The 60,948-nt window shown below is 40.1% G+C and overlaps 1 protein-coding gene across 3 annotated transcripts; it reads right to left on the reverse strand.

The window, feature by feature from the left end:
• Nucleotides 1–20,219: 20,219 nt before the first annotated feature.
• On the reverse strand, nucleotides 20,220–60,131 carry bab2 (bric a brac 2). Of its 3 annotated transcripts, none has more exons than XM_032435511.2 (5): nucleotides 59,838–60,131; nucleotides 53,910–55,951; nucleotides 23,461–23,527; nucleotides 22,883–23,313; nucleotides 20,220–22,413 (listed from the first exon to the last, which is right to left on the reverse strand). In XM_032435511.2, exons 2-5 carry the CDS (start codon nucleotides 55,806–55,808, stop codon nucleotides 21,394–21,396), a joined length of 3,417 nt encoding a protein of 1,138 aa, XP_032291402.1. In that variant the 5' UTR covers nucleotides 55,809–55,951; nucleotides 59,838–60,131; the 3' UTR covers nucleotides 20,220–21,393. The 3 variants fall into 3 exon arrangements, with proteins under 3 accessions (XP_032291402.1, XP_032291404.1, XP_032291401.1); XM_032435513.2 differs by having other exon boundaries at nucleotides 22,883–23,310; nucleotides 59,811–60,131; XM_032435510.2 differs by having other exon boundaries at nucleotides 59,811–60,131.
• Nucleotides 60,132–60,948: the final 817 nt, after the last annotated feature.

Consider the following 60,948-nt stretch of genomic DNA (forward strand, 5'->3'; position numbering starts at 1 on the left):
GGGGGAGGGTGAGTGGGGTGTTGCAGGCATTTCTGCCTGCATGAATATTCAATAGCTCAAATAGAGCATACGCCGCATTGGACGTCGCCTGCATTGCTTATATATATATATATATATATATATGGATGCCTGACTCTCGTAATATTGTCGATAATAAATATTAAATTGAAAACGCATTCCCCCCTCCCCCGCACCCCGCCCTTACCCGCACAAATTGCTGACCAATTTTTCAGCCTCAGCCTCACTCGACTTTTTGTTGCAGTGTAACGGCTGCATTATAATTTTGTACAGTAAAAAAAAAAGGAGTTTTAGCTTTCGCTTCTTAATGAGCGTCGATTTCTGTTGGGAGTATCGAACGCTGCGGATCGCTGGCGACCGTTCAATTTGATTCGTTTTTGCATTTGCCTGGCCCTGGTTTCTCGCATTACTGTAATTACACACAACCAACAGCAGCAGCCACAGCAACAAAAAGAACAAGAAACACACAAAATAATTCTTAAGAAACTCATAAAAACCAAAACGAAGCCATTACAATCACACATGAAAGAGGGGCATGCAGCACGGGCAAGGGGCAAGGGGAAGAGGCAGACAAAAGATTCACATGCAAACTGAGCAAATTATAGAGACCGTGAGAGAGTGGGAGAGAGAGAGAGGGAGAGGAAGGGAAATATGTATTGAGATTTGAATACGAGTTGCAAAAGAATCATGCCTATATCGAAGGGATCAAATATAGAGCCTGATAAATGCACACAAGTGGCACAATGGCAAAGATTCTTGCAACAGTTGAGATAAGTTTTGTAGAACAAATAAATGAGAATGGGAAGAAAATGAGAAGGAAAAAGATTGGTACAATTGGTACAGGCTTCTGAATTAAAAACTTGAAGATTAATGAAATATAATATATTTGAAAATTCTTTTACAATTAAAGCCAAGCTCAAGATTTAGTCAATACACTGAGCGAAAAAAGAAGAAAAATTTCATACATATTATTATAGGAATATATATTTATTATAGGAACAGAACTTATACACTTCAGAAAATATGCCTTATAAATTAATATCCTCGTTCTTTCAATTTCAGGTTTTGTGTTAATTAAAAAGTGTTTAAGAAAGTGACAACAAGTACGAAAATATTATACCAGGAATGTATTTAATGCAAAGGGTGAGTGAAAATAAAATATAATAAACAATATCAATAAATAGAAAAGACCTTCCAGTTGACGAATGCCCCATTGTTGAAATAATCTCATTTTATATATTAATTCCCACCATATTTATGTATACATATCTTTAAACTGTGTTCTAATCCAGGCCGAATCGTATTGATATTTATAGTTGATTTGAAAAAAGGTTTTTTCTATTCTCAGGAACTTGGGAAATGGGCCTGAATAAAAATCCGGGCTTATGGAAAGGGTAAAAACTATGGTCACGTAACTCAAGGCAGGAAGTTGGCTCGAATCCGCGTACCGTGAATCACCCACTAATTGCTTTGATATCTTTGAGCAGCAGATAGAAAATTTATTGAAATATTGTAAAGGTGCATGCAAAGCAGCAGCAGCTCACGAGTTGCGGCAGAGTTGCTTGCACACACTCACACACACTCGCACACACGCACACGTACTGCACAAATATATATTTTCATAATTTAGCTGGCTCTGCTGCTGCTGCCTTTTCTTAAGCTGCAAATCGCGGCAATCGTTAAGATCACGAAAAACAATTCAAAATTAATGGTAATAAGCAGTTGCTGGCGCGCCAAAGCAAAACAAAGGCCGGACCTGGCTGCCTGGCTACCTACCTGTGGCCAGGTAAAGTAAGTGGAGCAGAGGAGGGGGGGGGGGGGGGGGTTGGTACTGCTGCATGCCCCAGCAAAATTACTGCGTACAACAGAAGCCGTCTGACCGGGAGACTGCGGCAGTCAGCAGAAGATGACTTGAACGGCAGCTCATTTGCAGGCTCCGCCGCTCAGCGCCAAACAGTAGTCCAGTTTCTGCTGCTTCTTTCCTTTTTTTTTTGTTGCCAGCTCTGTTTTTTTTTATATCTCTTTTTTTTCGGGGCGTTGCGCCGGCGCTGAGTGGCAAACCCAGGAGCTGAAGCTGGAACTGGAGCTGGAGAAGGAGCAGCAGCAGAAGACGCGGCCGTTGATCGATGGCTTCTTCTGCTGCGTCTGCTTCTGCTGCTGGCTATCTACCGGGTTTTTTTTCCATATTTTTTTTCGAGCTGCTGTTAGAAGTCGTGTCGTGTAGCTGCCCGGCAATCATACGATATTTTCAGCATCCAAATTATTATAATATATTATTATTAGCTGTTGCCTCTTGTTTTTTTTTTTTTGTAACTCTTGTTGCCCTGCTGCTGCATGTGGCTAGATAACGTGATGTTTCTTATGCCACATGACTTAATAATACTCTGTGTGTGTGTGTGTGTGTGTGTGAACCGGCAGGGCGGTGAGGAAGTTCGTGAACCCGCGCCAGCCTCTGAGGCGGGGTTCAAGCATGATGGATAGTCAACTAAATGAATTTGCATGCGACAAAGCTGCGCTCTGCTAAAAGCCTCAGCCAAAAAAATCATTAGCATGTACGTGTGCTAGTGTGTGTGTGTGTGTGTAAAGAGCACTCACATTTATACAAACACAAACACATACGCATCAGACGCCCCAAAAGGCTTTGAATATGGCAGCAGTTGGACCAATCGAAGCACGTCGCGCCTTGGTTGGGTGTATTGTGTGTGTGTGTGTGTATTTGTGTGGGTCTATTCTCAAACTCTGCCCAGCATTTTACTTGCATTTTCTTTTACTTGTTTTTTTAATGCTTTTTTATATACATTTTTTAGTTTTTACTTTTTATATACATACATCAGCGCTTGCTACTGCAGTGGGTGTATGTGGGTGTGGGTATGTGTGTGAGTGTGTGTGTATGTCTGTGTCTGTGTGTGTGTGTGTATTATTGCTGGCCACCCTTTACACACGCATGCCTGCAGCTTGGACCTGCCACATGATGTCCACGTCGTCGTCTCCTGGTCGAGGCAGGCTTTATGTCAATGTCTGAGCTGCCATGTTGTAAGTTATGCCAGTTTACACTGTGGCGACAACAACAACAACAACAACAACGACAACAACAAAAAATGTAGACAAGAAAATTGTTTTCCCGACTCAGTGACCCCCGCGCTGCCCCATCCCTGCCCCCTGGCTGTGCGCATCAAAGGGAAAGCAAATTTCCATTGAAAGCTGCAGCGTTGCGTGAAATGCTTTACGAGCTTCGAGCTGTGCCTTCAGCCTTTCAGCCTCTGCCTGGCTGCTTCTTGAGTGCATTTGTCACACCTCGACAGCAACAACAAGGACTAGCGCAATGGCAGCTAAGCAAAGCAAATGGATTTTTATGGATTGACATGACAGGTAATTGGTGCACTTCGCCGCCTGCCTCCCTCCACACGGCTTCATTTTCTCAAAATGCTGCTCCTCCCTCTCCCCCTCTCACTCTTTCTCGCTGATCCTTTGCCGTAAGAGGCTCGGCTTAATTGGGCTTTTGTGAGACCTGGCCATAGGCGCTGCTAATATGAAATTACCAATGTCAAGCGGAAAAGTGTGGAGGGTCGGCGGGGGGGACTCTGGGTTTGGCAACGCACGCACTTACTTGCCAGCTGCATAGCTTTTTGAAATACCCTTGTAGAGTATACTTATATTAAGTCTTGGATATCTTTAAACCAATCAAATATCTAACTGCAAGATCAGATCAGATCAAGCGCGTACTCTCCAATCGAAGCAATGTATTCCATAAGGCAGCCATAGATCAAATAAAAATTCTTATAAGATAGCCTTATAATTTCACAAACATATCTACAAATTTATATTTTATGGGTCACTTTTTTCTATTTATGAGAAATGTGTTTACCTCTTGTTTTGAGTGTGGGAATAATTTCTCGAATAAAGTTCTTCTCGTGGTTTTCAATATATTATTAAATGAACTTGGCAATTATTTAGGTCACAATATAAGCAAGGTTTTATGAATATTTTACTTCTACTCAAGAAATGAGAATTCATTTTCTATACAAAAATGTTCTCAATTTTTTGAAAAATGGCATTTCTGCAAACCCATAAGACCTCTGTTCAAAAGTGTATTTAATCTTCGGCTTGCTGTTTTCTTCTGTGTTTTTCCATGCTTTCAATTGGCCACAGGGCTCACAAGGTGCATCGTAAAATGCAAAATAAAACTAAAAATAAAATTTAAAAATAAAAACTGCTTACTTTCAAAAAGAGACGCTAAACAATTACGCTGACTATAATCAAGGATGCATTCCGAACCGGTCTCTAGGCCAATTGCAGTTATCGTTTCATTATTAAACTCAAGACTCTTAACGAACCAGGCAGATGATGTTGGTGATGGGAAAAATTCAGAAAGAGCCATCATCTACTCTGTGAATAGGGGAAACAATCGTATTAAAGAAAAACTAGCATATCCGTAACAAGCAACAACAATAAGCTATAAAATCTCGAAATGACTTTCGTTGTTCTTTGAGACGCAGAATAAAACACTCTGCATTCACCTATATCTTGATCATAGAATATAATTTTTTGATAGCTTATCTTTTTATACTTTAAGCATTAGCTTGAAGCGACGCGATTCGATCTGATACATGCTCTAAATGAAAATAAAGGCAACTTCGTCAATTTTACTTGCGATTTCATCTGAGATCAGTTCACCTGGAAAAGAAAGACCAAATCAACTCGTTCAATGGGAATTTGTAGTCTTTGCAAGCGTATGGAAAAAATAAAAAGTTTACAGAACTTTTACGTTACACAACACAGCATATAAGGAAAAATATAAAAGATAAGATAAGAGAGAAAACCTGCCCGACTTCTATTTATTTATTGGTAAGCTGATCGTCTTCTACTTTTTCGCGCTAGGCCATGTTAGTTAATATTAAACGAGCTCGTGCGCTATGCAACACTGATAACAGCTTTCAAATAATTTTAAGATTAAATATTGTGTGTGACGAACTTTTCACAGCAGAACATTTTCCTTTCTTCAATTGGTTTCTTTAGCGTATTTCTCAGGTTTCAATTTGATCAAATTTTATCGCATTTTAAGAAAAAATGTGCACGCCTTACAACACTGAGTGTGTCAAGTATTTTGCTAGAGCTTAATGATTTTTTTTTTTTGCATAGCTGTGCTTCTTGCACACATTGATTTCTTGGGCAGCTGCTAAGATATAGTTGGTCATCTTCTCATATACATATGTGGGCTTATCAAAATCTTGAAATATTGAAAAACGTTTCGCACACACACACACAGCTTTGCACATAAAACCAAGCGAAAGCAAATCACATGGACAGTGGGCGGAACAGCTAACTAGTTTATGTATGTATGAGTGTGTGTAACAAAATAGATGGGCCAATAGACGTGATGAACGCAGCAAGAAAAAAAAAAACAAAAAACAACAAATCCTGTTTCAAAAAAAAAAAAACGGAATCAATGTTCAATATGCAAAGAACGAAAGAAGAAGAAAGAAAGCTGGCAATTTATATATAGTATGGAATCGTATATAGCATGCTTAAGCGAATACACCTATTCGTGCGATTTGCATACATATGTGTGTGTGTGTGTGTGTGTGTGTGCTCAAAATTTACTTAGAGTTATTTATGCGAAAGCGACAACCACCACGAAAAACAAAGTGAAATAAAAGTGAAAGAGAGGGAAGTGGAAGTGGTTGGGAATACCCCTATTGTTGCTGCTGCTCCTTCTATGTTGGCCTGCCTGCTTGGCTGGCATATATATATATTGTAATTAGTGGAGCCTGCGTTTTCTTCAATTTATGCATTGGCCAAATCAATTTCAATAAAAAGCAACTACTGTGTCACAGATTGACGGTGGTTCCTAAATCTAAATTGCATTCGCCCGCAGCACGAAATATATGCGATTCCTTTCTTTCTAATCAAAACATTAAAGAAACACTTGTTCTTCCAGGGCCGCAGCTTAAATACCCTGGCTGCAATTGTGGAGATATATACCGATTGTCCTCCATTTGTCTGCGCAAGTAGAGAAGATTTCTCCCAAGCAAAGAGATATATTTCGAATATTTTCAATTTGTCTGCCAGTAGATAAATCTTCTTCACAAATAAAAAGGATATTATTATTATATTATAATTATTCATATAGAACTTTTATGTTTTTTATTCATAAAAATATTTGTGTATATGTTTTATGCCTCTAGATTAAAGACCCTTAATGAAAAAACCTTTTTCCTAGGGTATACAAATTGGATTCCTTGCTCTGCATATGCCCCCAAACCCCCCAACTACCCATATGTGCGTGGGCCGCGTAATGTTTCACTGGTCAGCTTGTCGTTGCCTCTGGAGAAAAATGAATGTAGAATCTTCCATCAACTTCTAGTTCTCCTTCTCCAGCTTCAGCTTGTGCTGTTTCTCCAGCTCCTGCTCCTTCTCGGTGAAAAGCTGCGCAGAAAAGTGCGCTATCTTTTTCGCACGCCTCGCGTCGTCGTTGACTGGCCACAAGTCTCCCGTTTGCTCTGTTGCCCGGCCATTGCAATTTAGTTTCGTGGTTTGCCCGTCAACTTGTTCTTGTTCTTGTTCAATATGCCCATCGTCATTGTACATAGGCTTCAGTGCCCCCCTCCTCTAGCCGTCCGCTAGGCCACCTCTTTTGCCACGCTGCGTTCATCTTGTCAAAAGGCCGGCGACTTGCTTCGAATTTGAAAGTTACGTTCGTTGTTGCGGCTGCTGTTGTGTGCGTGCCACGCCTAGAGAAGTCGCGTGCATATACTACACACACATACACACACACGCACACACACACACACACGCAAACATGCCCCCCTCGTTATGTGCTGCATAAAACTGCATCAGCTCGGACTTTGGCTGCGCCTTTTGCCTGCAATTTGTGTTGCACATGCATTGTTGTTGTTGTTGATGTTGTTTTTGTTGTTCCTGTTGCTGTTGTTTCTGGCCAAAAATATTTCATAGCCGAGGATCCATCAACAGCTGCCTCCTCTCTCTCTCTCTCTCTCCCTCCAGGCCCCTCGTCTGGCTCCTATGGTTACGTTTCTAATTAAATTTTATTTTATGCCACCATTTTGGCGCCTTCCACTTGCACTAGACGCTAGCTCCTACGCCCCACTCTCCCTCTCTGTCCCTCTCCCAGCCCCCTCTGGTTTCCTCTCTGTGTTGTGTGCATTGGCAAATTTATAGCGCTGCATTTGCTGCAGCCTCACGTTGCAGGCGGCAAAGGTTGTAGCAAGCAAACGAGGCCTTCAATTTGGCTGTCCTTTGGCTCATCCTGCTGCTCATCCTTTGGCCCAGGCTTTTAGTTAAGAACGCGCTCGGTGTGCAAAATTTCGCCTGATTGCACTTTGATGAAAACTCAATTATTGCGCAGTGTGCGTGTCCTGGCCAGGACTCGGACTTTGGCCCGGACTAAAGTAACACGCCCCCCCTCTGGCCCACTCTGCCTCAAACCCCTGCCTCGCCTAATTGAAATGCTGGACTGGGCACCAGTGCCAGATCTGACATTAGCCACGCATTTGAGCCCATCGATCAAAGGCAGTTGCCGCATCTCGTTATCGATGCCTCCTCAACACACGCGCATGGAAATCTTATGCCCCTTATACTTGCTTACCCCACACCCTACACCTGCCCCAGCCCACACTCTATGCGCTGCCCCGCAGCATTAATGCAACTAAAGTGATATGACGAATGGGTGATTAGGTTTTTGTCATCTCACTCGCCAGCTCGCCAGCTCGCCCACACGCTCAGTTTTCGTTTACGTAGCAACCAATTTTTCTATACCCTCGCCAGAAAGGGTATTTACATTTTTTGTGTAACGCAGAGAGAAATGCTTTTTAAGCCAGCTCTGACTCCTCTTCTACTCCCCATCTCTTTGAACTAGTACATATAGGTCGCCGGTTCAAATCTTTGTATTGTTCTAGCGGAAATTAATCGGGTTCGCTCTGGACATAATTATTTCTTTTAATCATTAGATATAAGACAAAGCAAAAAAAAAGAATTCAAGAGCTTTTCGCCAATTTTCCACAATTGCAAGTTGAATTTGAGAAATAGTTGAATCATGTCTTAATTATTTTATACATATGTTTTGCCGTTATTTATGTAGCTTTGTTTTTACAAACTCTGAATAGTGGAAAACATGTCTCAAACATATTTGCATAATTATTTTCATAAATAAGAGTTTGAGCCCGTAACCTTTTCCAGCTAATCTTAAAGCCACATTTACCACTATAGCACGGGTCCAATGACTGCGAATGGTGTGAAATATCTCTCAAATCAATTTAAGCATAAAAAGCAAAAATGTACCATACAAACCTGTTCCACTCATTTTCCACCTTTGCGAGTGGAATTGTTCAAATCGGTTTGTTCAATTACCAACCGTATATTTAACAAAGATAACTTTAAAAAAAAACCTAGCTATCTTGTTCGCTTAAGTATAGAACGTTTATACCCTATTTGTAATTTTTCTGCAAGGGTATCTAATCTTCAGCACCTTTGTGATAACTGCTTCTTCTTGTTACACACACACACACACAGACACACACAGACACGCACACTCACACACACATACGCCTTATGTGCGTTCGTCCTGCCTCTATGCACAACATTTTCCAATGCTCGCTTTTTACGTGCGCCTCGCCTTTGGCGGCATTTTCTTTGCCATACTTTTCAATCCCCCCACACACACACACGCACACACACACGCATGCACATGCAATCGTGTGTTTCGTATGTGTGTGAGGGGCGATACGGCATCCTCAGCCGTGTGTGCGGCCATGTTTCGTTTTTAGTTTGTTTTTGCCATGTTCCTGTGCCTCTGCAGCCCAGCACCCCTTTCCCCCTGCCCCAGTCCCTTGCTCGCACCCATCTCTCATCCTGTGCCGTTGTCGTCCTGTGGCCATACATAGTTTTCTCTATTGAACATTTTACATATTAGAAATTTTGCAAATGGGCAACGCTGTGCGCCTAACGCACACACACACACACGTACACCCAGCCCAAAAGTTATGTGTCCGTTGCGAATGTTCACCCACCTCCTCCTCTCTCTCTCTCTCTCTCTCTCTCTCTCCCTCTCTCTTCCTCTCTCTTTTTCTCGTACACAAGGGGTACGCACACGCGTCCGGAACTGAATTCGGCGTCGCCATCGTCATCATCATCATTGTTGTTGTTGTTGTTCGCCTCGTAGTTGTAGTCGCTGCCTCGTCTCATCGTCATTTCTCTGCCGTCGGCCATCGTCGTCGCCGTCGTCGTCGTCGTCGTCGTCGTCGTCGTCGCCGCCATCGCCATCGTCGTCGTCATCATCAGGCCTCGCGTCGCTATGGCTATTACTACGGACAGCTGCGGCTCCCTTGTCGTCCGTCCCCTTGTGCCCCCCGCAACCAGCCATAGCTGAGCTGAGCGGGTGCGGCTTTTGATGCTTTTGCATCAATGTGTCCTCTTCTCTGTCTGTCTGTCTGTCTGTCTGTGTGCGTGTGTGTCTATTCTGACTGCTGCACTTAGCCAGCAGGTATCGACTGAGGCACAGGCACAGGCGCAGGCACAGGCTCGGGCACAGGATCTGGCATATACGCAGCACCCAGGACCTTCCTTCCTTACCGAAAAACAACTTTGTCCACGCTGACGAGAAACAACATTCAGCATCCTGTGGCAGCCCCTTTATGCGTCGTCTATTGATAAACTGCACTACACAAAATTATTCGATTGTATATTTTTTTTGATTAGGCTCAGTTCGAATCATAAACGATTTAAACTTAAAAGGCAATTGATAAATCTTTTAATAAATTTCACATATTAAAATTAAGCTTAAGCGGCTAAGAATTATATATAAAAAGTTATTAACTTTCTAGTATTAGTATTAAGCATATAACTCCGGTCTTAACGACATTTGAACTTGACCTCACGTTCTTGAACATGCAACTGATATCAATTATCGCCAATTTCAGGCACATGAAAGGCCACTCAAATGGCCAAATCGAATCTATGCATTACACATTACACATTTGACATGACATGATAGTTGGCAAAACAAATGAATTAGTTAATTAACTCACATTTATTTTCATGTTTATCATTATAGACTCCATAATATTATACATAATATAATGATAATAGGCTGCACAAAGGGGCATAGCTGACACCCAGCATAAAATCTTTGTAACCCGATTAGGCATTTAGCTTTTATTTATTATACCATAATTATAATGATTTTTTATAATTTTTATATTTGTATACTTGAGCTTAATTCCGAATCACGAGCTAGCTATCATTTTTGTGTTGTTATTTTTTATATGGTTTTTTCCTTTGTGAATAATAAGAAACTTAAAATCTAATACAAAAGTTGCTGCTGAATTTGAACCAGCGACCTGCCGCTTGTTACACGCTTGCAATGCTTAGTCTGCCAGGCTATGCAGGTTCATCAAGTCACGTTTATAAATCGTGTAATTTGTTTGCATTGTTGTTAAGGTTTTTTAGACGAACTCTGACCTGTACTTTTGCGCACTTGGAGTATGAATTATCCAAAGAATTGATGAAGGCGAATTTTGTCATTATGTCAGCTTTCCAGTGCTTAAGGTCAGGACCAACTCTGTTATATATATAAATAACTGCCGCACCTATTTAAGCTCAGGTAAAAACTTAGAGGAATGCAATATCTATTAAAGATCTGCAATCCTGTCCAAATGAGAAGTCTATCAATATCTAGTTCGACACCCAGTCTAGCATTGTTACTCAGCTAGTTTATAACTACAACTTATCTATAATATAATTATTCAGAAATTATTCATAATTTTGAAGATATCTAGAGTAGTTACCATTAAATTTGTTGCGATGTAGCGCCCCAAAGGGCACCTAGAGCGTCATCAATGTGTCGCCTGTACTTTTGCCTTTCTTCTGCTTGCTCTTTGGTTAAGCCGCTGCCGTTGCCGTTGCTGCTGCTCCTGCTGCTGCTATTTGATGCTGCGAGTGGCTCTGCTCTGGCCAATGTATGTGGCTGCCCAGTGCCCAACCCCCTTCTTCCCTAACCACTCTACCAGCCATAGCCCGCACAAAACTCTGTGCAGCTATTGCTGCACCCACACAATCACGTTTCAGCCTAAACAACGTAGCCGCTGCCTGGCTGCCTTCTCTGATACCTACACCTAGTCTCGAGTGTGTCTCCCTGTGTATGTGTGTGCCTGTGTGTGTGTGTGTGTGTGTGGAGTCGCCAATATACCAGCTCCAGTTACAGCTTCAATTCCAGTTGCCAACATACAACACGACCCACCCCACCCCACTCTCCACTCTATTTGCATGTCTCTGTCTTTTGGTGTGTGTGTGTGTGTGTGTGTAAGTGTGTGCCATTGTATGCATGCATATTAAATTCAATCGAATGTATTCTCTATACTCGATATTCCTCTATGCGCTGCGTTCGGTTCTTTTTTTTTCTGCTCATTCTCATGCTCGTTCTCGTTTTGTTTTCTATTCCTGCTCCGTTTTTTTTGTTGTTTTCTATGCTCGACTACTTCAGCAGCATTACGTATACGTTACGTATACGTAACGTAGTGGCGCGCACATTCGTTAGAAATAGGCGGAGTTATCAACGTTTTTCAAGTTATAATAAAAATGCAACACATTTTACAGACATGCGACTATGTATATACATACACACATACATATATATATGTATCGCATATATCTACATGTATTAGTATGCACACACACACACACATACACACACACGCCCATGCAGGAGGCGCTCACTTATGACCCTTGCTCTGGCTACTTTCCATAGATTTTTTCCTTCAATATTGGTTTCGAGTGGCGCAACTTTTTTATTCCTGATGCTGCAGCTTGTTGTTGTTGTTGTTGTTGCATGTTGTTGTTGTTGTTGTTGTTGTTGTTGTTGTTTTTGTATATCCATATATACAACAGACGTTTTTTGTTGCAGCGATTTTTTTATTATTTTTCAATGCTCAAACTCGACGTCGCATAAAACTTGTGTTTTTGCTGCCTTCTGTTGCAGAGGATTGTGCCCCTGCCCGTGCCCACTTTGACACCCCTTCAGACCCCTTGCCCTCCAGCCCTTAGCCCTTGAGGCCCATGGACACAGCTCGTTACAGTTGCCGCTGCCAGCCAAGAGCCTGAGAGCGAGACATTTTGCTAATGCATTGATTAAAATTGAATTTTTAATTAAAATATTGCGCTCGTATATGTGAGTGTGTGTGTGTGTGTGTGTGGTTGTGAGTGTATGCGCAAGTTTTGTTTGTTTGTTTTGTTGCTCTCGTAGTTTCATCATTTTTTAAGCAGCTCAGTAAATTACACTTGCCCCCCCCCCCCCCCCCCCCCCCCCAAAACCACATAAAAAACCAAACAAAGTATTAAGGAATTGCATAAACAATCATAAGAAATTGATTTTCGATATTGATTTGAGCAAAATATTCAGCAGAATTTCTTTAACTAATTGATTAAGTGTTTTATTTGATTTGTGAAATATAAACTTAAAAATCCCTAACTTTCTGCTACACAGACATTTTTCGGTGATAACAAAAATCAGAAAGGTATCTAAAATGACGTATAAACTAACTAATTAATATGTTAAGCACATGCTCATTTAATGTTCAGCCATTTTTTTTAAATGAAAGTAAGCATTTGGGCAGAAAGTTTGTCTTCCAAGTTCAGGGCTTTTTCAGCTGCCCTTCAACAGGCAGGTCAAGAAAAGTCTTGTTCTTTTGGATGGGTTTCAGTAAATTCATAAATAAGTATATACATATTATATATATAGCTTCTTTACCAAGCGAAGGACAGTGAAATACATATTCATATGTATACAGTTAATATAATCTCAGTAAATAAAATAAATTTAGAAACTAAAAATCAATTTAAATACCATTAGCAAAAAGACAAATAAATCAATTATTAAAACCTGACAAATGCTCTCCGAGATAAGATTGCCGTCTTGAATTTAAATTGAAGTAAGAATTAAATAAGTTTTTAATGGTTTTTTAGTTAGCATAACCTATTTAAAAAGGTTCAAACAACAAATAAATAAAGAAAAATGATTATTTGATAAATAAGAAATAAAAATAAATAAAAGCCTGCAGATTTGTGCAACTATCAATAATATAATAAATAATTGAATGTATATTTTCCAAGCAATTCACAAACAAATCAATTCCAAGAAAAGATTATTCAAGTCTCATTTGACTTATTTTCAATATTTAACATGTTCAAATAACTTGCGGTAAACAAGTGGCACACTTGATAAATTTATTTAACTGCATTCAAGCAACGACTGCTGCCGGATTTTGTAAGGAATTTCACTTTCGATATTCGCATTGATATTTGCTGGCAATTGCTCGACTACATTTCTCAAGCCTGTAAACTCAATAAATCACATGCAATTATGCAAGCAAAAGCATCCTTAAGGAATATTCACACTTTCACACGTTGCCACAAGTGGCAAATGCCTGCCTGCCTGTGTGTGCATGTGTGTGTGCGTGTGTGTGTGTGTCGGCTTAGTTCTTGCTGCTGACCAAAAAGCCAAGCCACAAGTGTATTTGGCCATAAATCTCACAATTGGTTTCTTATGCAACTGAGAGAGAAAATTGAAAGGCTATTTACAGAAAATATTTTCTTTGCATCTAAATGCCAACAACAACAGCAGCAAGGCTTGGCCAAGAGACGCACACGCAATGCCTCTGCCAGATGGGTGAAGGGGTCACAAGGGGGAACGGGGGGGAGGTGAGCTACTTTGCCTGTAGATTTTCCGAGACGTCGATACAGTCTATAAGTGAGCCAATAAATAAACACAAATTTTCGACAGGCAAACATTTGCTCAAGCAAAAACGTTCAAAGATGTTGTGCAGGTGTGTGTGCCTGTGTGTGTGTCTGTGTGTGTGTCTCTGTGTGTGTCTCTGTGTGTGCGTCTGTGTGTCTGGTGTCAAGCCACAAACACCTTTTGCGTAAAATAAAGCAATCAAGCAAATAATGTTGCCACATTACACGACATATCAACAGCTTCCTGCTGTGCAGCACGCAGCAGAGTGCTCGAGCGAGAACGAGATAGAGATAGAGATAGAGTGTGCGAAAGAGAGAGAGCACACACATACACACATATATATATACAGGCTTGGTTAAATTTCTTTAATAGAAGACACACACGCATGAAGCTAAAATAAAATGGAAATCATGTCGCAAGCAACAACCTTGAGGAATGCCGTTTCACACACACACACACACACACACACACACACTTATGCTCACACACAGCGGCAGTTGTCTGGCAAAATGTCTCGACTCTCGACGCGACTCAATTCAAGTTGACTTCACTTGCCTTTGCCATGTGGCCATGTGGCATGTGGCAAGCGCAGACGAAGGAGCAGCCAATGCTTAGCCTTGCTCTGCAGCTCTTTCCCTTCTCCTCCTTCTTTCCCCTCTCTCTCTCACTCTCCCACCCTCTTTGTGTGCACTTTCACTTTCTGCTACTCCCCATTTCCTTCTTCTACCCCTTAACTGCTGCACTTGCTGTGCCATATTTAACAAATTATCTGTAATTTCTCCCGAGCACAGCCGCAACGTCGCCATCTTTGTTGCCAGCCAGTGTTGCCAGCCGTCGCTGCACAAAAAGTAGCCAGTCTTAAACTAGTGTTGAAAATAGCCAAAAGTAGCTGAAATAACATGTCAAGGTGGAAGGTATATTCCAAGAGTTAAAAACACATTAATTCATTCGGTATTGCCGCTATAGATCGAAATATCTCGCAAAACAAATATATTGTTATTAAAAACTCAACTTTCGACCCATTATTCCCATAGAGCTATAAAATATGGTTGTGCGAACCTGATAAGAATTGGAACGTTTCTTAAGCCACTTCTTCAAGTTTGAAGTTTCCCTTCAGATAGATACACCAGTTAAATATACACAATGCAATTTCAGCAAAAAATATGTATAGGTTAGTGATGACATAAATGTTGTTGGGCTATCGATAGACGATAAATAGCGTTGCCACATAATAAAAAAAATATAATAAATTAATGAGTTATGAGATAGAGAAAATTGTTTTGGACAGTAAATATATTTAAAATCGAAATCAGCTAAAAAATAGCCAACATTGCGGTCAACTGTTCTATCTTCCAGTTTTCGCTTGACATTACCTGAAAATGGCCAAATTTAGCAAGAAAAGTAGCTGTATTGTCAACACTGCCGCCAACCCGAGTGCCAAAAGTCTGTCCGTAGCAAACATTTAAGCCAAAACCGTAGGCACACACACACACACACACACATACACATGCACATGGTCTGGCTACGACTCGGAGTCAGGCAAGCCACTTGTCAAGATGGATAGCAGAGCAGTCGTTCTCGTTCTCGTCCTCGACGTCCTTGTCCTTGTCGTTGTCGTTGGCGTTGTCTGCGAGGCAGCCGGGAATTTTGGGCTTGAAGCAGCCGCAAGTGCTTAACTTCAGACAGACTCACACACGGACTGGCACACACAGACATTAAGAGAGACACACAGACATAGCTCAACCACAGCCGCATTGCTGGCAAGGACATCAGCAGCCAGCTCGGGCAATCAGATGCAGTCCTTCTGGCCAGAAGGAAGTTGTTTGTGGGTCGCCTCACCCGCCCGCCCGCCTCACATGTACAAGGCTGGCCGAGAAGCGAGTCACCCTTTTGCCGGGGCGATTATTGTCCTTGTGGCAGCATCCCCCCCCCGCGCTCTCCTCTCCCTCACTTGTTGTGGGTGTCTTCTCGCAAGATGAAAACCACTTGCCATTCATGGCCGGCCAAGCGGCTGCCTTTTGCCAGCTGCCTAGGGTGGCTGCAGCTTTGACTCTGGCTCCGACTCCAGCTGCTGCTTCCGCCGGGGCAGCAGCAGCAGCAGCAGCAGCTCCTTTTGACTGCGACCCGGCCAAACGACCTTGAGCCTTACAGTTGCACGTTTGTCAGGACTCGTTGCCCAGTTACTATGGCTCGTCTGTGGCTCTATCTTTGCCAGCAACCCAGCAACCCAGGCCAGCCCCGACCAGCCCCGTCCAGTTCCGCCTTCCTTTCGAGTTGGCTAAGCGCCCGCTTTGCTTTGGCTTTCGCTCTTGCCACTTGCCACTTGCCGTTTGCCTCTTGGCCTTGGCCACTCCCTAGTTAGCTGCAGCAGCTGCAGACTCCAGTTTTGCATCCGTGTAAACTGATGTGTTAAGCTGTTAAGTGCCAAAGTAATTGTTTTCTTTCAGCAGCAACAACAACATCAACAACAACAACAACTTTGACATCCCTTTCACTTGCCGCTTGCCACTTGCCACTTGCCACTTGACCTTGAGCATTGGGCATTGGGCGGCGCCTGTTGCAAGCTGTTCAACTGCCTGTTGATCTGCTGCCTCTTGTTTTTTGTCTAGTGGAACTTTAACTTCTGCTGAAGCGGTTTGTCCCAGTTGAAGAGCGGCTCGAGTTTCACACAATCCTAATTTAGCTAGCAGCTAACTAAGCAGATGGCTTAATCTATATCCTGGTCAAGGATTGCTTGGAGAGCTCATTATGCGCATAGTTGAGTAGACGGATTCCAAGAAATATTTTCAAGGATACACTAGAACCAGACTGAACGACCTGTTCTGGAATGCTATTCAAGTATCTGCTTTCCGCAGCAAGAAAATAATCAGGATCAAATTAAATCTCATCGCTTTTCTTGACTTCATCTTCGGTTGCCATCGTACTCCAACTGGCTTCTTCTTATTTTTTCTGATTCTGCTGCACTCCGCACATTTTAACGAGGGTATTTATTATTATTATTATTAAGATGAACTATAATGTAATATTAGGATTAACTATAGGTATTTAGAATGTCTGGTGGTCGATAGGTCATGATATTGAATTTTCGACACGCGGAAAATAGCCGCTATTTTCTTGTTGTTATGAGAGAAACGATAACTTTTTGAATAAGTAAGCACTAATTTCTCTTTGATTTGAATTTAAACAGTATCAATTCGTTAGATTGAGCAAAATTTCATAATTGTTGCCAATTTTAAATTTCCGAGCAAATGCATGGCTCTCTGTATATCCTTCTCTCTTCTCCTTTTCTTTCTCTCTCCCTTTCTCTCTCTCTCCCTTTCTCTCTCCACTCTCTCTCCTCTCTCTTTCTCCTCTCGCTCTTTATCTGTCTACCTTTCTCTTCTCGTTTCCCACTCTTTCAAACATCGTGCAATTCGGATTAAACTTGGAAAAATATGTTAACCTATGTCTATATAGAGTATTTTAGGGTGCCATTTTGATATAAATTTCGACCAAAAATAATGTTACCACATTTGTCTGTCAAACAAGAAGCCAAACCATGAACAAAGAGCAAAACCTCATGCAAATCTGATAAGTTTTGGCTGAGTTATGGGAGTGGGAAAATTTGATCTATTTGACCATGTCTATATACGAATCCTAAAGGTTAGATTTGACATGAATTTCGACCAGAAATCATGTGTTCAGATTTAAATGCCAGATTTTTTTAGAGAGAAAACCATGAACAAAATGCCAAGCCTCATGAAAATCGGTTGAGATTTGGCCGAGTTATGGGGGTGGGAAATTTCGACCCATGTCTATATACTAGGGGTAAGATTTTGACATGAATTTCGACCCAAAAAGATGTGTTCAGATTTAAATGCCACATTATTTTAAAGGGAAAATCATGAACAAAATGCCAAGTCTCATGGAAATCGGTTGATTTTTGGCCGAGTTATGGAGGTGGGAAATTTCGACCCATGTCTATATACGAATCCTAGGGGTAAGATTTTGACATGAATTTCGACCAAAGAATATGTTTTCAGATTTAAATGCCAGATTATTTTAGAGGGAAAACCATGAACAAAAAACCAAGCCTCATGCAAATCGGTTGATTTTTGGCCGAGTTATGGAGGTGGGAAATTTCGACCCATGACTATATACGAATCCTAGGGGTAAGATTTTGACATGAATTTCGACCAAAAATTATGTTTTCAGATTTAAATGCAAGATTATTTAAGAGGGAAAACCATGAACAAAAAACCAAGCCTCATGAAAATCGGTTGATTTTTGGCCGAGTTATGGAGGTGGGAAATTTCGACCCATGACTATATACGAATCCTAGGGGTAAGATTTTGACATGAATTTCGACCAAAAATTATGTTTTCAGATTTAAATGCAAGATTATTTAAGAGGGAAAACCATGAACAAAAAACCAAGCCTCATGAAAATCGGTTGATTTTTGGCCGAGTTATGGAGGTGGGAAATTTCGACCCATGTCTATATACGAATCCTAGCGATGAGATTTTGACATGAATTTCGACCAAAAATTATGTGTTCAGATTTGAATACCAGATTATTTTAGAGGGAAAACCATGAACAAAAAGCGAATCCTGGTGATACTCGGTTGATTTTTGGCTGAGTTATGGGGGTGGGAAATTTCGACCCATGTCTATACACGAATCCTAGGGGTAAGATTTTGACATGAATTTCGACCAAAAAATATGTTTTCAGATTTAAATGCCAGATTATTTAAGAGGGAAAACCATGCACAAAAAGCCAAGCCTCATGAAAATCGGTTGAGATTTGGCCGAGTTATGGGGGTGGAAAATTTCGACCCATGTCTATATGCGAATCCTAGCGAAGAGATTTTGACATGAATTTCGACCAAAAAATGTGTGTTCAGATTTAAATGCCAGATTTTTTAAGAGGGAAAACCATGAACAAAATACCAAGCCTCATGAAAATCGGTTGATTTCTGGCAGAGTTATGGAGGTGGGAAATGTCGACCCATGTCTATATACGAATCCTAGGGGTAAGATTTTGACATGAATTTCGACCAAAAAATATGTGTTCAGATTTAAATGCCAGATTTTTTAAGAGGGAAAACCATGAACAAAATACCAAGCCTCATGCAAATCGGTTGATTTTTGGCTGAGTTATGGAGGTGGGAAATTCCGACCCATGTCTATATACGAATAATAGGGGTAAGATTTTGACATGAATTTCGACCAAAAAATATGTTTTCAGATTTAAATGCAAGATTATTTAAGAGGGAAAACCATGAACAAAAAACCAAGCCTCATGAAAATCGGTTGATTTTTGGCCGAGTTATGGAGGTGGGAAATTTCGACCCATGTCTATATACGAATCCTAGAGGTAAGATTTTGACATGAATTTCGACCAAAAAAGACGTGTTCAGATTTAAATGCCAGATTATTTTAGAGGGAAAACCATGAACAAAAAGCCAAGCCTCATGAAAATCGGTTGATTTTTGTCCGAGTTATGGAGGTGGGAAATTTCGACCCATGTCTATATTCGAATCCTAGCGGTAAGATTTTGACATGAATTTCGACCCAAAAATATGTGTTCAGATTTAAATGCCAGATTATTTTAGAGGGAAAACCATGAACAAAAAGCCAAGCCTCATGAAAATCGGTTGATTTTTGTCCGAGTTATGGAGGTGGGAAATTTCGACCCATGTCTATATTCGAATCCTAGCGGTAAGATTTTGACATGAATTTCGACCCAAAAATATGTGTTCAGATTTAAATGCCAGATTATTTTAAAGGGAAAATCATAAACAAAATGCCAAGTCTCATGGAAATCGGTTGATTTTTAGCTGAGTTATGGGGGTGGGAAATTTCGACTCATTGTATATATGAATCCTAGGGGTAAGATTTTGACATGAATTTCGACCCAAAAATATGTGTTCAGATTTAAATGCCAGATGATTTTAGAGGGAAAACCCTGAACAAAATGCCATGCCTCATGGAAATCTGTTGATTTTTGGCCGAGTTATGGGGGTGGAAAATTTCGACCTATTTCTGTATAGGATATTTGAAGGTACCTGGCTATATCAACTCGGCTGTTGATGCTGATAAAGAAGAATTAATTTTTTTAAATTATTATATATTTTATTACTGCTTAGCGAATGCGTTTTAAAGTGCTAGCCAATTTGGTGCTGATAGATAAGTGTTTAACGTAACTCGTAGTCGGGAACTCCCATGTAGAGCCCTTGACTTGTGCTCTTTCTCTTCTCTTTCTTTCTCTCTCTCTCTTCCTCTCTCTTTCTTACTTTATCTCTCTCGCCTGTACCCTTTTCTCCAGTCTCTTTGTGTCTTACCCATTTCCTCGCTCTTTCTCTGAAAATCTGTTTCATTTTTTTTAACAGAACATTTAATCTGACTATTTTGCCAACCTTCGATAGAGCAGGGGAATTTTCTTACAGTAAAAACAATTTTGGTTATATTTTTTTTACATTTACTTCTTCACTTTTATTCTGTTTCTGTTATATATAATTTAGGTTTAACTAAAATAATAATAATAATAATAATAATAATGATAATAATAATAATAATAATAATGTAATAATAATAATGATTAATGCATTATCTTCATTGTTATCATGAATAATTCACTCATTAAGAACATCATAAAATACATATGCATTTCAATAGCTCTGCGTGTGTGTGTGTGTCCGCTCACTGGGATTTGGTGCGCCTGTGTGTGTGTGTTTGTGTGTGCGTGTTTGTGTGTGTGTTTGTATTACATAAAATTAACACACATACCATACGCATACTCATATCTGTATTAATATATATATTTATATATATATATATATATATATATTTGCTTATGGGGCCTTTGCTTTATTTAGTTTAATTAATTTGGGGGTTATTACAATATAGAGAAAAGTTGTGTGCGCCTAAGACTAAGTCGATATACGTGTACGTATATATACCCTATAGCTATGGAAATTTGTACATTATTTACATTTACATTTGGAAATACAATTGCTGTGTTTATTAATTATGTGTGTTTATGTATATATATGTATATTTATTTATATTATGTACTATGATCTAATTACTTGAAAGACAACATTGCGTATGCGTAATATGAATATTTATGAGTGTGTGCGTGTGTTTGTGTGCGTGTGGCTAAACTAAACTCTAAACTACATTTAAGAAATGCACAAGTCTCTAGTTGTAACTGTTAATTATAGCAAGTACATATATATATATATATATTTAAAAAACGATTTTTTTCTTTCTTCATTTATTTCTTTCAATATTGGCAAAGAATAAGGCGCATACGAAATGCATAAATAAATAATTGTTAGGCGAGATCTTATCCTTACAGGAAAGTTCTGAAGTGCATGTGTGTGTGTGTGTGTGTGTGACTGTGTGTGGGTGTGCGTGTGTGTTTGTTTGTGTGGGGCAACGTTAATACTCGTACCGTTTTATAACTAGACTTAAGCTTAGGTTCCAAGCATTTGAAAAAATGATTTAGCAACTCGTTTTAAGCACTTGGCTTCACTTTTCATTAAAGACTAAACGTTGGGCATATTAAAATAGCAGTCCAAATGTATTATTAACGTTGGCCTCTTCAAAAGCGCCAACCCAGCGGCCTGGCCGCGCCGCTCCCACTCAATCCTCGTGCGGCAGCTCGGCGGCCTGCTGCTGCTCTAGCTTGATTTTCATCAATGGGGACTCGCGCATAGCCGCCGCTGCCGGCGCATAGGCAGCCGCTGCTGCTGCTGCTGCTGCAGCGGCCGCTGCGGAGCCGGCGCCGGCAGCTGTGCCAGCGTCGGCGAATAGTTCGCTCATGTCCTGGCCGGGAAAGAAGTCCTCGAAGCGCGGACTCTTATTGACCGACTTCTGCAGCAGACCGTTGGCAATCGCCTCAAAGTCTATGCCCGCCGGCAGGCTCTCCAGAAAGCGTTTATTATACGCATAACCCGGCTGCTCCTTGGCGTGCTTGGCATAATGGCCGTGCGAGTGGTGCGCGGAGTAGGGCGATGCGGCGCCCGGCCGACTCGAGCCTGCGGCCGACTTGCTGCCCGCCGACGAATTGGAACCGCGCGACTGATTGCCATATTGGCGGGCGTGCATTGCCTCCTTCAGCTCGCGATCCCGCGACATCTCACGCTCGCGCTCCCGCTCACGCGACAACTCGCGCGCATAGCTCGCCGCGCTGGGATGCATTGCACCGGAGCCTCCGCCGCTGCCGCCGCCGCCGTTGCCGCCGGCTGCGCCGCGCTGATGGCCCGCCTGCTGCTGCGTGCTGGGCAGCACATTCAGGCCGGGCAGGCCCATCAGCCCCAATGCGCTCAGATCGGGCAGATTCTCGGCGCCGCGGCGCTCGCTCTGCTGATGCTTGGCCGCCGCCGCCACCGCCGCCGCCGCCGACACCTGATCCTCGATCTCGGATCGCTGCAAATACGCTGGCGACTTGTACATGTTCATCGACTGCACATGCGGCGACTGCTGCTGCTGCTGTTGCTGCTGCTGCTGCTGTTGGTGCTGCTGCTGCTGCGAGAGTATCTGTCTGCGCAGCGTCTCTGTCATCGTGCTCAGCGGATTGCTGCCGTCGGGCGGCGCCATCTTTACCGCAGCACTGTGATACCCATTGGCAGCAGCTGTCGGGTTGCCTGAACCAAAGTGCGCCTATTGAAAGTAAAAGAAAGAGCGTGAAGGGCAAAAAAGGCGAGAGTGTGTTAAGATTGAGCTGAAAATTGAGTTATAAGATATGGCTAGATTTTAAGGGTTTTTTTATGGAACATTGCCTAAATGATTTTTCGCCTTGCAATTTGAACTATTATGCTGGTTCAAACTCTGTTTTTATTGTATGATAAACTGATTTAGTTTTATATATAACTTAACTCCAACTAAGAACTTTAACGTGCTCCAACTAAACGATAAAATTATCCCAGCAGAATACTCTACTTAATAGCTAAGGGCTCTGTCTCATTACTGATTATCCTATGGTAGGGATCCTCTTAGTTAGAAAATTCATACAACTTGTGCTAAAGCTAAAGTTTCCATTCCATTTTAGACTACTTTATGGTAAGAGTTCTACTATTTCTCGAAATATTCCAAAATAGTTTATTTAAGTTCGTTTCTTTGGTTTACTTACACCATGCGCCTGTCCATTGGCATATTGATGTGCGCTCATGTCCTCCTTGATCTCGCGATAGTCCCGAAAGACGACAGCCTTGATAACGCTGCGTATGAGCTCCTCGGGCCACATGCCCAGCAGAATGCGCTGGGGGCGACCGCGTGCCTTCGGCCGTGGATCGGTGCCGCCGTCCAATGAGGGTCCCAGCATGTTGTGCACACGATTCGCATAGAGCACGAACGTCGGATAGGGTATATCGTATTTACGAGCAGCCTGCGACAGCGAGAGGCCCTCCTTTAGAACGCTGAATATGGCCTCGGCCATGGCTTCCGGGCGCCAGGACTTGAGGGGACCGCGTTCGCGAAAGCGCAGCTGTTGCACCAGATTCTGTTGGTTTGTGTTCCAGCACTTCTGCCACATGGACTGTAGCTGATACTGATAGCTGTCTGCTGGAGGAAGCGGCAAACAGCAGGCAGAAATAGAGAGAAAGGGGAAAACATATACCAAACTTAGTTGCCCTGTTCCGGACTATGCTAATTGTTTGGCAACAGGAAGCCCGCTTCCCTGCCTCGAGGACTGTCACAAAACAAACTTACCCGCCACAGATGCGCCTGTTGCCGGTGCGCCCATCCAGCCGTGTCCGCTCGTCTCAATCATTTTGGCCTGCAATGGCAACAGAAACAGAAAGAAACAGCAGATAAGCACAAAATGTCGTTTCAAGTTCTCAATTCTTAGCGACTTGCAAAATGCTGGCCATAAAAGTTTATTAATGCCATAAATGTGGCCCAAAGCGTTTTGGTATGCAAACGCCAATGCGAATTAGTATACAAAGTTGGCTAGCGATTTGCTGCCGCTTTTGTCTTCAGCATTTTTATGGCCAGCCACAGCTATTTATTTATTGCTATTATTAGATATGTATGCCCGTACCCCGGCCTCGGCCGCTGTCCCTTTCTCTATTTCTGTCTCCAAACAATCGTATCTTAACTACACTCAGAAGAAAAAGTTCAAGAACCTTGTGCTCAAATTTGTCAGTCGAAAATGGCTTTAACTGAGCATGTAATACTTATTTTAAATACAATATTTTTTATTTAAAAACTCAATAATTTAGAAGAATAATTTAACCTAAATTAAAATTAGCCAAAATGAAATATGCCCGAAATTTTAAGTAAAACTAAAGAGCTGACGATATTGAGTAACATTTTTCGCTCAGTGTAACCACAAATATTCGCTAACTGAAGCAAAACTTGAGTCGCAGGCAATTGCGACGGCTCTTAATATTTATTAATGAAAACAGAAGAGTGCAAAAAATCAAACCGAGTGTTAAATAAATGAAGGCATAATTTCTGGTCGAAAACAAACAAAAGAGTTAGAGAGAAAAGTTAAATTGTAGCACGGCGTGGTACAGGATGCACTGCTGACCGGCCCAACAGCTTGGCCCGGCCAAGAGCTCGTCAGCGGGCCCCAACTGCACAGAGGCATGCATTTTATATGGCCAACAGGCAGGCGCTATACAAATTATGTGCAGCGGCAACAAAAACAGCATACTCTAAATACACACATACATAGATACAGGGTATATATATATATAGGGTATATATCTATATAGTGTGGCGTATATATGTAGGGTCTTAAATATTTGAAACGGGTTTTGGGCCATGTTTGGATTGGATTTGTTAGACTGTTAGCCCAGCATGTTAAGGAAAAAGGTCATAAAATGTATGAATAATTGAAATTGAAAAGTCGGAAGCATTTTTTCCACTTCTTCTGCCTTCTGCCTTTTGCTGTTTTTCTACATTTTTTACGCGCCACACTAGACTGCGAGGCACGTCGGCAGCCGTGTTCCGAGTGCCCCAAGGCCCCTTGCCACGAAACAAAATGGCGTTAAAAACGCTTTTTTATGTTAAGCATTTTGTTAATGGCAAAGCGTCAGGGCAGCTCAAGTTGTTATTATTATTGTTGTAGTTTTTTAATGAGAATCGCCAGAGTTGAAGTTGTTGTAGAAGTTATGTAAAACACGTAATTAGGCTTTGACACGGCAGTTAACTAGCCATATTGCATATGCACAAAGGGCCGGCGATCACTGCAAATATAAAAAAATACGAGTTCTTTCTACATTGTATTCAGGCATCGAGTAGTTCGCAATGGCCGCACACAAATGACTCTGTAGGCGGATACGTTGGCACGGCAAGTTCTCATTCGTAGAACTGACAAAACGGGCAAGTTTCTTTGTTGCTTCAACTAATATGATTTGGTTGAATTGTCTAATAACTTTTAAACTTCTTTGAATAATTGCAATATATATATACTGTGGCCTACACAACTCTGCCTTGAAGATATTTGAACCCCTTTTAACCAAACTCTACATGTTGTGCCTCTTACTGAAAATTCTATTCTTTATTCAATCGCATCGCATGGAAAGATGAAAGCATCTTCTTGATATCTTTCATTACTTTTTCAATTCTCTACGTTAGCAATCTCTTAGCCAATGCTCATTGTTCTAGTCATTTTTAAGATATCTATCCACAAATCTAATCGTATATGTAATCCATATAGCAGCTTAATGCTATCCAGTTGCTTCATTCAGAATGAAAATACATTTAACTAGAGACTGAAGCAAGCGAGAGCTCATTTACCGAAAACGAAATTGATTTACTCTCTTTGCGTTAACATTTACTCGCTTTTTAGCATTAAGTTAACATTAAGCAATGTAGTACATAGTTTTTACTCGCCATTTACCTAGTAATTTTCTATTTACCATATAGTACCTAGTTTTCTATTATAGTAAATAACACTTGCAATTATTCACACCAGTTCTTAAGTTCTAGTCATAAGTCAGGCACATGGAATTGCTTGCAGCGCGGTTAACCATTAGTCATCTACATCGTAAATTTGCCAGTCACTTGCCAATGCATTATGGCGACCTCCCACCTCACTCTCCCCCACATTCTCTTTCTCCCCCTCTCTTTCTCTCTCGCTGTATTTATCATGCTCGTGCCCTTGCTGCCCAACCACTTGGCCAAGTCACGTCTAACAATTATAAGACTCGCCTGGCACACAATGCATACAACATACAATATAATAAAATATTGCCGCTGCTGTGCTCAAAAATGTTTAATTAATTAAATTTTCAATTTCCCGCCAGCAGCAGCAGCAGCAGCAACAAATTTGAAGCGTGCGCGCATTCAACTTTCTTTCAACTCATTTAATTTAATTTGCGGCGCTTCGCTGCTGTCGTCGCTGTCGACGCCGACGCTGCTGCTGCTGCTGCTGCTGCTGCGGCTCATCGTCTTCTTGTTCTTGCCAATTACTCATCGTGTGCACACGCCCCATTCACATAATAATTTATTTAATTAACTTTATGCGCTGCTAGAAATATTCCATAAAAAAAAAAAAAAGAAAAATAATTTAATTTTTTTTTATTGATTTTTGTTTCTTTACTTTCACATATTTGGTATGTATGTATATGTGGATACAGCCCATCAATCCAACTGCCCTTGTCCTTTGCCAGCTCTTAAATCCCTACAACCCGCCCTCTCCCCCTCTTCACACACATGTCTTTCAACAGCCTTCAAGTTGCGTCTCGTCCCTCCCGCTGCCCGACATGAAAACCCGCTGGATTCTAATGCAATTTTAATTTTATTTTTCAAGCGAGCACATAAACTGAACGCGCTGCCCCCGCTCCAAACCCAAACCCCCCACCCCCCCTCCCTTACTCCGCACAGATAGCAATTTCTGGGCGCGCGCGGGGCATGCAACACTATAAACTACAGTCGCGACGACCTCCCGCACCACCCGCTTGTTAGTTGCCTTAGAACTTTGGCTGTAGTTTTTCTCTGTCCATACTCTCTCGCTCCCTTTCTCTTTCTCTCTCTCTCGCTCTCTCTCTGCACGTAGTATACTATATTTCTTATATTATATAACACTTTATTTATTATTCATTTTCGATTCGTGCTTTTACTGCAGCAGCGGCTGCGACGCCAGCAGCGACGCCAGCTGCGACGCCAACATTAACGGCGGCGTCTCAAGTTTGTTATTTCTCTTGTCTGCAACTTGTGCTTACCACAATCCACCCCCTGCAACACAACCCCCCTCCCCCCCTGCACGCCCTGCACCCACCATCTGCCTCTGCCATTTGCTCTTGGCATATTCTTGAGCTGCTTTTGGCTCAGCTGCGTTTGCTGTGCGCCTGCTGCTCTGCTGCCTTCACTACTACTACTAGCAACTACTTGCCCCTGCTGGGCATGCCCCTGTCAGCACTGCCTCCACCCCTCCCGCTGGCTCCTCCTTTACCTCTGCCACTGCTTTCGACGCTCATTCATTCATTCATTTATTTATATTACTCAACCAACCGCACGCACACGCCCCGCACATTTGGCGGCCCCCAGCCTAATCCTGCCCCATGTTGTCTGTCTCTCCCCCTCTTCACTTCTCTCTCTCTCTCTCTCTCTATCGTTGTACTGGCTCCTGTGCCTGACAGTCGCGTCGTCTTTTATCCGCGTCCTGCGCCTGGTTTTATAGTTTTTGCGCTCATGCCATTCATTAATTTTATAAGAAGCAATGCTTGGCATAATAAATAATTAATTTAAATGGCAACTCTGGCTACGAATACGCGACAAAGTCCCAACATCCTGAGGACCTTCGTCTAGCTCTAAAGTGCCTCCCCAACTTGTCTTACGCCAGTCTGACGCACCAAACCCGTGACAGTGGTTAAAAATGTTGAGCACTCTACAAATACCACAAGGTCTATAAAAATAGACTCGCAACTATTTCAATTTGATGTTGCAGAATTAGTTAAGACATTTGCCAGAATAGCACATAAACAATGAAATGATATGCTAAGAACTTCAAAATGTGTTGTTTATTTTTAAAGGCAATGGAAAATAGGAAGGAATTGCAACAGATTTAGAAAATATCTTAAAATAAAGAAACCGAATACCTTTCTAATAAAATTCTTCCAATTATAACAGAAGTATCTCAAAACATTCAAAAAAAAAAATAACAAACTGAAATTGCAAATTTCCTTTAAAGCAAGAAACAGTTTCTTTAACGGGACTACAAATCGAACTTTTGGGCTATAAAAATCGAACATTTTCTGTTATTTTATCTGTAATTTTCAGGCTAAAAATTTGCCGAGCAGCTGTTTACCAAAAGATCGAAAAAAAAACCCAAACTCTGTTGGGGGGAGGCTCATCTTTCGTTAAGTATGCAACTTCTTTGCTTAACTATGCAGCAACTCCTTGGTGGTAGCCGCTGCCACGTTGGTGGTGGCAGCAACTAAATATTTAATAGTATTTTATTGCACGAATTTCACATAAAATATGCATATTAGCCCAATGCATTATTCATGAAATAATGTGAAAAACACATTTCGCGCACAGGGCGAAGCCGCAAAAGGAGACGGCCAAGGAGGCGGACGGGGCAGACGGGGAATTATTTTGTAGGTGCACGTCTACGACTCGTTATAAGAATATATATATATATATATAAATTGTATTTCTTGCATTTTGTGTGTGTGTGTGTATTGTGTGTATGGAAATGCCAACGCGAAGGCAGCAAAAACAATTGCAGTGGCAATTTCTGCGAAAGGAGCTGGACTTGAACGCAATGTGTCAGCGGTGAATGAAAGAAGTACTCGCAACAACAACAACAACTACAACTGTTGCAACAACAACAACAACAACAACAACACAAACAACAACAACAATTGCTGCAACAACAATGGCAACAATAATTGTAGTAATCATAAAATCAAGTGCGAGTGCATGAAGAGCTCCACTCTTCGCGCCGCAAGTGCTCGCAATGAAAGTTTCGTTTCATTTTGTTTGCCACAACAGCAACAACAACAAGAGCGACAACAACAACACTTGCAACAATAATTTAAATGCAATAAATAATTATACAGCAAGTGTTGAGTGGAGCGCGCATTGAGGTGTGTCAGGTGTTGTTGCAGTTGTTGTTGCCAACTAACCAGCAGCCGACAGCCCAACAACTAAAATTACAATAAAACATTCAAATGGGGGCAGCTTACGACTGCGTCTAAAAAGGGCCAAGCCCAAAAGAGGAAAAAACAAGAAAAAGAAACATACCACGAAGTCTCTGCCTTCAAGTTGAGCTACCCCTCTTTTAAAACGAACTCGCACTCGAACTTAGGGCTGAACAGAATAATAACTGAGAAATACGCGGGTTGCACTTAGCGATGGCAGCGTGAAACGGACTTAAAGAGGCACCCAAAGGATACTTTTATTTAAATAGCTAGAGATCAAATGCGGATTAGAGTTCATAAAGCATATACTGTCTATATGATATCAAGGAACTCAGAGTCTAGCAGAACTGGAGCTAGCAATTTTGTCGGAAGGCTCTTGTAAATTTTATATGTATCACGTTTATCTGAGCTTCAGTTGTTCAGTTTTAATACTATCTTATCGCAATGAACTCCGAATCTATCAAAGCTGCAGCAAGAAAAGTTGTTATAAAGGTAACCTTATCCGTTGATACTCTTATATATTCCTGCATATGCATATTAGACTACAAAATACATATGCAGTCTATATGATCCCATGGAACTCCGGAACTAACAGAGCTAGAGCCAGCAAATTTGATAGAAAGAAACGCATATAATATATATACTTGTATGTGTCTGAGCCGCTGCTACAGCCGACTTTTTCCTTTTATAGCGCTGTCCGATCTCAAGGAACTCAGAGTCTATCAGAGTTAGAGATAGCAAGTTTTATATATGTGTACAGGTATGCTAAATGCAGCCCATATTTTATTCAAAGGGGCTAAAAGTTTTTCCAATCTCATCATATTGCAAAATATAAATTTTCCATATTGGGTGATTTTAGAGGATAGAGATTATTTTATGTCTGCATATTTGGCTAGGTTTACTTAGGTTTCTCGTTTTGGTAATATTATTACAGGGTATTGCTCAGTCGTCTACTATTTTTGTACACTTTCGCAGCGCACACGTTGCCATCTCTAAGGGCAGGACTTGCAACATTGCAATGTTGCAATGTGTTGCTGTTTATTATAGTTGTTGTTGCCGAGTTTTATTTGTTGTTGTTGCTTGGCGCTATTTACTTTAGCTTTATTGTTGTTGTTGTTGCTGGTAATTGCAACTTTTTCCTCGCTTGTTTTTTATTTCATGTAATTTTTTGTTAGCCACATTTGATGGCGCCTTCCCTTCGCGCTGTTGTTGTTCTTGTTGCTGTGTTGCGCGCTGTTTGTTTCGAAGTAAAAATTAACCTTTTGCAAATAGTAATTTATTGTTTTTAGCATGCAGGATAATGAGGATATATGGCCGACAGTCTGTCCCCCTCCCACACCAAGCCCTTGCTGCACGCTTAAAGCTTACACATTGTTTGCTATTGTAATGGCCAGAGGCTTGCGTGTCCTTTCAGCTGATTGAAAGCGCGAGTGAGACGGCTAGAGTGTGTGTGAGAGAGAGCGAGAGAGAGGTGGAGAGAGAGGTGCAGTTGATGAGCTGTCTGCAAAGTGTTAAAACGCCTGCACACAGTCATTAAATATTAATTCAATATGTAAGTATGAACAAGACTTGAACAAAAGAAATGGCAAAAAAAAATTATATAGAAATGTGGCACCTGTCACCCAACCCCCCTGCAGCCAGCACCCACTATAGAGCCCCCCACAGCCCCTATGCTATCATCATCATTAGGTCGCTTTCAAATCTCGCAGCTATAAATAATAGAAGATGGCAAAGCGCGGCATGGCCTTTCGGGCATATAAATATATGCATGCATGTTCCTCAAGTGTGTGTGCGTGCGTGTGTGTGTGTGTGTGTGTGTGTGAGAGCTCTCGCTATGAATAAGCGAACGCCAAAGTAAATACCAAGGCACGGGACAAAGACAAAGGCAAAGGCAGAGACAAAGCGAAATGCCACAGCAGGAAACGGCTGCATTTCGGTCAAGCGCACAAATGTATGCTATGCCATTTAGACGTAATCTCACGCACACACACATACACACACGCGCGCATCGCGGACACTCAACATACACACACAGACACACACACGCATAGCTAATGCATATTTGAAAGCCAGCCTACAGGCGCAGGCGAGCCAATCGAAGCGGCCAAAGCCCCTTCAAAGGCACAAAAACTGCATGCGCATGTATAAGTAATACACACACACACACACACACTCGCACACACACATAGCCATGCATGTGCAGTCGCATAAAGCCTTGAAATAATATTTAATATTTAGAGAGACATAAATATTAAATGAATGCCGCTATGTTACTTAGCAAAATCCAATGCTATGCAAAAAGGTAACACAACTTTGCAAGCGGCGAGCTTGCACCCCTGCCCACTCCCCCCCCCCCCTTTCCCCTAGCCCTTCCAGCCACGCCCATGCCAGCCGCATATGGTATAAAACAAGAATTACAGCTAACACATTCCAGCGGTATTATTTCTCCTTCTTCTTTTTTCTTTATATCTAAACTGTTGCACTAAGAAAAAGTTTGTCTTCTTTCCAAGTCAAATCCATTTTTAATATTACTTCAAAGAAAATAAGCACAAAATTCTTGAACCAAGTTATATTTATGGGTTATTTGCACGCAGTCCTTTCTGCTTGTTCTTTTTCAATAATTTTTGGATTAAAAATATTTTTTTTATATTGAAAAAGTATTAAAGAAATTTGCAGATTTGAGATTAAATAAAAAAAGAATAGAAATATTTTTTGAATTATACTTAGATGAAAGTAAGCTCGAAATATAATATATTCACATGTGACAAATTTTATAGAAAGTCTAGCTAGAAAGCTAGAAAAAGTTGATGACTTAAGATTTTATGAAGAAAAACGCTGCCAATCGAAAAAATAAGCTTTTTAAATTAAAAGTAATAAATTACACTTGAAAAATATTTAACAAAAATAAATTTTCTGTCTTTAAAGTAAAGTAAGCTTATTTAAAGTAATTTTTTGCCTACATTTTGCATTTAGTTTAAGCAATTTCCAATTTGTTTCTTAGCTGTTTTTCAGCTTTTCACTTGATTTTTTCTTCAAGTGTATTTTACCGGCTGTAGGCCAAAAACTGCAGTCCAACTGTTATATATAGAGTATTTTATAGCCATGTCATGTATTTCTTTAGCCAGTCGAGGACTCGCGCGCACATTTTTAGTTTCTGTTTCAGTTTCTGTTTCAGTTTCTGTTTTCAGTTTTCAGTTTGAGTTGCTGTTTTGTATTTGATACCTTTGGGAAGGTACGAGTTGAGTCGAGTCGAGGCGAGGCGAGTCGAACTCTCAGCCGCCACGTCGAACGTTTGCCGGGGCCATACGAAAATCTTATGAAATATGCACGGCCTCTGTAATTTCTTATTTAAAATGCCATTAAATTTTTTGAATAGCATAGAGAGAGGGGCCCACCGAGAGAGAGAGAGAGAGAGTGAGAAAGAGAGGGGGCTCTAAAACAGAGCGCAGCATGCACTCGGGCCCTGGGTAAATAGAGGCGCGCACCTGGACACGGTTACGTGCAACGTGCCACATGTGTATGTGTAAGTGTGTGTGTGTGTGTGTGGGTGTGTGGAGCGACCAGGTTAGACAAATATGGTTGGTCTGGCTGTGCAGCGTCTGTTTGAGGTGCTGGCCATGGGGGAGCGCACTTCTAGTCTAGAGCCGAGTTGAGTTGAGTTTTAAAATGCATATTTGATTGTTTTTCGTAGGCAGTTGCGCCTAAATGAATGCAATAGCTGAGCTACCGCACAGCGTGCGGCCCGTCTGAGTGCGTACATGCAGCCTCATTAAAGTGCCCAACTGCAGCTGCATGCATCTTTTATACACACCCACACACATGCATTACCTGCCAGCTTGTATCTATAAGTAGGCTCAACTGTATCTATAGATACAGATACAAATGCATTTATATTAAGATGCACACATACATACATTTGCATATATATACATACATATATGTATGTGTTTATGCTAATATATTGTCTTTGGCCAAGTTAATATTGATTTGGTCAAGCGAACGTTGCGCTCGCGCGCTTTGCTTAAACTAATTAATACACACACGCCCACACACACACACACACACACACATATTTGTATCTGTGTATGCTTGAGTATATATATGTATATGTATTTGTAAATCCATGTACATTTCGGGCCGGCCACAAAGCTCTCGATTGTCTCGCCGCCTCGCACGCAGCCAGTTTGATTTGCTGCACGGATTTCTAAAATAATTACAAATACACACGAATTAAATTTGCATTAGAGCCGCAACCAATTAGCCATTTGCCATTTGGCAGCAGCTTTTGGCGAAGGGCTTTGCTTTTGCCTGGCACTCGTCTATCTAGTGCACTAGACAACATAAGGCATATTGCTTGAAATTGCCCTGTCAAATGGTTATAGAGAAGTACAAGAATCTTATGGGGAAGGTAGAAGTCGGATATAGCTCTAGATGTATATACACCTGTGTTCCTGAGCTGGGGCAACAGCGAAGTCCTTCCACTCATATAACTGTTCATACGCCCTCAAGGAACTCGCGGCCTATTAATGTTTGTGTTTGAAAATGTTGTATATGGCTACACGTATGCAATTACAGCGTTTAATTTTTTAAAATATAATAAATTTTAAATTTTAGCAGAGTTCAAGCTCCACTCTTTCGAATAGATAATAGGATACTGCATCCTTTCCCATATATATATATTTTTTTAAGAGATTTCCTAGAAAACGAATGATATGTTTTGAACGACGAGCCAAGAAAACCATATGTTGCCTTATGTTCATACCCTTAAGATAAACAGAAGATTCCAACTGCCGATTTTCGCTTAAAGAGCTACGCAGAATTCTGGCAAACATTAAGCAAACGTGAGAGAACTGGGAAAAGAATAGTGAGAAATTCTTGGAGACATTTTTTAAATTTTTATTTAAGATCTTGCAAAGTAGTCCTCATAGAGTGCAAATCAAGCTCGGAATTCTTAAGCTTCTAGATTTTATAGATCCATCTAGAGAACCTTTACGATTTATTTTCAAGAAATCCATCTAGAGGACCTTTCAGGTATATTCTCAAAAAAATTGATATAAAGCATCTTTAATGTTGTTTCTTCTCAACAAAGTGCGTTTCTTAAAGGATGTTCGAAGCTTCGAAATGAGTTTCTCTCTGTCTGAAGTTTATGTCTCGCACTCATGTAAATCTATTCATTCCAGAGATACTCACAACATTTGTTTTCATAGAAATCTGTTTAAATAATGGCCATAAACAACTCGCATTCACTTTAATTTCAGTTGTTGTTTTGTTTTGTTTAGTTTTTTTTTTTTAGTAATTAAATAAAAATTGCCTTTTGTGCGAGCCATAAAATAATTTTCTCAAAAGCGAAATATATAGCTTATGGAGCATTAGCTGATGTTTGCATTTCAATAAAGATTTGTGCCTCTAAATATTGTGTACGCATATATCTATATATCTATATACTATATATACACACAGCAACAAGGTTGTAGAATCAACAGCAACAGCAACAACAACAGCAACAACAACAAAAGGCTGCGTCATTTTTATTTGTTTCGCTTCAAGTGCAGGAAATTGTCTGTAGCCCATTTAAAAATAAACAATAATAAAATAAATAATTAAGAAATACGCTTTTTCTGCTTAATTATAAACAAAAAAAAAAAGAAGGGTGAGGATGAGGGGCGGCATTGTGCTGAGCAAATTTTTGTTGAAAAGCGAGGCATTACATAAACGCTCGAAATAAATAATAATAATAAATGGCAGCGTTTAATAAGTGAATCATTGTGAATAAAAACCAGCAACAACAACAACAACAACAACAACAGCAATAACTACCTCAACACGCGCAGCTCAAATTAATAATATAAATATAAATGCCAAAAATAAATTTAAAAGTTTTTTCTCTTAGCTCTTTTCAGCGCTTGTAGAGAATATTATAATGTTGTCATGAAATGTGTAACGCATAGAAGATGGCGTCTTCGACTTCATAAAGTATATATATTCTCGATCAGCATATCGAACAAATATATGATATACCCGTCAGAGGAACGATCGCTCGAAAAGTTGCTTCTGATATAGAAAGCTTTTTGTATATTAAGCTGACTTTGACAAAGTTGAGCCTTATATTGGGCCACTATATCATAAGAAAGATCTGCACAATTCTCACCTATCTGTCAAAGGGGAAATGTCTGCCAGGGTATTAAGTCTTCGTCGTACCGTAGATCTTGCTACTCTCTCGGATTGTTTGCATTTTTTATTTTTGGCCACGCACGAAATAAATCAAATACCATTTGATTTTTTCACTTTAAATTGTTGCTGTGCGGCTGGGAAACTACAGTCACTCTCAGTTCGGGCCACAAAAGACAGTGTGTTAGAGGGCGTGGCAGCTGTGTTCACAAGTTGGCTTTAGAAATTCACAAGTCTTGGGCTCAAGTTTATTTAAGCAGTCGCGCCTTTTGTAATTTTTACTTAATATACGCCTTAAATCTATATATATCTGACCATAAATATATATAAATTTATATATATAAATTTATATATATATGTGTGCCTGTCTTTATGGACTTAACATTGTTATTTCAACAAACAAAATGCTCGATTGTTTCTGGCCTGGCCTTTTTATTTATTTTTAATGAGCCACATTGCTGGAAGGCTCTCTTGTAATAGTATTTTGCCATTGTTGCTGTTGTTTTTGCTGTTGTTCTTGTTGTTTGAATATCTTTTAGTAGCTATTTGTCTAAGTTTCTGTTGTCTCTGCTCATCTCGCCCGAAGCTCATGCGTATTTTATTTTATTATGGATTTGCGTATATCTTTTCTTTTTTATGTTTATTTTCTTTATAAAATTGTATTTTTTTTTATGGCACACCAATTACAGAGAATGCGTCAAAAGCACTCGGCAAAAGCGGCTCAGGGAACGAAACGGGAAGGGAACGAAACGAAACGGAACGGCTATTAAGTTGGCTATAAAAACCATAAAAATTTATCATAAATAGAAGATGCTCAGATTTATACAGCTGGCAAAAAATTTTGCTAACAAGTCTTTTTTTCTATCTTTTTTGCCAATGTTCGTGCTTTCACTTTTTATCGATAATTGTCGATATACACGATATATCAGTTAATCGATAACTTGTATTAGCTTGTATTCATGATGGCTTTTGATTTAATTTAGATATCGATTTCTTCTGATAGCACATATTTATCGATATATTTTTTAATTGACTTTTCGACAACAAGTTCTCGATAGTTGCTTTCCTTACTCTCCCTCTCTCTCTCTCTCTCTCTCTCTCTGTCCCATCGTGACGCACCTTTGCATAAACAGATAGTTGACCAATATTTAGCTGAATATATTTTCGCTTTAAGCAGCTCTGATCTACAGCTCTTAATGGGTTATCCTTCTACTTAATCAGCGTCTCGCATTCATAATTCACACAAACAGTTTCGGCGACAAGAAATCGCAATAATAAAAGAGATAATAAAAATAAACCTGAAAACATATCGGATGCGGTGCTTGGCTTTGTCTTCGCTCGGGTTTCGAATTTGAAATTGACTTATTAATTAATTTATGCAGACACGTTTTAGTTTTATTATTTATAAATTTTCTGTAATTTGCTTTTTATGTTTGTTATTTGTTTCAGCGCAAAGAAGCAGAGTTAGAGTCTTTCGTATTTGCTGCTGTGGCTTATTTTTATACAAACAATTTATATTTCATGTCTCTTTCGGCCTTTCAAATTGGGCATAAATTATATCGCTTTATTCAGAAAGTTATATATATATAGTATACATATACATATTATATATCCATAAAATAATAAAAATATATGAATTTAATTTTTAGGGTCTCGCATTTGTGCGCTAGCTGCATGAGTTTGTTACTTTTTATTATTTTAAATTTAAATAAATTAAATTCTATTAGTAAACATTGACGAAAATATGCTACGCACTATGACAACAACAACAACAACAAAATAAATATACAATAACAAGATAGTCTTGATTAATAAATACGCCATGGCGACTGTTTAGATACATTTTATGGGGCTGCGTCAGCTATCTACATTTTATGTGCCCATTTTGTGGGGGGTGGCCGCAAATCTTTAATATTTTGCTGTATTATTGTACTAGAGGAAATAAACCGGCGTTGCGCGACCCGAATCGTGTAAACTGCGTGTCCCGAATACTCTGAAATGCTCTAAATACATTTCAGTTGACAATGTTGTACGTTTATGTTTTTATTTTAATTAAATAAAATTTTATTATTTTATTGTGATGTTTTTGTCACACTCGAAACGCGGCGTCATAAACGTCGTGTGTACCCTAAAAGCTATGGAACTCAAGATAATTTTCAGAGTTATAAAAAGGCCAAAAAGAAAAAGCAATTGAAAGGCTTTCATTTAGCAAAGGTTCGAAAGTCGGTTGTGGCTTTTTGTTTTATTTATTATAAATAGATCTCTTATGGCTCATTAGGTCAGTGCGCACCCCCCGATGTTATATAATTAGCTCAGCATATGCACAACAACAAGTCGAGCTCGATCTCGAGCTGGAATTCGACAACAATCCCAAAGAGCGTATCAATCAAAATGCCGCTATTTTTAAACTCCACGAAGTTTGATTTGATTAGACAGCCGCCACACGCCGTCGTCAATGCAAATAGGCTACAACAACAACAACAACAGCAACAACAACAACAACAGCAACAACAATACAACTAATTCTCACTAATAGAAGTGAATAGCAACAAGAGCAACAACAATATTCCCCAAGATCTCTCCTCGTGCCACAGGCAAAAAGTATATTAAAATAAATTTTAAACATTTCGTTGCCGTTTGTTGTTCTTTTTTTTGTATCTTTTGTGTTATTTTTGTATTTTTTACATTTATTTTTATAACATTTGCGCATGCGCGCAAACTGCCAAACGAGCAAATAAATAATTAATGCAAATAAACACACACAAAGCGACAGAAAACGAATGCTAACTACCCCAAGCACGACTCGTAAATATCCTGTAATATGTAAAAGACCTGCCCTGTAAGCCAGGCAGCAAGATTTGAAGACAAAGACAACAACTGTGCATAGAAAATGTGGCTAAATATTTCAAGTGTTTAGGCCAAGTTTCTCTTTGATCAATTTTAATAAGAATTTATGTGGTTACATATCAAGCCTGTGGGCAACATACCCGCTCTTCTCAGCACGCCTCTTAAGGGGTATAAAAACGTGCCGCTAATAAACAGCTAAACATGCATATATATATGTATGTATATATATATATATATATCCACAACTCAAGGCGAGATTTCAGAACACATGTAATCGAAATTTGATTTATAAATATTAACATTTAAATAAATTAAACAAATCGCATAAAGCAACAAAGCTAAATATAATTTATATATACATATCAAAGACAAGTTGGGAACATTTATTGTTCACATAAAAAAATACGAATTTCAGCCCAAAATGTAAGCCAAGCCCAGCGTTGCACACGAAGAAAAGCATCCGCAAAATGCAAACTCATCGTGACTAATAAATAAATATCTATATATACATATAGTAAGCTATGCATAAGTACAATGAATATAATTACAAATGTAATTCGGCTGACCGACAAAAAGACAGATAAAAGAAAAGGCAGCGGGCTGCTTGAGGGGCAAATGGAAAACACATTAGACATACATGGAAAAGTGACGCACCCTCCAAAGAAAAACTCAGGCAACAACAATAAAAACCATTAATTAAAACTATAAAAATTACACCACCACACAATCTCAATACAAACTCACACACACACACACACACACACAATATGAAAGCAGGCTTGAAGAGGCAGAAGAAAAAAAAACAGACTCATATTTTATTAGACGCTGGAACTCAGACACTCTGCCATATAAAAATGTATTAAATGTATAGTATTTAATTACAGAGAGCAGTCATCAAAGTATTGCCCACTTTATATTATTTTAAAAATGTCTGCCTTGTCTTTATTCTTTCTCTTTGTAACACATAACTCTTTGATACCCTTGCGTTGGGTGTTTAGGAATATTACTAGCTTTTGGCATATGAGTCATATAATGCTGATAGAATGCAGCTGGAAATATTTTCAGATATTCAGATATTCACAGAGGCTTTCATTTGGGTTAAAGTAGAACGGAATTAGGATAATCCTTGTATGGTTTTTCGTCTGAGCGTCTAACCCAAAAGCGAGACGTCGCCGGTTCAAACTCAGCTGAAATTTTCAATTTTTATATAATCGAATTATTTTTTCAAGCATTGAACCTATAAGCGAGAGTTCGCAGTAAAAATCCTGTCTTTTCTAAGTCCTCAAGGGTATTCAACTTTCGGCTTAATGCCTTTCCCCTTTTATTTAATAACTGCAGCTAGTGTTTGCTTTTAATTGAACCGAGCGCCTGCGCCACATCTTAAATTACAAAAATATGCTTAATTATATAGTTAAAGAACGTAAATTACAATTTTTTTTCCGTTCTCTAAATAATTAAAGTATATATGTAAACTTTCTCTGGCCACTTAATTAGAGGGTCTTTTATCACTTTAATGACAAGTTCTATGCCAGCTTTTTGTTTGTTATATATATTTATTTTTTTTTTTTTTGGGTCACATTCAGTTATTCGGCTTGGGCATATATCAATTGTGCTCGGGCGGACAACTCGGCGGCAATTTATTATATCATTATTTAAAAGAGCTCTTAAGTTGACTCACAAAATGTTTTTGTGGCACACCCCGCGACACGGCCATATTTAACACTAATAAACCAATTTCAGTTTTAAGCCGATGACATGAATCAGCCGAGGAATCGCAAAAATTTACAAACAATCGTTTCCTCAAAGCGAATCGCCTCCCCCTCCCCCACAAATCGCGACCCCGACCCCGTTTACCGAACAAGTCGCTTAGTCAACAAAAAAAGATAAAAATGTTTTTTCCATTGCTAACTATAAATTTAGAATACAATTTGAAATAATTATGCACATTTACATAAAACTTTAATAACTCGTCCGTGCAAAGCGAGAGCGTGAGAGAGCCGGACGAGGAGAGTGGGCGGCTGGGTGGGAGAGAAGGGGAGAGCAGCGTGTGCCGCCTTCAGCTACGGATTTTGTATCTTGTATCTGGCGCACATGCAAATACAGTTCAAAGACCTGTTCGCTGTTCGAGCGAGCCGAAAAAAAAGCCAACAACAACAACAACAAAAAAGCGAAGAAAAATACAAAATTTATTAAGAGAATAATTAAATATGCTATTTGAACAAATGCAAGAGCAAATATCAAGCATAAATGTGCTCAGATTTCGGTTTGGAAAATAAATGAAAAAAAAAAATACAAATTGAAAAGTAAAAAAAAAAACCAAATAAATATATTATACATATGAAAAACTTAGTCATGTGCTGTGGACCCACAAACATGTGAATTAAAAATAAATACTATTCATTACGCTGGCGACTAAAGATACATTTGTATCTGCAGCGGACAGCTAAATTACAGTGCGCTGACGCAGCGTATTCTCAACTTCATTACAAATATATCATCTAGCTAGAGTATATATAATATTCATATATAACTATATACACAACATATAAGTCTGACATAGACATAGATATAGACCATTGACCAAGTTGGCGTCAATTCAGCACAATTGTGACTCAGCCACATAAATTTAATTATAGCTCTGCGCAGACATTTATTTAGTTTTGTTCAGTTTCTCGTTATTAATCAGCTCGAGACATACACATATTGCTTTTTAGGCAGCCATTTATATATGTATAGATATGTTTATATATATATATATATATATATCAAAAAAATTTTTAATTAATTGTTGCGCACATGAAAACTACAATTTATTCCTGGAAAAACTTTTGCGCTCTAAACAAATTACGACAGCTTGCAAAACGCTGAGAGACATGTGTGTGTACGTGTGTGTGTGTGTGTATACACTGCAATAAAAACAAATTGAAAGTTGCAGCTAAGTTTACAAAACTTAACATTAATTAATCTGTCTAATATTGTTATAATTAATTGCTTAGCTAAGTGCACTTGAAGAAAATATCAAGACTATGTAAATTAAATTAAGTACAAACATTGAAAAAGATCGCCAGATCTAAAGCTGATTAAAAGATTTGTATTATGAGAGCTATAGCTTATGTTACATTGCCAGAATCTTAAAATTATTTTGAAAAACAAAATATTTTGTCATACAAAAACTCATTTTTCGCTTTATAATATGGTCGATCATGTTAAGATTTGGCTCATATCTAAGCAGCAAGTAGTAGCTGTGTAGTATAGTTGTCCGATCTAACCAGTTACGATAGATAAACTTCCTGTAACATTAAGGCAGAAGTATGCAAAGTTTCAAGACGTTATTTTTAAAACTGAGAGATTAGTTCGCCTAGAATTAATAGCTGGGCTATTTATGCTGATCGGGAATATATAGACTTTATGGGGTCGCAGATGTCTTCTTCTATGCCTAACATATTTTATGACAAAATTATAATATCCTCTGCAAGGCAGCAAATTTGATCTAATAATTGTAAAATGCATTTTTCCAATTTATTTTGTTTGATATTTAATCTAATTTAGCAAAGTCTATTTGAGTGCCTTTTTCCATTGCATAAACGTTTTTCAAGGGTTTTTATTTTATTTATTTTTCACTTGAGTCAATCCCTGAAAAGCCCGCATGCATTCGCATTCCACGCGCCAGCATCACACCCCTTTTTTCGCTAAGTGTAAGATTGTGTTGTTCAAATGTGTTTTGTCAAAATTGAATTATGCGCAGGCCTCTGCCTATGCGTGTAGTTTGCGGTTTGATATATATGAACACTAGACTAAAAAGAAACACGGGCCATATATCTTTAGTATTTTTAAAATACCATCTATTATAAATGTCTTTCGAAAAACGATTTGTGCGTGTGGCAGAAGCGGCTGCCACATGCTGAATAAAAATTAGCCGGCATTTAATATTCAATTTTGTGAAATACACAACACACACATTTTTGCGAAATATATTTGAATTTATAGTCGGGCTGCTGTTGAAATTAATAAAGTAAATTTGACCTCACACACACACACACAGAGAGAGACGGAGACAAACAGACCACGCGACAATATAATGAATGAACAGCGAATGCCAGCCTTAAGATGAAGATACACACATGTATCTGCAGCTGTATCTGTATCTGTATCTGTAGCTGTAGCTGTAGATACTTGTATCTGTATCTGCAGCCACAAAATGACAAACGGCAGCGGCTGCAATTAGCACGCGGCGAACGTTGTAAATAAATGGCAAATGCAACAGCGGACCTGGCTTGATAAATGTCTTTGGCAGCGGGCAAAACAAACTGTGCAAATATTTGACAAAATACAACTATAAATATTGCCCAAGAATTAATGCGGCGTCGCACGTCGCCGCCAGACAAATAGACGACTCGCACACTGACACCAAAAAGTGCGTTGACAGCAGCAGAAACGGCAGCAACTGTTGCTGCCGTGCAGTCGTCAGGTGGGGCATGGACAGCATCTCGGCAGCTGGCCCCAAGAATCCATCATATTTCTATGAACGGTGTCAATTTAGCCAAGGGGCGTGGTCAAGTGGTTGTTGTTGTTGTTGTTGCTGCTGCTGCGTTTTATCTGCCTTGTTTAAGCATTTTTGTTCCCTATTGACTTTGGCGTTACAGTTAAATAAATATTGAGTTGAAAATGTATTCGTTAAGCAAATATTGTAAATACGATAGTTTTTTGTTTTTGTTTACCTCTCCAGCCAAGACGACGACGGCGACAACAACGTCGCAGACATCGAGTGTATTTAGTCTTGCATTTGCATTTTTGTGCACAGGTGAGCCAGGTGAGACGTTGCAGGGCCAAGCTAGGGCGCAGATACAGGGGCTGGGACAGCGGCAGGTGTGTAAGCCTTGTGTGTAGATCTCACAGATACAGCTAGTTTTATACTCGACCCATTTGCTATTCATGCGCGGGTGGCCCATTAGCAATTGCATGCCAGGTATTCTTGAGACGTACAGGATTTAACATTTCTCAAAATTAGTCAAGAACCCTTCACCAGGTTTCCAGTCATTGCAACTAACATAACTTCCTGATTCTATATTAAATCCATTTAACTTTAGCAAGATATATTTTTGCATACAAATAGTATTCATATGGAAAAATTTCTTTTCTAGCAATAGATTCCTCCACTTCCTAAAACATCCTACCCAGACTTTAAACTGCCAAAACAAGTATGATTTTTATGTTTGTTTCTTCATGATTTACTCTGCCGATTATTCCTACGTCGAAATTGTTTTGTTCTGCGTAAATATTAGCTATCCATACTGTCCAATAATCTTTTATAACTATGCCAAAACTGAAGCGATTTTTATGTCTGATGCCATTTTGTACACGGTCTGATCCGTAGATACAGCATCCAAAATGTCGTAATGCTCAATTAAATATTTCCCGAGTGGGGCCCTTGGCAAGCATAAAAAAAGTGTTTGGCTTAGCCATGTGCAGGCGAGGCACTCGAAAAGTTGTTGGGCGGGGCGGGGCTGAGTAAAGGAAAACCATTTGAGGAAACGTCTTGGAATAACTTTCTAAACAATTTCGAGCACAAGTAAATGCAGTCTTTGCTGCTGCTGCCATAAAAATGCCCCCACGCAGCACAACTAATAAAATACATAAATAACAAATGCAGCAGCAGGGCAGCAGCAACAACAAAAGCAACAACAACAACAAATAGAAAATGCAGGAAAATACATTAAAAACCAAATACGAACATATGTTTCGCTTTACAAATTATATATCCAGAATCGTAATAATTACACGCAGCACTAGCTGCAGGGAGGAAACGCCAGCAGCAGCATTTCGACGGCAATGCGGATGAGGCACAGATGATTCGATTTATTTAACAGATCTTCGCCAGAGCCAGACCCAGAGATGCGCTGCGATGCGGGGGTGCGAGGGTAGACTAAATAAAGAAATGCATTCAAAAAAGGCAACTCTGAATTCGAGAAAAAAACAAAGAGCGAGCGGCAAAAGTAAAAGAAATAAATAATGAAAACAGAATTTTACTAAGGCAAACGCGGCTTGTTGTTGTTTTTGTTGTTGTTGTAGCGCACAGTACACAGAGCAATAAATATTGATATGCGCGCACACACAGAGCTAGAGATACAGATACAGATACTCGAGCTACAGATACAGATACTCGAGCTACAGCTACAAATACAGATACATAGCTACACGCTGAGCAACTGGCCAAACATGCCATTTACATGTGTTTGTTTGATGCCTGCTGCCCCCCTCCCCTCGCTCTTCGCTCTTCCCTTCAGCTCGCGAGTCCACAAGATGCATTTAATAATTTACAAATGCATTTGCAGCAGATGTGTTAAAATTCGTAAAGTAATAAAATAACAAATCAAACGCACACAACAACAACAGCAACAACATTCGAGCTGCATGCTGGAAGATGCATCAAACGAAACTGACACGCCCCCTGCACAGCCGGCCGACCGCCCGCCCCGTTTCGACTAAACACAAACGCGTGCAGTGGAAACTTCAAAGGCGAACGGACATTAGGTACAAATATTTTATTTACAGACGCGACTAAACAGTCATTGATAAATAAACAGACAAAATCGCTACACAGCAATAACACAAAATGCCTAGAACTAAAAAACTGAGTTGAAAATAACTCGAGAACTAGAAAAGCGGGATATGCCAAGCTAGTTAGGTAGGTTTTTGTAGGGCTTATGCAGGCTATAAATATTTCATTTTTCAAATATTGCTCACATTTCGTACAAAATGGCAAAAGAAAGTTATTTCTGTAGTTAAAGGCTTGTGCTTTGGGATACAACCCATTTTATATGCCATATTAAGGCTCTGAAAATTTCATAAAGATCGGACTATAAGCTCCCGAGTTACTTAAGACAGTCTTAATCCTAAAAAGCATGGGACAAAGGGAAGGTATGACATGGAATGTTCGTTACAGTAGCTTGGCCTTGGAAACAGGGTATCTTTTAGTCGGGCACTCCCAGCCAGATCTTACACCTGTGAGCTGTGAACAAGGAGCTCTTTGTGCTGCACTCTCCTGGCCACTCGAGCCCAGTTGGCCGGGCAGCAAACGTAGCTGATGTAAGCTAATTTCAAGCCAAATTATACGCACACTTGGCGCCAACTGCACGCGTGTGTGTGTGTGTGTGTGTGTGTGTACAGTGCCACACAAAAGGATATGCACAAGGCTCTGCCTGATAGTCGACCGCAGCGTCAAACAACTGGAAAGGAACCCCAGTCGAGTGAATGGGCTCTGGCAAATCGAACATTTCCAGCAAATTGCTTTTGCATAAAGACAGCCGCGCCACTTGTCGAGCCCCACCCCACTCTCGCCCAAAGAGTTTTCCAGCTGTAAATGCGCTTCACGTGCTCGCTTGTAAAGGAAAGGGGGGAAGCGGGGTGCGAATGCATCACAATTATGTGCGCCCAGGCTCTGTGTGCTGTACTCCTGTGCTGTACGCCTGCTGCTGCTGACGCATTTGGCTAATATGCGGCCCAAGTGCAGTTAGGGCTTTTTTTTTAGCTAATGCCAAATTAGAGGCGTTTACTTTGCACGTTGTCCTTTTTTACGCAGCATTCGACGCTGTTTGTCCTCGCACGATGTGGGCGATGTGATGATGCAGCAGCAAAGTGCAAAAGGAAAACACTAAAAATTAGCTATTTAGAGTGCTACTTCTGGCCGAAAATGGAGCAAAACGTGCTCAACAGCTGGCAAACTATATAATTTACCGCCATCAAAGTGCTGCGACAATATCTCAAGACGAGCTCGTGAGACTAGCTTTTAACAACTTGACAAAGTTTAATGTATGCGCTATAAATATAATATCTACCCGATAGGCTGCGTTTTAGCACATTTTTCGGAGATTTGAACCAGTAAGCGAGAAGTCGCTGGTTCAAATTTTATATAATTTGTTAGCAAATCAACTTTGATATCAAAACTGAGAATTAAATAAGAAAAAAGGGTATTCTTTGGCCTTAACAAATCGCTTTAAGCAAACTTTTTATATAGTTATAATCTATAAAGATATTAATATCTAATCCATAAGCCGGCAAACAAAATTATGTCTATAAATAATAACTAAGCAATTGGCTTTTATTTTGTTCAAATTGTGTTACATACATATAATTTATGCGCCACGCCCAGCATAATGCTCAAATGTTGCGCAAATGTTGGCACCTTAATATTATATTTTGTTATGTTATGTTTAAAGAAAATTGGTGCGAGGGTAACAATTTTCCAGCAGTTGCAGTTGCCTATGCCCAACCATTTTTCGACTGTCTTTAATTGTGCGAGAGATGCCAGCCAAAAAGTATCTATAAGATACACGAGACAGAGCACGCGCTCGTCTGTGTCTGTGTGTGTGTGTGTGTGTGTGTGTGTGTGTGTGTGTGTGTGTGTGTGTGTGTGTGTGTGTGTGTGTGTGTGTGTGTGTGTGTGTGTGTAACTGTACCAGGCCAGCGTCACCTGCTGCTGCTGCCAGTTATAAATATTATATCGCTCGAGTCAGGCCTCATCTCCAAGAGAAGCAGCAGCAGCAACTGCGACTCGACTCGACTCTTGTGGCAGTTGCAAGCGCGCTGCTCAGCTTGCCTCTATCTGTGTCTGTGTGCTTGTGTGTGTGTGTGTGTGTGTGTTGTTGTTGATCTGTTTGTCTGTTTGTTTGTAATTGCGTAAACATACTCGTACATATTTTATTTTATATTTTATTGTTTCGCTTCGCTGCGCTGCGCCATAAGGGCAGATACCTATAATTTTCTTATGTCTTCGTACAATGAAAACACAACAGCAACTACAACAACAACAACAACAACGGACAACGGCAATAATAATAATCATCATTATCATCATCATCATCGTCATCATCGTCGTCATTATCATCATCGTCATAAAGACAACAGTCACCGACTTCGTCGTCGTCGTCGCCGCCAACTGAACTAACGACACATAGAAATGTGTGTACCCTACAATAAATGTGGAGTATAAATAAATAAAATATAATGAAAGGCAGTCAAATAAATGAAAATGAAAATAACAAATGAAAATGACAAATGAAAATGACAAATATAACAAAACTTAACGCGCAGCCGACCCAGCGAAAACAAATGACGCGCGAGTCGCTGGAAATCGAGTTGGAGCTGGAGCTGGAGATGGAGATGTAAATGAATGTGAATGTGAATGTGCCTTGAAAATGTGAATGTGAATGTTGTTGTTGCTGTCTTCAATTTGCTGCCAATGGAAATTGTCTTTGTGGCGGCCAACGACCCAAACAGAAGATCTTAAGACTGTGCGCAGAGAATGAGGTGTCAGGAAGCCGGCAATTAAAAGAAAAGTCAGGATGATATATATATTATATTGGAAGTAGTCAACGAAAAGCCACACATGGAAGTTTTTTCAATTAAATGGAATTGATGCAATGGAACAAGCATGAGACCTAATGGAATGACTTAATGCTTCAGGTTACTTTAATAAATATTATCAGGCAAGTACACATTCAATAGAAAATTAGTTGCAAGCGGCTTCAACTAAATTGGAATTAACTGAAAAAGAATATTTCATAGACTGAAAGTAGAAATTAAGTCGAAAGAAAGGATACAATTTTAAAATGAAACAAATGGAGATAGGCCATAAGATTGTATTAAGTGAAACGTAATTTTCACTTAACGGAACGAAGCGTACGAGAATAATATAAAACACAATGAAAAATGGAAATGATTAAGAATGTTTTCATTTTATTTCCGTCGCAGGGAACTAGTTCCAAGCGGCAATAAATGCAATGGAACGAAATGGAATAGAAACAATGAAATTTAAGTCTAACCAAAGATTAACAACACACTTCAAGTGCCATAAAATATAATGAAAGCCAACGGAAATTAAATACAAATTGAGAAAATTAAAAAGAAAACTAAATGAATGTAGTTGTGGTGAATTCTACCTAAAGCTGACTCAAAGAACTAGTTCCGCATGTCAATAAAACGAATGGTTGACAATAGAAATCGCCGCTTTGCGACAAAAACCCAAAGCTTATCGGGGAAATTGAAAAAAGACCCAAAGAACTGTTGCCAAATACCGATGACTTGTAAAAGACGAATCCTACTATGGAAGATATTTTGTGGCCGAAAATAGACTTTCTAATTGAAGTTATTTGTTTTTGTGTATTTACGGCCTAGATAATTATTGTTTTTATTTAAGCCACAAATAGCACGACATTGACGTAAATATGAAGACCTGTATTTATATAACCTTTATGGGCACAACATATAATCGGTTTTTATTTAAACAATCACCGTTGAGCTGTAAATTGCGTTACGGTCTAAAGATAAATTATTTCAAGTCATTCGCGTCGAATCTATGACAATGGAAATGTTTAAACTAGCACATTTAATGGCCTCCCGATTAGCTGGTATCGTGTTCTTTATTTCTACCCCCAAAAAAAAAAAACTACATTGTACACGGGCAACTATACATAGTACATATTTTGCCTGGAGGAGCTCAGTTGAGCTGAGCTGAGCTGAGCTGAGGTGTCTGGTCATAAAGTACACATATATAATATTTAATGGAGAAACAGCGACTGTGGGCTAGAATCTTATCAGCGAAATTACTTTCAAAAGGCTGAAATCAACACAAAAACCCAAGATTACAAATTGTTATTATTATTATATTGTGTATTAGTTCTGGCCCGATAAGATCTATCGGGCTTTTTAATACACATCCGTTTACTTTTTATTGTTATTATTTTGTCTTTACTTTTTTCTTCAATTTCTTGCCTTTTGCCCCGCAATAAAATAAATTAGTTATTTATTTCTCGAGTACAAATTCGTTATATTTGACTTTTTATGGCGCTTTCTAGGTGAAAAAGCAGAGAGCTAATGCACAACAAATTATCGAAAGGGTGCCATAAATTTTAGTTCGCATTTGTTTCCTGCTCGATTGCATAAGAGCAAGATTTCTAACCAGATCTTTGCCCAAATAATAATAATAAAAAAATAGAATATATAAAAGCTAGAAAATACTTAAAATTTTATTAAGCCGATAAGAGGAAAACCCAAAAATAAACCCCTACCGACTGATATTCTTTCACACTCGGTGGTCTTTGCCGGTTAGATTCGAAATTTTTTATGTTAAAGCCCCGAACATAAATTTGATTTATTTGTTGGCCGAGCTGAGGGGGGAATCAATCAAAGCGGCCTAATGAGCCGACTCCACAGTTCGACACAGTCCGGAAACAGTTGACATCGCAGAGGCCTGCAAGACCTCCCAAGACCCCCAAAAACCGATTCTCACGATCCCCAAGACCGGGGCTCTACTCTCAACAAGTAGCTAATGACCTCCGCTCTGAGCTCTGGACTCGGGAGTTCAAGCAACCTGCTTTGCATAAATCGACATCTTGGCTTAAACACAAGCTGCAGACACTGCGACTCGCACATTACAGTTATGACTAATACACGAGACAAAGAGAAATGTTTGCTCTCCCCTCCTCTCTCTCCCCCTCTCTCTGTCTCTCTTTCGCTCTGTCTCTGTTACTAGCCAGCTGCTCGCTGAGCTGTCAAAGAACTTTTCCGCACTTGGCAATTTTCAGTAATTTTCTTGCAAAAACAATTGCTTGGCATAAAAGAAAAACCAAAAAGGAGCTGCAAACGTGAATGATAGCACCTGATATGCCCTGTAAACAGTGCGAAGAATACATGATATGAAACTTTAAACAAACAAACGGAAATGTTTACTGTTGTAAAGTGTTCCGCACATATAAAAATATATTTATTTATAAATAATTCGACGTTGCCTATTTCTCGAATCTGAAAGAAAATGTGATTTTAAATTATGTTAAGAAACCCAGTTAACCAGTTCCCAATTTAGCTCAACAACTACTCAAGCAGCTAAGCTGATATGCCCTTTATAAGCTTTGAGACGTGGTATGCACACACAGGCGCCTTGCTAGGAGAATCCACCAAAAAGTCAAGGAACTCAAGTGAGCGTCACACAAAATGATGTGTAAACACGGCGAGCACAAGTTGACGGAGAGTCGAAGAGGGGGAGTGGGAGAGGAAGAGAGCGAGACAAGAACTGGCTAGCAAATGTATTACACAGATGCCAGGCACAACAGACACACCCCCCTCCCCCACGACGAGCTACTTATTCACAGCAGCCGCAGCTTTTGCTACTTCGCGTAACTTTTGCTGAGTGCCTGGTATGTCAGCGCTCTCAGCACGCTGTGTGTGCGTGTGTGCCTGCGAGTGTGTGCGAGTGTGTGTTTGGAGTACAAAATTTCTTGTGAATGAAATGAAGCTCTCGCTCTCTCACTCTATAAATTTCCCGCTCGCTCTCAGGCGAGTTCAGAGAGCAACTGCTTTGGCAAAGTTGCGACTCTATTAAGTAATAGGCGCTCAGTTTTTTGGCCAACAACTGGCACCTGCACGCATTTCCGCACGTCTGTTGACTGTGCATGATTGTAAGGGGCGGGGCAAGGGGAGGCGGTGGGTCTGCTGGCCACCACGGGGATTTCCCCAATGATGATGATGAGGGCGACAACAACGCGACTTTTGCAAGTTTTCATATTTTTGTTCCACCCAAAAACTTTGACTTTTTCTCTGCTTCTTCCACTTCTTCTGCCTCGTTTGCTTTGTTTTATTTATATTGTTTTTTCTTTCTGTTTTTACAATTTTCTCTTGATTTCATTTCAATAAATTAACAGAGCAACAGTAAATTGCGCCAGCAAAAAGATAATTAAGCGCAAAAATGAAGAAAATGGTTGCCATCGTTTTTTCTGAACCCCCCCCCCCCCCCTCCCCTTCCCCTTCCCCTTCCGTCGACTGCCTATGCCTTGTGCCCCCTCCTCTTGCGAGCAAGTCTCAATTATGCAGCAGCTGCTGCTGCTGCTACATATTGAATACTTTGTTTCTATCCATGAATATCCACAGCTCAGCATTCATATTCATAAGCCACAACACACACACTCTCACACACACACACACACACACACACCACTCGGCGACAGCGACGCATATATGCATTATTTATGCCACAAATCAAACAAAAACAAATACAAATAGATATAGAAATACTTACAAAAACAAGAAAAAAATGCATTCTTAAGAGCAAAAAAAATAATATGAAAAAAATATAACAACAAAAGGAAAAACAAGTCAAAGCAAAAACAAAGCATTCAAAACTCAATGTCAAGCCGTTTACATAAAATAATCTTTGCTGCAAGTTTGAAACTAACTCAAATAATATTTAAAATATTGACGAGTCAGCAGCCAAAGTACACTCAAAGAAAAGGTCTACACACTTAGCTGTGATTATGTATGATTAATTTTTAATATATATAATTAAGCGCAAACTCCATGAATAATATTTATAAAATAGCTTAGACCAAGCTCGAGTCAGACTCGGGTTAGTCAAATATTGAATATGCATCGGAATAATATATGTATATATATAAATAATAATAATCAAAACTTCCCACAAGCAAAATATTGAACAAAAATCTTCTAATATAGGATTATGAGTGCAAGATCATATCTTGAATATATCCTTAAATCAAATATATTGCATTGATATATTTTTCTTTGCTCTAGACTCGAGGCCAGATGTTGCGACATAATTGCGCTCTATATTGATATTATATCTATATCTATATTCTTATCTATGTCTTTTTATATATCTATATAGATAGATATAGGTATCTTTCTTTATCTGTATCCACAAAAAATATGCCTGATTAAATGCTAATTGCAACAATTTCAACAGACTTTGCTCAGCTTCTATTAAATTTTCTATAAATTTTCTTGCTTAGTTTTTCTCGCAGTGCATACAGCGTTGCATTTGGTGGGGCGCAATCAAAGTGGAATCAAAGCCGCATTAGTTGAAATTATAGAAAAACCAATGCAACTCCTTGAGTTAAACGAGACACGAGACAAATATTTGCGCCGCTTTTGTTTGCATTGCCATCAATTTTTTTTCGTCATTTGTTTAACTAATTTTAATGTTTTATTTGTTGCTGCTTTTGTTGTTTTCTTCGTCTAATGCCCATTTTCTTTGCTGGATGCGTGCATTGCGCAATTTGACGTCATTAGCATTAAATGTTGAATTATTTTTTCAAATCGTTGACGCAGTTAATGTCAAGACCCCAGTGGCACCCAGGCCGAGTAGAGCCTAGGCTAGGCCCCCTCCCCCCTCACCGCACTTTCGACTGCAGCGCAGTTTCTTATACAAATAGAAAATCGGCTTTAATTTGCAATCTAATAGAAATAACAACCAATGTTGTTGCAGTTGTTGTTGTCGATGTTGTTGTTGTGTTAATTCGATGTAATAGACATGCATTTATGCACTTTTCCTATTTTGCCGTTTGTTTGTTTGTTGATTTTTTGGTCACACGCGGCGTATGCGCATTATGTAAAAATAATTCAACTCGATCGCATGCCCCTTTGGCCAACTGAGCAATCGGTCCAAATGCCAAGCCACACACACACACACACACACACACACACACAAACATGTACATAAATATATATATATAAATATATATGTTTTGCATAGTTCCAATTGGGGTACAATGTACTTGGCTAGTTTTTTGGCATTCTTTCGTGGAATTAATTAGCCAATTAGTTAATTATAATCTGTATATATTAATCTATTAACTGATTAGGTCCAGCTCAAGTAGCCATAACAATATAAATTGACGGTTATCAAGATTATAATTTTTAATTTAAGCAATTATTACTCGCGAATCGTTAATCAAATCAATTTTTAAGAACTTTGTACTAAAAGAAATAGAAATGTTTCTGGCAAATAAATGAGGCGCCCCAATTCTTATCAATTAAGTGAAAAGTAGAATGAAGCGGCAAAATCATTCGGAAAATTCTGCTGATTAATCTTTTCCTTTTTTAAAAGGCAGATATATTGTTCTGTTATCACAATTTTTATTTGACGAATCCCTCCTGGTTTCTCAGCTTTGACTTCTTTTAGCCCAAAACAGAGAATGCAATTAAATATTTCCTAAAAATGACAAACATTTGCTTTTGATTGGATATAAGACATGAAATATATTAGAAATTTAGCTGACTCGAGGTACAGGCTAATAATCTGCAGAATAATCGAGAAAGCGAAAAACTTCTCTTGGGAGTCAATTTCCTATTTTCATTTTGTTTTATTTTTTGTTAAAATGTTTTGCTTCCATTGTCAACACTTTACGCTTACGTATGCAAATGAATTAAGCATTTTGTACTTAATCAAAGTCTTTATTTTCTTTATATTTTTTTTTATTTTCTGCTTTTATTTCTTATTCCTTCATTCGTAAACACAAGGTTAGAATGCAATGCTAGAACTAGGAACTCTTGTATTTGCATTAATGCAAGTATGCAAATTCTTAAAATAAAAATTTTCTACTTAATTCAAATTCAAGCTCAGTTGCTTGAAGAATATACGATGTGAATTCAATTCTCAAAATTAGAAACACAAGACATAAATAAACTGCATTTCGAATGATGAACTGTTGTAGTTTCTATTATTTTAAGCATGCAACTTCTTTAATCAAGTATTTTCTACTTGATCTAAGACTCAGAAATGTTCGTACTTAATTAAATAATATCAGAACTGAAATTTATAAGTGCGTGGATATATCTTGGAATTCATTTAGAGCAAGTCGCGCCTGCTCAAATGTTCTTTGTTTATTTCCTATCCCACTTAATCCTAGTTAGTTTTTCTTATTTAAGGAACCTTTCTTCAAATTTCCCATTATGTAAATAATTGAAGTAATCAAACTATGTTCATTTCATATAAGATTACAAGTTCTCAAAGCAAATCTTTTTCGCTTATTTTAAGAACTTTTTTGTTAATCCACAACTTAAGCTAAGATCTGTGGAACTCTATTGTTTCAAGTGCGTATCTGCCTATTTTTTTTTAATTATATCCAAGTCTCAGATTGTTTCTCCCCAATAATTGAAGAATATTCTTTCTGATTTATATCAACTTTCGACTTGAATTAAGTTGTTTTTCTCTGCGAGTCTTATTTTAAATATATATTCAATTGGTAGTCAACTCACCCGCTCCTCTTCGCGTATCATCTCGGCAATTTCCGGCTTGATTTCCATGTCATCGTGATGCCCGCCCACCGAGGAAGCGCTGTTGCCTCCAACGGCCGGGGCAGCGGCGCCGCCAGCTGCGGCTGCGGCGAGGGAAGCGCCCAGGGCGCTGGCCATGGCCGCGTGCGAGTGGGCCAGCTGATGCTGGGCAGCCAGCTGTTGGGCGGCGGCGGCGGCCGCATGATGGTGCATGGACGAGGCGCTGGGCGGCGGCGGCGGGACCGAGGCCGATGCCGAGGCATGATGTGCTGCAGCGGCCACGGCGGCGGCCATGTGCGGCGGCAGCTGCGCCTGCGCAGCGCCAGCCGAGCCTTGGTTCTTGCCGGTGGGCGAGCTGAGTGCCGCGGCGGAGCCATTGCTGTGCGCCGCGGGCGGCGGCGGCGGTGGGGCCGGCGAGCAGCTACGATAGGCATTAGCAGCCGAGGAGCCACCCGAGTTGGAGTTGGAGCTGGAGCAGGAGTTGGCCGAGTTGCCGGCTGTGGAGGCGGCCGAGCTGCTGCCGCTGCTGGACGCGCTGGAGGTGCAGCCGGGCTGCTGCTGCAGGGCCTGCGGATTGGGCGATGCGAACGGATTGCGCACAATTGTCGATGTGGTCATGGAAAGCGGCTGGCTTTGGCCGAGGCCGGCGCCTGCGCTGGGCGTACGCTGCGGTGACTCGGCGCGCAGCGGCAGCGGGCTGGGCGTGGCATAGCTACCGTCGCGGGAGCGTTTGCGCTGGCGCTGATTGAGATCCAGCGCCGAGTCGCCGGCACGCAGCTTGGCCAGCAGCCGAGCGCGTTTGGGCGCCACATGTTCATCCTGGTCCTCCTCGCTGGCTCTCAGTATGGCCGCAGCTGCGGCGAGCTCATCCTCATCCTCGTCCTCGTCGTAGACGGTCATGCGCTGCTCGGGCAGCAGCGAGGCGCCTCCAAGGCCACCCGAGGCGGCGGCGGCGCTCGATCCGGCGCTAACCTCGGCCAGGCCGCGTATCTTGAGCGTCTCGGCGACCTTTAGCAGCGGATTAATCTGATCCTGGCACACATTGATCTCGCCCTTGTACATAAACTCCACCAAGGCCTTCAGATCGCACCAGTTGACGTCGCGCATAATGATAATCGGATGCTGGCAGGGATTATCGTAGAACAGCGCTTGAAAGTAGGGGGAGCAGGCGGACAGAACCATTTTGTGCGCCTTGATGGACTGACCCTCGCAGGCGAGCGTCACGTCCACGAAGGATTCGTTTTGCAACAGCTCGTCAAAGACGTTCGTCAGGTTCGACTGGTAATTATTCCATCTCAGGCAGAACTGTTGATTGTCCGCCGGCGAGCTCTTGCCCATGCCCAGACCAACTCCGACTCCCACTGGGGTCAATTTCTGGCCAAGCTTGGTCTTCTGCTCCTGCTGCATCATCTTGGCGCGCGTCTGACCAAATTCAAAGAGTCCAATGGCCGCCAAATTGTGCGCGACCAGCGGCTGCGGGGAGACGGGCAGCGAGCGGGATTTCTTGGCGCTCAGCTGGACGCGCAGCTCTGGATCGAGCGGCTCGCTGTGGCCCACCACCTCGCTGGAGGTGAGTGGACGTGGCGGCGGCGTCAGTGGCTGTTCATGGAGCACGCTCGTCGGCTTCTCCAGCTGCTCCTCCTCCAGCTTGACCTCCAGCTCCCGTGCCTGCGCCTGTTGCTGCTCGGCGGACGACAGCTGTTCGTTTGGAGCTTCGTCCAATGTTTTGTTGACCATTTCGTAGGCCCTTTCCGTGTCCGTTTCCGGCTGCACTTCCGGCTGCTTTGGTATCTCGGCATTAACCATTGTGTAGTCGCTGGGCTCGTACTGCTCGCTCTCGAGCTTCCTTTCAAAATCCATGATGTCCTTGGTCATATCCATAGTTCTGCGGCTTTGCTTTTACTTTGACAGAGTTCGTTTCTTTCAGAGTTTTGTTTTTCTATTTCTCAATTATTTAGCACATTTTACAGCTTTTTTTCTCTCAGCAGAGAAATTGTTGTTGCGGTTGTTTCTCTCGTTTTCAGCTGCAATAAGACAGAAAAAAAAACACACACACACAAAATGCAAATTCGTTAATTTCAGTGAAATCGCTGAACAAACGGAAATCTTACAAATAAATAAAGATAAGTAAAAGTTTCAATGCAAAATCAAGAAGAAGAAGAGGAAAAAACTCTCACACTTTTCTCACATATTTTAATTTATTTTAATATTTCTGTCGAGATTGCTTTTTATTATAATTATTATTGAACTATAAAGTCGTATTTATGGCTGACAAATAATCTGCGTTTGAACCAGCAACTTTTTGCCTGCAATTGCCCCAGCAACATTTAGTCAGCTCTTATGGCTAGGTAGTTTTACAAATTAAATAGAGTACTAAGAGTTAGATCATACTAAATACAGCTCTTAGATTTGAACCAGCAACTTTTCTAGTTCGACTGTCTCAGTAACATTATGCTGGCGCATTTAGCAAGCTCTGCTTAATAGGTTTTAAGTTAATAGAAGTAAGATCTTAGTAAATCTCTCTAATATGGCCATTTCCTATGAGGTTTGAACCAGCAACTTCTTTTGTCTATAGTCTCTTGTTCTCTTGCATAGCTCTATTTAATAAGGCCAGCATTCTAGGTACTCTCCCTCTTTCTCTCTCTCTCTCTCTCTCTCTCTCTGCCCTTCTCTCTCTCTTTCTCTCTTCCTCTTTCTCCCTCTCTCTCTCTCTTCATTTCTGTTCATTTGCTGCAAGTGTAGCCTCTGCTCAGCCTACGCCCGCTCCGCCTTCCACTCCGCCTCCCACGCCCCACTCATCTGTCTTTGTCTCTGCCTCTGCCCCCCCCGCCCCTGGCAAATTATTATTTTATTAGCTAAGCGCACATTTATTTATGTTTCATTTCAGCCTAATTTATTATAGAGATTTTCCAAACAATTATTGCTCCGCACAGACAAACATACATATATATATGTATATATAGTATTATCTGTTTTATCTGCTGTGTATCTGCATATATATATATATATATTATCTTTTCATTTCATTTGTGTTTCAGTCTGCGTCGCTTTATAAACAAGTGGAATACATTTATATTTAATTAAATATTATTATTTATGGCCGCTCAGCACATTTGCGTAATTATATTTATTTAAATAAATGCGTATATGTATGCCCATACATATATTAATATATTTATGTATGTGCATATGTGCATGTATGTGTATAGCTGGGCATTTAAATAAATTTATTTTGTTGCGGCTGTTGCGTTCGATGGGTGGGGGCGGGGGCCGGGGCGCATGTCTAACTGCGTGTGGGAGGTCTGCAGAAATGTTTCACTTTGTCGCACAGAGTGTGTGCGTGTGTGTGTGCGAGTGTGCGTGTGTGTGTGTGCGTGTGTGTGTGTGTGTGTGTGTGTGTGTGTGTGGCAATGCAAACACAGTCAGCCATAAAATTAATTTATTTTTATTATTATTGTTATTGTATTTCTTTTGCTGCTTCTTTTGCGACTGCGACTCTCTTGTTTTATGTTTATTATTTCATTCCAATTAAATCTGCCGACTGCGGAGAGGCGTCTCTCTTTCTGGATATGCCCTATCCAGAGGGTATTACCCATTTGGCGTGTCACGCATTTTTTTTTAAGTTAAATGTGTTTTGACATGTTCCAAAAATTCGATCCTGTAGAAATATTGGGCACTCGTGATATATAGATACATTTTCTTTAATTCATAGAAAATAATTATGCTTTTGCCAGGGCTATGTATATATATTCTGGATCAGCATCAACAGGGAAGTGCATATAGCTTTTCCTTTCTATAAAACTAGAATATGAAGCGTACTTTTCAGTTAAGTAAATATGTCGTAATATTTATAGCATATGGCTCTATAGAACGCATCTTTGGAGAAGTGAATTTTATGTTTCACTATATAAGAACTTCAAAAATCGGCTCACCTAACTGTAAAACTATCTCAAATCGCGCACAACTTTATAATATAGAATGGAATGGAAACAATCGGACGCAGAAAAAGCTTGTCTCTAACATCTTTTCCCATCTCCATTTATTTGAAGTGTATTTGTACTTCGGCTTGCCCTTCCTTCTCACTGCTTCTTCTTCTTCTTATTATTATTATATTTATTATGCAGAATGCTGCCCAATTTGGCGCTCCAACAACAACAACAATTGCCATAAGAAAATATACGCTGCGAACTGTTTTTTTTTATTATTATTTTATTTATTGTTGTTGCTGGCAACTTTTGCCTTCTTCTTGTTGTTGTTGCTGTGGCTGCTTTGCCATTATAACTTTTATTTATTGTTGTTGTTGTTTTTGCGCCTTAAATTTAATGCTTCTCGGGAAAAGCAAAGCAACAACAACAACAACAACAAACAACAACAACAAGGCAACAAACCCAATAAAATAAACAAATAAAACGCGCAAAAATATTTATATGTTATTTTATATTTTTCTGTTGTATTTCTTTTTTATTGTTTATGTTATTTGTTGTTGTTGTTGTTATTGTTGATTTTGCTGCTTTGACCATTTCCTGTTTGGCAATATATTTTTTTTTTTCAAGTTTTTCTGAAACCAAAAACTGAAAACTGAAAACTGAGGCCGAGCCTGGCAGCGCTTCCTTATCGTTGTTGTTGTTGTTGTTGTTGTTTTTTGATTAATTATTTATAATGCGCGCAGCTGTTGCGCGGCATAAAAATAAAAATTAAAATTGAAGCGCGGCAAGAACAAAAAAAAAAAAAAAACAAATAAAATAAAATAAAACGAAAATATGCACATTAAAAATAAAAAGAAAGGCAAGAGCCGGCTGCGGCAGCAATAACAACACACGCACACACACACACACAACACACATACAGGCACACACACACACACACACACACACACACACACACGCCCACACACACACACACACACACACTTATCCACGCAGCAGTCAAACTTGTGCTTCGTTTTTTTTTTTTATTTGTCGCTTTTTTTTTATATTAATATTTATTATTTTTATTTATTTAATTTACGAGTCCTGCGAAGTTTGCACAGCACATTCGTTGTTGTTGTTGTTGTTGTTGCTTGACAGCAGCGCGCACCTTTGCCTGTGTGTGTGTGTGTGTGTGTGTGTTTGCGCGCATATATAAATATATATTTTGTATTTATTTATTTACGCTTATTTATTATTTATGCAGGCAAATAATAAATTACACAAGTTGTTGCCGTTCGCCTGGGCCCCAGCTTGTGCTGCCAGCCATTTTATGGCCAACAGCTGTGTGTGTGTGTGTGTGTGTGGTGTTTTTTGGCGCGCCCGGCCAAGACGCGGCAGCAACAAGGAGCTGCAAACAGGATGCGGCGCGTAAGTTTTGCTGAGCGCCCAAAAAACACTTTTTACGAGCCAGACTGGCGCGCTCTATGTGTGTGTGTGTGTGTGTGCGAGAGAGAGAGTGGTGTGCGGTGGTGGGGAAGGGTGGAGGGGGAGGGGGGGCTGTGCACACGTTATAAATTTATAAATTACAATTTCTTGGCGTAGAACAGCAAAAGGAGCTGGCAAAATGTGCGCAAAGGCGCCTCGATAATTTATAGATATACAAGCATATAAATATATATATATATATATATATATACATATATATGTATATAAATATATAATTTATACACATAAATAAACACATATAAATATGTATAATTTGTCACATAAATATATGGACATGTTTTATTTATAAATGCCGCATCGATTTTCATGCGGCAATTAAATGCAAGTTTACGTGACGTGACGTGACGTCTCTTGGCCTTACGTTGCGTTGCGTTACGTTACGTTACGCTGTTATTTGTCAATTATTATAATAATCATCATAATTATACAACATTTTTGTTATGGCTTAACAAATACAAATTCAACATACACAAAGCTGACTGAGTTTTCCACGTACTTTTCCAAGTTTTGCTTGACGCACATTTGTTGTTGTTGTTGTTGAGTGTTTAGTTTGTGCAGCGCGTGCAACACATTATGTTGTTTCTATTTGTATTTATATTTAATTTCTTATTTGTTGTTGTTTGTTGTTTCATTCACACACACACACGACGACGACAACGACGACGGCGACGACAATGTTTAGCAGCACATTCGTTTATTATTGTTGTTATTGTTGTTGTTGTTGTTGTTGTTGTTCTCTGGCTTTTTGCGTACGCTGCTCACAAAACGTTGCGTTGCATTCACGACGAAAGTTAAATACGAACTGATTGCTCGGCAAAAGTATCTAACAGATACAATGAATGAAACTCGAAACTCGGCGTCGCTGCGCTGCCGGCGTCGCTGCCGTATCGCTGCGTGAGCGCGAGCGCCACAGAGAGCGTGAGAGCGAACGCGCGCGCGAGAGAGAGCGCCGCCAAAACACACACATTTGTTATTCCGGTTGCTTGCGGCGAATTCGACGCGTTGCCCGCTGCGACGTCTTAAGAGCAGCCGGCCTTTGATGGCTTAAGAGAGCGTCAAGTGTGCGCGCGCTCTCTTTGCTAATTATTGCAACTTGTGCGATCTTGTCGCAACTTAAGTTAATTAATAATTTTTCATCCAACAACTATTTAAATCACGTTCAGCTTTCATAGCAGACAGCTGCTGTCTTGCATTTGCCATGCGAATTGTGGGCCCTAGGAGAGAGAGAGAGCGGTAGGAAGGGGGCAAGCAGCAGACGAGCCAATAAGGCAAATACATAAAAATCGCGAATAACGTCAAGACACGCATAACCTAAAATTGCGCCTACTACAAAACAGGCCGAGTGCAGCAGCAGTTGTTGCAACAACACGAACAACAACAACAACAACAACAACAACAACGAGAAGAGGCGCATTCTTTTGGCCGGAAAGAAAGAGAGAAGCTGCAGCATTTGGTCCAGTAAGAAAATGTTGCAAATAGTTTTTAGTGCAACCCCCGACGACGGCAATCTTCAGCTTATTGCAGCCATTCACCGTTATTGTTGTTGCTGCCACTCCTGCTGCTGCTGCTGCTGTTGCTGCTGCTTAGCCCAACTACTGCGAAAAGAG

Source organism: Drosophila virilis, chromosome 3, assembly GCF_030788295.1.
Source record: "Drosophila virilis strain 15010-1051.87 chromosome 3, Dvir_AGI_RSII-ME, whole genome shotgun sequence".
NCBI lineage: Eukaryota > Metazoa > Arthropoda > Insecta > Diptera > Drosophilidae > Drosophila > Drosophila virilis.

Coding starts and splice junctions, on each gene's coding strand:
- bab2 (XM_032435511.2), bottom strand. CDS start 55,808: ATGGATATGACCAAGGACATCATGGATTTTGAAAGGAAGCTCGAGAGC. Junction 23,314..23,460: donor AACAGGCGCATCTGTGGCGG/GTAAGTTTGTTT, acceptor CGCTTCCTCCAG/CAGACAGCTATCAGTATCAG. Junction 22,414..22,882: donor CCAATGGACAGGCGCATGGT/GTAAGTAAACCA, acceptor TACTTTCAATAG/GCGCACTTTGGTTCAGGCAA.